This window comes from Rhinolophus sinicus, chromosome 2, assembly GCF_057876585.1.
Source record: "Rhinolophus sinicus isolate RSI-liver-muscle chromosome 2, RSI-T2T, whole genome shotgun sequence".
In the NCBI taxonomy this organism is placed as follows: Eukaryota; Metazoa; Chordata; class Mammalia; order Chiroptera; family Rhinolophidae; genus Rhinolophus; species Rhinolophus sinicus.
The window spans coordinates 92,512,078-92,583,489 of record NC_142502.1 but is presented as its reverse complement, the minus strand read 5'-3'; the positions used below and the strand labels follow the sequence as shown (position 1 = coordinate 92,583,489).

The following is a 71,412-nucleotide window of genomic DNA, read 5'->3' as shown; positions in this document are numbered from 1 at the left end:
AATAGATTCCCTCAGCTCCTCCAATGGAAAAAAAATGTTTAGTTTTAACACTTGTGGTTAAAAAAATTAGGGGTGAAATACTAAATTATCTTCTCCCCAATTAAACCAGGACTCATTAAAGTGATTACCAAACAAGTATATATTATTATTAAATACCAGATAATATAGAGGAAAGACAGCATGGATTCTAAAGACCTTTATACTACTTTGGGTTTTACTTTTGACAAAGTAGTGTAACTATAATCAGGTCCCTTCTCTTGATTTCTGTTTCTTTATAAGATGAACTGTTTGAACTCTAAGATCTTAAATTGCATGTACTTGAAAGGGGCCAATATATTGAGGCCATGTGAAAAAAAAAGAATTAAAAAATATATTGGGATTTTTTCCCCCTAGATTTAATTAATTTCTCGTATTTTAAGATTGGGAAAGGTTTATTGAGGCCTCAAAGTACAGTAATACAAACTTTTTATATGGCTGGCATGTCTCACCTGGAAATCCAGAGTAGCAGTCATCTTCCGTCAGACAACTGCAGGCATGTCGCCCCATATTCATACCTTCAGTTGCTCCTTTATACACACACACTACAAAAGTTAAAATCCTTAATACTATAACCCAAGAACGTCTCAATCTGACCCCAACCTGTTTTCCTAACCTTTGCATTTTACTGCACACCTGCACTCCACCTCCTCTTTAAATGCACTGCTCACGTACTTCTCTGGAGATGCTCTTGGCTGCATCTCATGCAGTGTTCATGCTGTGCTCCCCACATAACTCCTCCCATCACCACCACCCATTCCTCTTCACTTCCACTGGTCAAATCCTACTTTAATATCTAGAATGATCTCTGAAGACTTCAACATCTTCAACCCCCTGTGCTTCCTCTACTGCGGAAAAGTTTCTACATGCGGATGTGTGCCTGCTTCCCCTATACAGAATGAACTGTTTGCAAGCAAGGACGATCTATTGTATCTGTTTCTCTTATACAAGTCAAATAGAAGGTATATGTTGAATTCAGAGATTTTTGGGGGTGGAGAGAGAAAAACATTTATGCACACATGATGAAGTCATGTTGTTTTCCTCCTACCTTCAGAATAATAAATAATATTGGGTCAGTGACCCTTGATTTAATGCGATTACCATATTAAGTGCTTAACTGCATTTCCAAAAGATCCTGTGTGTTTAAGCATGTAATTATTATTATTTTTGAGCAGTATTCAGCAGTTTAATAGCTATTCCACAAAAATCTAGAATTTGATAGTTTTAAGCAATATATTTGGTTAGTTGATTAAAAATTAATATGTGATGAGTCTATATTAGTCTTCATTTTAGAGTGTGTATGGAAGTTATATCACTATTTTGGCCTTCACTGATACCATCCAAATGCACATTTTACCCTTGAAACTCAAGTGTTTCATTATTTCTGAATTTTGAGGAATACATGATTATTTTTCTCTCCCCATACTTTACCCCCAACAGGCTGCTGTGATTGTCAACAGCAGCAGGATCCACTTTGAAGGTTTGATAAAAGCAGATGAAGATGCTAAAAGGTGTCTGTTTGCTGAAAATGTCTGGTAACAAACAGGAATATATGTGAGTAAATATAGTGCATTATTCTGATTTTTAAAATAAAATGTTTTAAAATGCCTAATTGGCTGTTAAGGGTTTTGCTTCATCCTGGTGTGGTTTCGTTCTGGTGCATTTTGTAGCTAAAATGATAATAACTAATTTAGAGATGATTTTTAAAACTTAATCTTTACTTTTCACGAGTGAAAAGGAACTGGCTTAATTTAGGAGGTCAGATTTTAAATACTTATATTAGCAAAAAGGATGTTTCTACCTGTTGCTATATATTTATTAATTTATAATAAATCCAGTTCTGCTATTAATCCATTTCTCCCTATTAATCTAGTTTGCTCTGACTAAAAGGATGGATAACTCATAATTACAGTGGTGGACATGCTCACTGGCTGAGAATAGAAGAGCAAAATAAAATTGAAATTACTTTAAAATTGGAGAATTAGTCATCTTTTTTGATACCATGTTCTATTTTGATTTTCACCATACTATTCCCTCCTGTCACTACCGTGTTTCCCGGAAAATAAGACCTAGCCAGACCATCAGCTCTAATGCATCTTTTGGAGCAAAACTTAATATAAGACCTGGTCTTATTTTAATATAATATTGTATTAAGATATAATAATATAATATTGTATTAAGATATAATATTATAATATATTATATTATTATATTAAAATAATTTATATTAAATATTACATTATTTAATATATTATTTTAATATAATATAATACCCGGTCTTATATTAAAATATTACCATAAGACTGGGTATAATAAAATGTAATACTGGGTTTTATATTAATTTTTGCTCCAAAAGACACATTAGAGCTTATGGTCCAGCTAGGTCTTATTTTCGGGGAAACACAGCTATAGTTTTCATTACTACTTTTCTGTTTCTTTGCTGCCAAGTCCTTAAATTTTGGATCCCAAGGTTCTCTATTCTTGGCCCTCTTCTCAATTTTCATTCTCTCTCTAGGAAGAGCCATGCATTTCTGTGATTTCAGCTACTACACTTAGGCGGGTAACTCCCAAACACATAACAGGCTCTCAGTAAATGGTAGATGTTACCATTACCTGTGTTTCTGGTCCTTACTCATTTCTCAAGCTTCCGTCATGTTTTCTCAATTATCAATTATGTATATAGCTACACTAGGATGGCATACAGTCCTTATGAGCTCAAATTTCCCAATATTAAATCACTTTTTTTGTACAACTCCTTCCCTGCCCTTTAAAATCTGGTTTTCCTCCAGATTCTCTGTTGCACTACACAGCCAATTCTGCAGCCGAGAAACCTCAGGGCATCCTTAACTCCCCATTGGTTTTCTTTACTTATGGTCCAACATGCTGAAATATATTTATAAAAACTACAGTCAATATACCTTATGCACATAGATGTTCATAAAACCTATAAGCATCACTCATACCTATTAGGATGGCTATCATAAAAACAGAGCAAAACACAGAAAATAACGAGTGTTACTGATGAGGTAGAGAAACTGGAACCGTTGCATTGCTGGTGATAATGTAAAATGGTATAGCTGCCATACAAAACAGTATGGGAGGTTCCTCAAAAATTAAACGTAGAATTACCATGTCATCCAGGAATTCCACTTCTAGGTATATACCCCAAACAATTAAATAGGTATTTGTACACTAATGCTCATAGAAGCATTTTTCACATAGCCAAAAAGTGAAAACAGCCCAAACGTCCCTTGATGGATGAATGGATAAGCAAAATGTGGTATACATATATACACAATGGAATATTATTCAGCCTTAAAAAGGAAGGAAATTCTGAGACATGCTACAACATAGATGAATCTGGAAAACACGCTGAGTGAAATTAGCCAGACACAACTAGGCACGTATTGTATGATTCTACCATATGAGATACATAAAGTAATCAAATTTCTAGAAACAGAGGTAGAATATGGTTACCAGGGGCTAGAGTGGGGAGAATAAGAAGATAGTGTTTAATGGGCACAGAGCTTCAGTTTGGGATGATGAAAAGCTCTGGAGCTGGATAGTGGAGATGGTTGCACAACAATGTGAAGGTACTTAATGCCACTGCACTGTACACTTAGAAATGGTTAAAATGCTAAGCGTTATGTATATCTTACCACAATTTAGATGTAAAAATAGATGAAAACACTGAATTTAGCATTATAAAAAGGATAATACATCATATCTAAGTGGGGTTTATCCCAGGAATACAAGGTTGTTTCAACATTCAAACATCAGTGAATATAAGCAGTTTGGACAACAATCAACATAGTGTGGTACTGGCGTAACTATATATCAATGGGACAGAATACAGAGCCAAGAAATAAACCCATTCACATATGGTCAACCAATTTTTGACAAACAAGCCAAGGTAATTTAATCAGGGAAGTGTAGTTTTTGCTGCAAATGGCACCATAACAATTGGATACCCATGTGCAAAAACAAAACCTTCAGTCACCCTCTCACAGCATATACTAAACTTAATTCAAATGGATCACAGACCTAAATACAAGAGCTAAAATTATAAAACTTCCAGAAGAAAACGGAAAGTTTCCTTTGCCTAACTTGGTTTAGGCAAAGGATTCTTGGGACACAAAAACTACCACCTAGACAAGAGAAAAAATATGTGAATAATTTGATTTCATGAAAATTACAAACTGTTTTCTTCAAAAGACAATATCAAGAAAATGAAATGACAAACCACATACTGAGAGGAAATATATGCTGAACACATATCTGGTAAAGGACTTATATCCACAATATATAAGGACTCTTACAACTCCAAAGGTGACAAACAACCTCTTTAAAAATGGGCAAAGGAGTTGATCAGATACTTCACCACAGAAGACATGATGGTAGATAAGCACGTGAAAAATGTGCAACATCATTAAGAAAATACAAATTAAAACTACAGTACAATATCACCACAAAATACAGGAATGGCTAAAATGAAAAGGACTGACGATGTTAAGCGCTAATGAGGATGTAGAACAGCTCATATATTGTTGGTAGGAATGCAAAATGATAGTTATTTTGGAAAATAATTTGCCAGTTTCTTCTAATGTTAACATATACTTACCATATGACCCAGCAATCCCACTCCTAGTAGTACCTACCCAAGAGAAATGAAAATTTATGTCCACACAAAGACATGTACGTATGTGAATGTTTACAGCAGCTGTATTGATAGTCACCAAAAATTGGAAATGACCTGAAGGACCATCAATAAATATGATAGGTTCATACAATGGGAAACTATTCAACAATAAAACTGTGAATACAGACACCAGGGATGAATTCAAAAGCATTAGGCTAAGTGGTGGAAGTCAGCCCCAAGAGACTATAAACTGTAGGATTCCATTTTATATGACATTTTGGAAAAGGCAACACTATGGTGACAGGTTGTGAGGGACTGTGATTGCCAAGACTGAGCCCAGGAGAGAGGGAGGGAATGGAATGCAAAGAGGCAGGAGGGAACTATTTGGATAATGCAAATGTTTTGTATTTCAGCTGTGTTGGTGAGCATTTACTACTATATACATTTGTACATTTGTGGTGATGTGCATTTACATTGTAAACAAATGCCTACTGTATACTGTATACAAATGTATAACAGTATACTTGTCAAAGCATCATCAAACTGCACAAAAGGGGGAATTTTGCTGTATATATGCCGCAATAAGCCTAATTCTTAAGAAATCTTTTCTAAAAATTAAATCTTTAGGAGAACAAGAAAGTGTTTTAAATTTTTATTTTAGTTACTATTACTAATAACTACATATTTATTATATGTCTATTGGGGTGGGCCCTTTACCTATATTGGTCATTTAATCTTCACAATAAAGTAAAATTCCATTTTTATAATGAAGAAACTAACTCAGAAAAGTTCATTGCCGTGTCGCCCTGAGATGAGAACCAGAGACTTCCAAAATCTAAAGCCTTTGCTTTTTCCACTATGTTTTGTTGCATCTCAGGTATTTATTTAATGCAAACATGTTACCTGTACTTACATTAATTCACGCTTCAGAACTACACTATATGGTGTGTGCCCTTATACCCATTTTCAGATATAGAAGCAAGAGGACAGATAAATAATTTGCCTTGGCTTGCTCTTTCTACTCTAATTGTCTGCCTGTAATGGCATAGTCTTGAATTTGTGTGTATTCGCATAAAACTTCAGTTATGGACACTGAAATCTGAATTTCATAGAATTTTTAAAAACTTTTTATTTAAAAATCATTTTAGATTCACATAAAGTTGCAAAAAATATCCAGGGGAGTCCCATGCACCTGTCACTCAGTCCTCTCCACAATGGTGACACCATGCATAGCTGTAGCACACAATCAAATATAGCAGAGTGATGCTGGTATAATCCACAGATTCAGACCTCACCAGTTTTGCAAGCATGTGGTGTATGTGTGTGTGTCTAGTTCTATGCAGTGTTATCACCTTTGTAAGCTTCATGTAACTACTACCACATTCAAGATACAGACCAGTTTCATCACAAAGCTCCCTCATGCTACCCACTTTACAGCCACTCATCCACTCTCCTCATCCCCCACTACTTATCTATTCTCTATTTCTAACTTTCGGTAAGTCAAAAATATTATACAAATGAAATCATACAGTATGTGACGTTTGGTGATTTCTTTTTTTCACTCTGCATAATTCCCTTGAGCACCTTCCAAGTTGTTAATAGTTCCCTTCCTTTTTATTGCTGAATTGTATCCCATGGCATGGATGTACCACAGTTAATTTAACCATTTGCCCAAGGAAGGATATTTGGGTTGTTTCCAGTTTGGGGCTAATAGGAATATAGCTGCTATAAACATTTATGTACAGGTTTTTGTATGAACATAAGTTTCCATTTTTCTGGGATAAATGCCCAATATAGCAATTGCAAGGTCATATGGCAAGCATCCACTTAGTTTTTAAAAAGTGGCTATACTGTTTTACATTCCCACCAGCTGTATGAGTGATCCAGTGTCTAACATTCTGATTGATGTTATCACTATTTTCCAGTCATTATCAAAGGTTTATAGAGATACGTGATTGTGGTTTTGTTTTTCCCTAATGGCTAATGATGTTGAACATTGTTTCATGTTCTTCTTTGCCATCTGTATACTCTCTTCAGAGAAATGTCTCTTCCTATCTTTTGCTCATTTTCAAATTGGATTTTTTTTTACTGTTGAGTTTTGAGAGTACATATCGTAGATACACGTCCTTTGTCAGACATGTGGTTTCCAAATATTTTCTTTGATCTTAAATTGTCTTCTCCTTCTCTTTACAGAGTATTTTTCATTTGAACGGTTTTAAAAAAATATTTATTGAACAACGATTTTCTTAAGTAAGCATCTTTAAACAGGGCTAATTAGTGGTGTGGAAACTACAGACTTCAAAGTATACTGTATTTCTGCTTAGAGTTCTCTATATAGGGAGGTCTAAGATAGCACAAAACAAATATGATTTATCTGTTTTGCCCAATTTCCCAGTATCTTCTTTTCATAAAAAGATACTGAAATAACTCATACCTCTCAGACACAAAACCTCAGTCCCAGTACCTCCCAGACACATTCCATCTGTTACCTTATCCTTTTCTCTTTTAACTCTTAAATATTTGTATTAGAATAAAATTATTCCCTGTCTCGCCATTTCTGAAGCCAAGGGCCTCTGAAGCCTAATAAAAGGAAAGTTGTTGCTGTTGTTGTTTTCTAATTTTCTATGAAACTCAAGATCTTTTGCTTAATAAAGTATGGGAAATATCACAGTGCAATGGTCTGACTTTTTTGTCTAGAAGCAGAAGGAGACAGAGCAAAGTAAATATCTACTCCAGACACGGGACAGGTGGGGTCCCGGAAAAATCTGGATGGGAGGAAAGCATTCTGATCAGGCCATGACAGCCACATGATACACTTTGACATTTAGGATTAAAAGCCCTGAGCCATGAAAGGAGTTTGGGGACAAGCTAAATAGAACACAGATAGATAATATGAGATACGTAAAGTAGGACATAATCAATTCTGCCTGGGTGAATAGTAGAGTCACGAGGAAGAGACATTTGATCTAGATCTTGCTGGATAGTTTTACATCAAATGCTTATTTTTCTTCCATCATGAATATGAAACACTAATTAAAGAAAATCTGGAAAATGGAATTGAATTTTCAAGGATGAGTTTGTCAGGTAAAAGTCTAACTGTTTAGAGGGATCAAATTCATCTTCATTTATTCATTCAGTGCGTATTTATTGCCTTAGCCCCATTCCAGATTCCAGGAATGCAAAAGCAGTTCTTGCCAAAAAGGGCTTTTAAGTTGGTAGGATGACAAAGGGATCCAAGACAATTGCAATACAATGTGAAAGTGCAAAGTAAGCACAGGAAGACTTAGAAGTACATGGTAGCCTCTAATCTGGATAGATTGAGGGCTCTGAGATTTACAATGTTAGGCCAGGATTATTCATATTAAGCATTATCTTGATTACACACACACACACACACACACACACACACACACACACATATATATATATATATATATATATATATATATATATATATATATATATATATACTGTATACGTATTTAATGATGCTTTGAAACGTAAAGGTGTGAAATGGAAAAGTATGAGGAACTGGGAGAAACTCCCTGACCAAAATCTAATGTAGACACATATATGTGGAAGCTACTCATAATTTGCTTGCACTTTTCCATTCCACTCCCTCCGACCTGACAAATGGAGTCCTTAAGGGTTACCTTGGTAAGATTTAGGTGGGGGGGGAAAAACAGAATCCAGCAGAGAGACCCTCTGCCACAGTAGATACAGGAAGAATTTGAAGTCATGTTTCTTCCATTTCTCTTGACCTCCTTTCAGGAGTCCAGTTCTGTCCTAGCTCTGTGTGTAAATGAAGAAATAAAATGACTGCAAAGTTGGGAGGCGACAATTAGGCAAACAAAACAGCAAAAGAACGCCTACCGGGTAATTGAGAGAAAGGATATATTTAACAATCTCCATATACTCTCATAGTTTATTTGAACCTTCATAACAACGCTCTCGATTCGGGTGATCAAACAGGCTCACATTACAGAGAGTCAGCAACTTGCTGGAGCACACCACACTGAGCATAAACCCTCTGCCCTGCGGAGAACGGCACCCCTCAACCTGGGAGCTCCGCACCCCACCTCTGCACCTCTGAGAGTTTGGGCCCTCGTCTCTCCTGCCCCCTCCCTCACTGGCTAGCACCGGCCTAGCTCACTAGGTTCATCAGTATAGCGGGACAACCCACAAGGAAGTACCTTTCTGGCCTGGGTCTCCCCACAGCCAGCCTTCACACCGCTCCAGCCTTCACACTGCACCCTCCAGAGTCGAAGGCGCTCTGAGGTCGGGCACGTTGTGTCCAATCCTGCCACCTCTGGGACTCCTAAACGGCCCTGCAAGCCCCTTCTGCCTTCACGCCTCCCCAGCGCTCCTCCGGGCCCGGATCACACCCCGAACGGGCTCCCGCGGCTGCCCACGCAGGCCCACCTGCCGCCCGTGGCCGGAAGCGGGGCCGCCTCGCGCTGCACTCCCCCGCGCAGCCGCGCAACCGTGAGCACAACCGTGAGCGGTTGGTCGGGCTGTGGGGTCTCACCCGTCGGCCTGAGTGCTGAGGTCGCGCCTCGGGAGTCCTCGGTCCCTCTGTCCTTTGAGCCTGGGTTGGTGCGGGGGTGTTTGCGGGCCTGACACGCCGCCCTGACCGCTCAGTGAGTGGTGGCCGCGTTGCTCCACGGAGATGTGCTCGACGCCCGGACTGCCGACGCCGGGAGCCTCGCTGGTCCTGCGGGTGTCCTTCGTGGACGTGCATCGTGAGGTGATCCCCGTGCAGCTATGGGGGCTAGTGGGCGAGCGGCGGGACGAGTACCTGCGGCTGAACCGGGAGATCCAGGAAGCGGCGGCCACGTGTGGCCCGTGGGCGCTGGGCGGCGCCTCGGCCTCACCGGGCGAGCTGTGCCTGGTGCAAGTAGGGCTCCTGTGGCACCGCGGCCGCGTGGTCAGCCGGCAGGCGCAGGAGAGCCGCATCTTCCTGCTGGACGAGGGCCGTACCATCACAGCCGACGCGGGCTCGCTGGTGCCGGGGCGCAGCGAGTATTTCCACCTGCCCTCAGAGGTGCTGGGCTGCGTGCTGGCCGGCCTGGTGCCTGCGGGCGGAGGCTGCGCGGGTGGGGGCGAGCCCCAGCACTGGCCGGCCAGCGCCGTGGACTTCCTTAGCAAGCTGCAGGGCAAGGAGGTGCACGGGCGAGTCCTGGATGTGCTGCTGCTCCACCACCTGGTCCTTCTGGAGGTGCCTGCTCTTTCCCAGCAGATGCAGGAGCTCGGCCTGGCCCGGCAGGTACCCCACAACCTCTTCCGCTCGCTGCTCAAGCGCTACCTGTCGGCAACCAGTGGTGGCCTGGGCTCCAGGACCCCGGTCTTCCAGCGAATCCTGCCCAAGAAAGAGCAGCCGGGCCTCGATTACTTCTATCCCCAGCTGCAGCTGGGCGTGACGGAGCCGGTCGTGGTGACTCAAGTGTGCCATCCCCACCGCGTTCACTGCCAGCTGCGGAGCTTCTCGCAAGAGATCCACCGCCTCTCCGAGAGCATGGCCCACATATACCAGGATTCCTCGGGGACAGGGGATGAGAACTCCACCGTGGCCACCTGGGAAGAGCAGGAGGAGAGCCCAGACAAGCCAGGCTCTCCGTGTGCGTCGTGCGGGTTGGATGGACATTGGTACAGGGCGCTCCTGCTGGAGACTTTTCGGCCCCAGCGCTGTGCCCAGGTGCTTCACGTGGACTTTGGCAGGAAGGAGTTAGTGAGTTGCAGTAGCCTGCGCTACTTGCTGCCTGAATATTTTCGAATGCCGGTGGTGACCTACCCTTGTGCTTTGTATGGTCTCTGGGACGGTGGGAGAGGCTGGTCTCGGTCACAGGTCGGTGACCTAAAGGCACTGATACTGGGCCAAGCAGTGAATGCAAAAATTGAATTTTACTGCTCCTTTGAGCATGTGTATTACGTCACCCTTTATGGAGAAGATGGGCTGAATCTTAACTCTGTCTTCGGGGTCCAGTCCTGTTGCTTGGCTGACCGGTTTCTTCAGAACCCGGGCATAGAGGAGCAGGAGGAGGAGGCACAAGAACCAGATGCCGCCCTTCACTCTCAGTCTCCTGCTGAAGACGTGGATGAAGAGCTTCCACTCCTGGCCTTACGCTCTATCAGGTTAAAGATGAACGCCTTCTATGACGCCCAGGTAGAGTTTGTCAACAATCCTTCGGAGTTTTGGATTCGGTTGAGGAAACACAGTGGCACCTTCAGCAAGTTGATGCGGAGAATGTGCAGTTTCTATTCCTCAGCCAGTAGGCTGGATGGGATAGTTTTGAAACCTGAACCCGATGACCTTTGCTGTGTCAAATGGAAAGAAAACGGCTACTACCGGGCTCTGGTCACCAGATTAGATGACAAGAGTGTGGATGTGTTCTTAGTCGATCGAGGCAATTCAGAAAGTGTGGACTGGTATAATGTGAGGATGCTGCTTCCCCAGTTTAGACAGCTGCCAGCATTGGCTCTGAGGTGCACCCTGGCTGATATTTGGCCTTTGGCAGAGACTTGGAGCCAGGAAGCAATTTCCTTTTTTAAAAAGACTGTGCTCCACAAAGAATTAGTTATCCATGTCCTTGATAAGCAGGACAATCAATATGTTATTGAGATTCTTGATGAATCAAGAACAGGGGAAGAAAACATTAGTAAGGTAATTGCGCAAGCTGGATATGCCAAGTATCAGGAATTTGAAACAAAGGGAAATATTCCTGGACGTGCCCACTCCCCAGGGCATGTTTCAAACCATTTTACTGCTGGGAATAACAAACTGTCTTCTGCCAAGAAGGGAGAACAGGAAGCCAAGCGAGACAAGAAAACTACATCTGCTTCAGAAGCTTTGACTGACACAACAGCTGTTACAAAGGTTTCGGCTGCACTAGTTGTGCAGGAAAAAGAGAAAAGAGTATCTGTTTATTCTCCTCTTACACAGGATTTCTTGGAAATTATATCAGGCTCTTTTTGTAAAGGAAAGCTCAAAGTTGGAAGTACAGTAGATGTCAAAGTGTCTTATGTTGAAAACCCTGGCTATTTCTGGTGCCAGCTAACCAGGAACGTACAAAGATTTAAAACTCTGATGTGTGATATTCAGGACTGTTGCAAGGATACCCCTACTCCTTACCAGGGAACCACCCCCGCTTGTTTGGCACAACGACCAGCCAATGGGAAATGGGCCAGAGCTTTGATCAGTGGGGCACAATCTTCAGAGCATGTCAAAGTAGTATTTGTAGATTATGGAGACAAAGATGTGGTATCTGTGAAGAATATTTATTCAATTAGCGAAGAGTTTCTCAAAGTTAAGGCTCAGGCTTTTAGGTGCAGTCTTTATAATTTAATTCAGCCAACTGGCCAAAATCCTTTAGTTTGGGATGAAAAGGCAATACACGCTTTCAGTGAATTTGTGCACAATGCAGGGGTAGACAATCTAGAATTAAAATGCACAATATTTGCATTGGCCTCAATACATGATGAAGAACTGTTTAATGTCGTGGATTTGCTAACACCCTTTCAGAGCGCATGCCATTTTTTGGTAGAAAAGGGACTTGCGATACCCGTAAAACTTCAGAAGCCTCTGGAGTCCCCTGTTCAGCTACATTCTTACTACTATTCTACTCACGATATGAAAATTGGAAGTGAAGAATCAGTGTACGTAACACATGTTGATGACCCTTGGACATTTTATTGCCAGTTAGGAAGAAATGTAAATATTTTAGAGCAGTTGTCATGTAGTATTACACAACTAAGTCAAGTTTTGCTGAATTTAAAAACGTCTTCCTTGATCCCTGGAAGCTTGTGCCTTGCCAAGTACACTGATGGAAATTGGTATAGGGGGGTAATGATAGAAAGAGAACCGAATAAAATCTTCTTCGTTGATTTTGGGAACATTTATGTGGTAACCAATGACAGTCTGCTTCCAATACCTAGTGACGCATATGATGTCTTACTTTTGCCCATGCAAGCTGTCAAATGTTCATTGTCTGATATTCCTGATTGTATACCAGAAGAAGTTACAACATGGTTCCAGGAGACGGTTTTAGATAAGTCATTGAAGGCTTTGGTTGTAGCAAAAGATCCAGATGGAAGACTGATTATAGAACTATATGATGACAGTATTCAAATTAATGCTAATATTAATGAGAAGTTAGGGCGACTTGGTTACAAAGGCAGGAGAAGAAAAAAAAAAGAAAGTGAAGTACTCTCTACAACAGGCACTCCTGAAGTAAAAACGGAAAATAAGAAGTTGTCACCTGCAGACTATTTAAGTAAATCAGTAGAGAGCAAATTATGCAATATGGAGATCTTGGGAGAATCATACATACCTAAGATCAGCTTAGCCTGTAAGGAACTCAGACTTTTACAAAGTTCAACAAAAACAAACATAGTCACTCAACATCAGGCATCTGTGGGAAATAAAAATAATCAAGTGTCTTCATTAACAACAAAAATGAAAGAAGAAACTTTTGCTGAGCCACCACCTTTGAAAGCCACAAAACCTGAAACCCCTCTTGCAGAGAGTAAAACAGGAGATTCATATAATAAAGATTTGCCTCTAAAATTTTCTGAGTTTCCTCAGAAGACTATAATGCCTGGCTTTAAGACAACTGTATATATTTCTCATATAAATGACCTTTCAGACTTTTATGTTCAACTAACAGAAGATGAGGCTGAACTTAATTTTCTTTCAGAGAGATTAAACAATGTTAGTACAAAGCCAGAATGTTACGCAGGTCCAGCTTTGCAAAAGGGAGATGTAATATGCACCACTTTTCCAGAAGATAACTTATGGTATCGTGCTGTGGTCCAGGAAGAACAACCCAATGACCTCCTCTCTGTACAATTTATAGATTATGGCAATGTTTCTGTGGTTCATACGAACAAGATAGGTAAACTTGATGTGATTAATGCCCTGTTACCAAGCTTGTGCATTCACTGCTCCTTAAGGGGCCTTTGCGTTCCTGAGATTTTAAACAGTAAAGAAATGGTACATTACTTTTCCCAAAGGATAGATGAGGCTCAAATTGAGTGTGAATTTGTTAAATTTCACGACAGATGGGAAGTTATTCTTGCTGATGAACATGGGATCATAGCAGAAGATATGATTAGCAAATATGCTTTCCCTGGAAAAGCTGAAATAGGATGTTCTACTCAAATAATTAAAAGCGACTTTTCAAAGCCTGTCAACAAAACGGACATTGACACTTCGGTGTTTCTTAACTGGTATAACCCAAAGATGAAAACGATAAGCGCTTATGCCACTGTGATAGATGGGCCTGAATATTTTTGGTGTCAGTTTGCTGATACTCAGAAACTTCAGTATTTAGAAGTAGAAGTAAAAACTGTGGGAGAACAGGTAACAAATTGGAGAAGTTGTATCTCATGTCCTCATGTTGGAGATCCTTGCATTGTGAGATATAGAGAAGATGGGCGTTATTATAGGGCACTCATCACCAATATTTGTGAAGATTATCGTGTATCAATCAGGCTTGTGGACTTTGGAAACATCGAAGACTCTGTGGACCCCAAAGCACTCTACAACATTCCTTCTGAACTTCTGGTGGTTCCCATGCAAGCCTTTCCATGTTGCCTCTCGGGATTTAAGTTTCCCGAGGGTGTGTGCCCTCCAGAGGGAAATGACTATTTTTATGAATTAGTAACAGAAGATGTGTTGGAGATAACAATATTAGAAATCAAAAAGGATGTTTGTGATGTCCCTTTAGCAATTGTTGACTTGAAATGCAAAGGCAAAAGTATTAATGAGAAAATGAAGAAATATTCTAAGATTGGTGTTGGTAACAGTGATCTGCCCTATGAAAAAAATGGCCCAGAGCTAAAGGGAGCTCGTGGGTCCCCCGGTCCTGAGGTTGGACTTAAGAAACCAAGTACTAAAGCTGGACAAGAGAAAACGCTGTATGTGGAACCACAGATAGATGACCTCTCTGAGAGAATTAAAGAAGACTTAAACATTATTGAAACCAAACCAAATAAATTCTATGACCCTGAAACTGATAACATTTTTGAAGCTTTTGAAAACCCAAGGAAAGAGAAAATTGGCACTGAGGCCCTGGAAAGTCAAGAAGAATGCCAATTGGTTGACAAAGCAAAGTTTGATAATAAATACCTCGTTACAGGATTTAACACTTTGTTATTACCGTGTGCTAGTGAAACAGAGGAGATATTAGAACTTACTTCACTTGAGGTTCCGCTTTCTCCTGATGATGAATCAAGAGAATTCTTGGAACTGGAATCTATTGAGTTACAGCATTCTCTAGTCGGGGATGAAGAAACAGAAGAGCCCGAACTGGTGTCTCTCCCCGAAGGCTATGACACAGAAGCCACCCTGCAGCCATTTACCGTGCAACTTCCCCTCACCTGCGAAGCCGAGAAACAGCCAGAACTAGAATTACCTACAGCCCGTCTGTGTCTAGATGACGAAATAAACGCGTTGTGTTTAAGAGGTAGTCCGAAAGCCCAAGAATCCATGCATGCTGAGGACACAAGAAAATCAAGTTCTGTGGAATGTTTTGATGACGAGCGTACGTTGCCGTTGCACCTCCATGGACAGAATTGTGATTCCCAAATGCAGCTTGAAGTGAACATATATGAAGAAGAATTTACAGGATATAAAAACAGAGATGCCATTTCATCACTCACTTCCTTGTTCTCTGAAGAAGAATCCAGAGATGGAAGGAAACACAGTAATGCTTTACCAGATTATGTCTCAGGTATGTGAATTTTTTCCCTTTGTCTTCATTTAACTTAGTGTCTTTCCAAATCACTTATTTGTCTTAAAGAACATAATTCTTATTTGAATTTGTAAAAATTAATTTTTTAGGGAAAAGGTTAAAACTTGAAAAGAGAGTCAGATTTGGAGGGTATTTTAAACATAGGGAAATTAAGTTGTGAAATAAGTGTAAAATAATACTTCACATGCTGGATGAAATACTGAATTATTTTGTGATTAAAAATAGAATGCTTAAAATCTGCCTCTCCAAAAAGTAATCACATTAAAATGTAAACAAAACATCTTTAAAAATCAAGAGGTTATTTTTTTCTGGTAAGTTTTTTGTTGGTTTGTTTGTTTTTTAAACATACTGTTCCTTTGCCAAGCACTATTGTAGGCCAGAATTTACAATGGGGATCATTTTCGCAGAGTTTTCAAATTTTAACTCTGGTATTTTGTTTCATGTATATACCTTGACATTCATTTAAAAGCTCTTAAACAAAAACTAGATTTAGGGAGCCTATGTTAATGAAAAAAGTTAATAGCCGTGAGTGAATATTGGAGCACATTTATTGTCAGTAACTTTTCTGTAAGTTATTTCTGCTGCAATTTTCTTGTCTATTTAATAAAATACAAAAATTAAATGAAATGGGTAACTTTAGGGTGTTTTTTTAATATATGTTAGACGTTTTAAATGTCAGTTTTTATGTTATTTAATTTGAGCCGCTGTACAAAATAGGGTTTCTCAATAGAGTGAGGAGGATGAAAATCACCGCAATCCTACCACAAGGAAATGACCGCTGTGAATGCTGTGTCCTATTTCCTTGCTGTGGTCTTTCACCCTCTGTGTGTGTGTGTATTTACATACAGTTTAAGAAATAGAGATCACACTGCACTACAGTGTGCAGGGCTTTATTTCAATCTCTTAAATAGGCTTTCAAGATGGTTTAATTCCATAGTATGCCATCCTGTGGATATATGATAATTTATTTAAATAATACACTAGAATTTTAGTCCCCATAGTTGCATTTTAATAATAATACGTAATAGCCTTGTGATAAGATTGCTCACTTGCAATACGCTGCTTTGCTGTAGAAGCGGTTGTAACCATAGACCATACCACGTAGCAATATTAACCAGCTTTTAGTAGTGATTTTTAATGTTTAGTAGTGATTTTTAATGTTAGAATCAGACTCACATCCTTAAAACACATCACGTGGGGATGGTTTTTGAGGAAAGTGGTAAGGAATTACATGGGGAGGGGCCCCTGGAAGAATTTAAAATAAAATCAAGGAAAGGTGACAAGCTTAGAACGTGTTGTACCATACCTGGTAGTGATTATATAGGAATAGTAAAGGTAGAGTCTGTGTTTGCTTGTGTGTCTAACATTAAGGAATTGAGAGGTATGCACTGAGCCTCACTGTGTTCAATTTGGCAGCTCCACCAGAGAACGCCTATTCTCTGAAAGGATTTAATGTTGGATCCCAATGCGTTGTGTGGTCAAGTCTAAGAAACACGTGGTCTAAATGTGAGATTTTGGAAATAGCTGAAGAAGGCACAAGGGTAAGTTAAAGCTGAAGTACTTCGTCTCAAAATGCACTTGCAGACTGTTAAGGAAATGTGATCAGATGAGAAAATGCAATTAAACGGATGTTCACTGGCTCATTCCCCCTGATATTTTGATGCAGTGCAAAAATCATTTCTAAAGTTCGTATATCAGCATCCTAGCCAGAAATCATCTTAGGCTCTTTCATCTCCCTTACCCCGGAAATCCTATCAGTCACCAAGTTCCACACTCTTCCACTTCTTAGCAATTAGTTAAAACTTTGTATGTCTCATGCCACTACCTTGGTTAAGCCCCTCGTTGTACAACCGGAAAACTCTAATAGCCTTCTGTTTGGTTTACTTCTTCCAGTCTTCCCTCAACTGATTCGTCACACTGCCAGTGTGACATTTGTCAGCTGTAAGTCTGACTACATCCTTCCTGGGTGTAGAAGTTCTTGGGGACTTGCAGTTGATGGTGTTTCTCCTGTGATCTGAAAACCACCTGTATCCCAGTCACCTGGGGTGTTAAACTGTCGATTCCTGGGCCGTGCCCTGGCTGGCTGACTCAGAATTTCTGGGCACAGGACCAGGACTGTGCATTCTTATACCGTTAAAATTTGAGAATCACTGGCCTGGAATAGAAAAGTCAAGCTCATCAACATGGTTGGTCCTTCAAGATTAAGTGTCGATGCATGATCTAGGCTTAGGTCTTACTCCTGTATGTTTTGTACTTTATATCAAATGAACATCCAACTGCTTGATTTCTCTTACATGTACTAAACTATTCTGCTTGGTTTCTTTGATGTATTTAGTAACGCGGTTCTATTTGCCTATATTCTATCCCTTTCTCAATGGGTTAATTTCCACTTATCTTTTAAAGGTTTACTTCAGCCATTGCCTCTTCCAGGAAGCATTTACTAGCATTATTTTCTAACTCTCTCTATCTCTTTCCCACCCTAAATCAGTTACAGTATTTGGAAACTACAAATTTTTATGATTTATTTTTTTCCTCTGGTAGGTTTTGAACCTTTCAAATGGCATGGAAGAGATAGTAAACCCTGAGAATGTCTGGAATGGCATACCCAAGTTGGATAAGAGTCCATCTGAGGTATGGAATTATAGAAATAGTAATTCATAAGAGCATTGTCCTTCATTTTAAAAGGTGACAAACTATTTCCAACGCCCTTGTGTTTAAAAATAATGGAGAGAAAAAGTACTAATATTGTAATAACAAAAATGAAAAACAGCAATGACAAAATCAGTGTTTCTGGACTTTATGCCACCACACATCCTTTTGGGAAAGCTAGTTATTAATGTTTTACTCCCTGATTTTTATTTTGGGATTTAAAAACGGAAAATTGTTTAGTGTTCATGATCTTCGTACAATACATTTGATGCAGAAATCCTAGGAAAATGGCAAAGTTAAAAAGGGGAAAGTATCACCTATAATACATTCATCCAAAGATAAACAGATTGATCTGTTTGGTGTTATTTCATAGTTTTTCTGTTTATATGAAATACTCATATATCATCTACATATTTTGAACATAGTTGACTTCTTTCTACACACAGGTTTATATTCTGTGTTTTTCATTTAAAATTACAAGGTGGGCAATTTCCCATGCCATTTGAGTTTATCCTATTTGGAATTTGTTGAACTTCTTGCTTCAGAGTCTGTGTCTGACAGTTCCAATATCTGGTCATCTCAGGGTTTGCATCTGCCGATTATCTTGAGAAACGATTAGCTTTTCCTGCTTCTTTTTATGTTGAGTAATTTTGTATTATACCCTGAATGTTTGTAAGAAGACTTTGGATCCTGTTAAAATCCTTTAGAAAATATCGAAGGTTTTGTTTTAACAGGTGATCAACCCAGTTAGATTCATACCACAAGTCCTGTCTGTGCTTCTGTGTTTGCTGCTCCAGTGTCAGTTTAATTTTCTAAGCCTTTGCTATAATGTTAGGGCTGCCCAGGACATAAGCCACTCGGGGTAGTGTGGACCTTGGGCAGTGGTGTATGCTGTAGCTGAGGTGTGAAAGACTCTACTATGCTTGGTTGGTTCTCTCCTGTATGTGCATAATTCAGGGGGGACCTTGGGACCTACATCGGCTCACGTATGGTATTAGTATCGGGGTTTCACATTTTCCAATTTTTTTTCTCCCTGAGATTTTCTCCACACTTCCAGATTCCAAGGGTCCTCTTTCATCCAGCCCCTAGGGATCCCTTTTTCTGGTCCTTTGGCCGGAAGGCATATTTCTAGCCAGGTTTTCCCTCTGAGCGGCCATGCAGTTCTGTTTGAGCCTGCCTTGGGAGTGAAGTAGATAAAGAGAAAAAAAAAAAAAAAAAAAAATCTCCTCCCCCAACTCTTCAAATCACAGAGGGCCTTTTCCCAGTTCCACAGCCAGAGTCTGCTGTCAAGACTTTTAGGTACCTGCACTGTGACTGCTGCCCCCAGGCCATGACTGGAGCAGCTTTCAAGACAGGGCCAGGAGAAAACAAACAAACACACGATGAAAGGATTTCCTACCCACTCCCAATTCTCTAGCCTTCAGAGGCCTCTTTTCCCAGTGCACTGGCTAGAAATAAGGGATTTCTCACAGAGTTTTACTGTCCACCGCAGCTGGAGAGCTCTGATTTGGTCCAACCTCAGGTCAAACCTAGGAGACAAGGAAGAGGGACAGACAGACAGACAGACAGACAGAATATACCTGTGAAACTCACCCCTATTACGAGTTATTATTCAAGTTTTTAGTTCAGTCCTCATTCTGCCTGTTCTTGCTTACTTTTCAGAGTCCACAGGTACTGGATTTTGTATTGTTTCCAGAATTTTTAGTTGTAGTCAGTGTAAGAGAGAAACTATTTGGTTTATCCATCTTGGCTGCAAGAAGTAGGCTACAAGTGCAGAATATTCCATGACATTAATGGTCAATAATTTATTAAACCATTTCTCCTAGTGTTGGACATTTAGGTAGTTTGAAAAGTTTCACTATGAGAGATCATTGAACATATCTCTTCACCTTATGTTAATTCCAATGTTTACTTGTCAAAAATAATAGTCTGCTTCACGAATGTTGCATTAGTATTTACTAAAACTTTTACATTCTCATCTTTTCCACTAATTTTTAAGAATCCACAGACAAATACATCGATCTAGACTTACAGTATTTTTTTTGGATTAACTGCACCACACCTGCCAAATAGTAGAGAATCATTTAAGACGATTTAAAGTGTTCATAAAATAATATAGACACAACTATTAATACCTAGCACTTTCAGCTGATTAGCAAATACAGAAACTATCTATGAGTAAGGCTTCACATTTTTACTGGGTTCTTAATGACAGTTAAATGATCCTTTCCTTAAATTTGAAGAAACTTAGATGCCTGTCTACAGATGAGCTGGTTTTGCACTTCAAAAGTGAATATTGTGAGTCATTACGTTATGCATGACCATTTTTTTGTGATACATCAAGTCACTATAATCTGGGAGTCTGTTGGATTACATTTTTTTTTTTGCATCTGAGCTATTTTATTTCACCATAAGAATATGTCTCCGGAATTCATTTCTGTAACACATCATTCATACACAGGATGCTATTAGGTGTTGAGAAGAACCTAGAAGAAGTATCCCTCTTCAGTAAGTCTTTAATAAAGCATCGGTTATGTGTTTGAGCAGCAGCCCCTTGAACAATGCACCAGACACCACTAGCGTTGTGGAAGTTTGGGAGCTAAAAATTGGAAAAGGGTCCTTTATTCCCTGGGTGCAAAGCACCAGTAGAGATGGTCCAGAGAAATGAGTAGTTGAAGAATAAAAAATGTACTTGAGGTCATTCTTTACTATAAAATCAGATTGTCATACTTTTAAAAGGATTATTTTTTGTTGGCTATACCATTTTTCTGGTTTATCTATGGTCCCCTTTCTGATTTTAATTATTTTGTTCCTATAATAAAAAACTGGTTGTAATCCAAAGGTTCCTTTTGTTAGGCTATATTCCAAGCAGGCCTGGGAAAAGATCTTTACTTCATGTCATCGGAGGATGCCTCAATTAAAGGTAACTTGTGTTTCTAAAACAAAATACTTTTATCACCCAGAATGCCAAATCTTAAAGATACCGTTACCCTGAATCCTCAAACAAAAATGGTTTATCAATTTATTTGGATGTTAGTAGTAGGAAAACAAAACACTTTAGCTAAAAATGTTAAATGTGCTTATGGGGATAAATACCCAAAAAGAGGAATTCTTGAAATACATAGGAAATGTGTTTGTTGATTGAATTAATCTTGAAAGTTAAATTGTGAATATGATAAATTCGTATTTTAAAGGATTTTCTCAGTGTTAATTAGTCCATATGTTCAAATGACCTATTGGAATTTCTGGATTTTTAGTTTATCTATGTGATAAGATATAATTTGTTGGAAGTTTTTGCTTAGTGTGTGATCATGTTCATAAGTACGTATCACACTGGTTCTTCGAACAGAGGCAAATTGAAAATGTAATCAGCTCTTGGTGGCTTCTGTATTATGAGAAAAATACACTCTAATCTGAGAGAACAATGGACTAACTTGTTATCAGCCTTGGTAACGTCATTCTAGCAAAACGTAAAATATGCCAACTTCATAATCTTTTAGAGACACTTAGTTTGATAATAGGTAGAGTGTGAGAGCCAAAGTACTAAAACAAAGTAAAAAAATCATTTCTGGAGGAATAATTCTCTGTAGTAATTAGAATACTCCTCTGGCCCCTCTCCCCATTTTTTAGAGGACATTACATTTGCTATGGTGGCACCCATGTAAATAATTTTCTCGCATTCCTGTTTCTTTCTCACATTGAGGTTTTCCCTTCTTGTTTCAGAAAAGGGGTTTGGAGGTGATACAGGTTTAACTGTGGATCCATAGATGGTGACCAGTCAGTCAGAAGCTGTTCTTAAACAAGTGGCATCTTACTCCGGAAAAACAGAGTATTTGAGCAGATTGACAGCATGTAATCAAAAGAAGTTGTCATTTTTGAAACCTTTGGTATGTGTTAAAAACAAAATAGGTCTCAGGTTGACTGTGCAATGTATTTATAGGGACATTGCCGTATATGTGGATCTGGGCTCTTTCCTCTCCCTTTAAATGTATTATATTTCTAATCAGTTGGTTGGATTGATTTTGCTAACCAATTTTCTAACATATTACTCATATTTCAAAAAAAAACTACTTTGGTTTCTTTTGAATATAGTATTTAAATTGAAATAGAAAATTAGAGGTTTATGACAAGTATATTATACAATGCTACTTTGGAGGATGGCTTTGAAATTCCTTCAGAATTTTTGTTTTGTTTCCGAAGCTTTGTCTTGTGTGTCTAGTTAAACGTTTGACTATCTTGTTTGAATTTGGAAGTATTCTAACATGACACAATATTTGAATAAAGTTTATCCTTAAAGATGTAGTGGTCTCATTTCATGAAAAATGAAACAAGACTCTGTGATATCTGTGGTTGTGGCATACCTGGAGTAATGGAACCACAATTCTACAATTAGAGGAAACATAGCAATATTAATAATTGTTAGCTCTGTGTTTTAGTCACACACTGGTACTCTAAATGCATGTTCTCATTTAACGTTTACTCGGAGGTGCATATTAATATTATCCATGTTTTATAGGTGAGAAAATTGAAGCTTTTTAGAGAAAAATAACTTGCCTAAGGGCAAAGAGCTAGTGAATCTCAGAGGCTTGGTCAGACCTGGATCCATCTAACGTTCAAAGGCCGTGCTTTTAAGCATGTTTTTGTATGGGAGGCAGTATGCGAAGTCCAGATCCTAGCTTTAGGAAACAGATCCTACATAGCTGTAGATAGATGTGTGACCTGGGCGGGTTAGGTGATGTCTTTTGGAGCTGTGCTCTTCCTCGTCTGTAAAATGGGAATAATAAAACCTTTCTTGCTGTGTTTTTAAGATTATAAATAATGTATGTAAATTACCTGAAAAGGAGTAGGAATTCGATAAATATTTCCTTCTTTTCCCTGAAAGATACTCAGTATCATGTTTCCCCGAAAATAAGACCTAACCGGAAAATAAGCCCTAGCATGATTTTTCAGGATGACATCTGTCGTACGGGGTGCCAGGTGGGGTCTCTGCTCCCGCTCCCCATACAAGAATGCAGGATATGGTGAGGCCAAAAAGGAACACCCACGGAGCCATAGGTAGGGGAGTCATACCACTATATTCTCTCTGGCGGCACTATACTCTCACTGGAGGCTGGATCCACACTGTCTGCAAACCGCCATCCACGCTTGCCAGCCCAGCCGCCATCTTCTTGCTAGCCCCCATTCTTCTCTCTGTTAGCGTAGCCACAGCAGTTATATTAGTGGCCAATGGCTCACTGGTTACAGCTGACGGCCAACTAGCCACAGCTGATGGCCATCCAATCACATTGATGGCCATTTACTACCTGAGCCAGCACCTGTCTATGTGAGGCCGAGAGCCTGGAAACTGCTTTTTGGGGTTTGGCCCCACAACATCCCCTGAGCGTAAACCCTAATGTATCTTTTGGAGCAAAAATTAGTATAAGACCCGGTCTTATTTTCGGGGAAACACAGTATGTACTATGCTAGGTGGGTTTTGTTTTGTTTTTTAACCTTAACTCATTGGATCCTTTCAGCAGTTGTTTTCTCCTTTGTTGTGCCACCAGCAAAGGATTTTAAAGAGATGCAATTGAATGGGACATCAATACAAATGGGATGGCTGTTCATCTCTAAAATGGGTAGAAGGTTTGCTACATGACAGCAAGAAAAAGATATGTGTATGAAACATTATCAGACCCTGAAGTCTGATAGAAACAGTGAGAATTAAGCGCCTTAAAAGCTGAGTATAATTCCAGTGAGTAGAAAGGAGAGGGTTTTGCATTAAACATAATTGAGGTAGATGAGAATATCCTGAGATAATAAATAGACAAGTTTGGCTCATTCATGTAGAAGATACACGTGTGAATTACTGAGAGAAAGGGTCAGAGAAGATGCATTAGGGCCAGTTTATAGAAAGCCTTCAATTTCACGCTGAGGAGTTTAATGCTGTATTTTAACATTTTTTATCTGAGTGGCCTAGGATAGGAGAAACCAAATTCCTCCAAATGAATGATTTTGCACCTTAAAACATGAAGATAGGCCTGAAGTGCCCAATCAGGACACACCGTTATTTATTAACTGGGCAAAAAGGGTAGGGATGGAATAGTAATAGTTAACCGGGCTTACTTACTAAGTATTGATTATCCCTGTTCACACAGGATTAATTACACTAATTATGGAGAATTCATAGGAACAAGACCATACTTAGACTGAAATACTTTTAACTAATAAAGTGGCATAAGTTTTTATACCCATTGGGAAACAAGCAAAACAAACAAACAACATTTTCCTTGACTCCCAGATGCATAAGTACACAATTTTTAAAGTATCTCTTTACCTCCATTTATTGTTCTATTCTACTTCCTATAAAATTAAAAACATTCATTAAATAAAACTAATTGGAAAATAAAGCAGTTAAAAGTAATTCTGAGTGTTTCCTTTGTTAGACTTCCCAGGTTTTGGGTGAATAACTAATTTAATTTGTAATAGCTGGAATCTCTGGCCTCTCTTACGCACCTTTCTTTAGTACCATGTTTCGCCAAAAATAAGACCTAGCCGGACAATCAGGTCTAATGCGTCTTTTGGAGCAAAAATTAATATAAGGCCCTGTCTTATTTTACTATAATATAAGTCAGGGTCTATAATATAATAATATAATATAATATAATATAATATAATATAATATAATATAATATAATATATAATATAATATAATATAATAAATATATATAATATAATATATATAATATAATATATAATATAATATAATATAATGTAATATAATATAATATAATATAATATAAATACCAGGTCTTAATTTTTGCTCCAAAAGACGCATTAGAGCTGATTGTCTGGCTAGGTCTTATTTTCGGGGAAACAGGGTAAGTAGAACCCACCAGAGATAAACCATTAAAGTAAATTTACCAGCTTTCTTTCATCTGTGTTATTCTGCTACCTTTGCCTTGTCTCCAATATTCTTACCCTTGTTTCACTCCCCATCTACTGTGTCTCCCGAAAATAAGACCTCACCAGAATATAAGCCCTAGCATGATTTTTCAGGGTGACATCCCCTGAACATAATAAGCCCTAATGCGTCTTTTGGAGCAAAAATTAATATAAGATCTGGTCTTGTTTTCGGGAAACACGGTAGTCATCATATTCAAATTATATAGTATCACTAATTATGTGTAAAGCAATGACTTTATTATCTGCTTGATCCAGTTTTTCTTAACATGACCAGAAGTAAAGAGCAGTGCTGCCAAGTTCTACTGAGAATGCCATGTTGTGAAAACTCAACTCTACGGCTCATAATAGAAAAGAGAGGCAAGAAAATCTGTTTTTATTGCATTTTTAGGGAGTATTATGCTATTGCAACATGTTTTCAGTGGCATCATGCCTGTTTTAATATCCTTGTTCATTAAAGTAATGTACAAACAGTTATCAACTTGAGCACTACAAAAGGATCATTTTAGGAAAAGTAAAATTTAGGCTGGTATGAATTTTATATAAAGCAGTCTACATTTGAAGGAAAAATATCTTAATCGAAGCTTCAATCTCTAGTATGGTATAGCCTAAATTTTTTAATATGAGTACATTGGGAAAATACATTAAAATCACACACGTGCGTGTACACACACACACACACACACACACACACACTTTGAGACCGTTTTAAAATAAGACTTTAAAAAAAAGGACTTTTAATCTAAATTCTGTTTCTCTGTTCCTGTAGAGTTCTGTAGAGTGACAGTTTGCTTGGTTGTGTCAATGTTGGTCCCTGGAATAAGATTTTCATCTTTCCCTTCAATCAAATCATTCCACTGATCAAAATCTTTCTGCAGTTCTGTAAAATAGAAATGTCAATGAACAGTCAACTTTTGAGCGCACTAAACAGCGGAGTGCCACTAGGTGGCAGCATAACACCACACACTGTAGAGTCTGCGTCTTGATCAGGGAGACCCGCTCTTCTCTGCAGAGCCGCAGGCAGCCAGGCCGCTTCAGCGGCTGCATCTGAATGCGAGATGGGATTGAGGCCCTGTGCTGTCACGGTCCTCAGCATGGAGGTCCACCTCAGCCTTCACGGAAAAACCGTTAGTTAGCTTTCATAAGCCGATTTACCACGTGGTATGCAACACAGCAAAATTAAATTGCTCAAATATTTGGTTTCAAACAGATTTACTGCTATGTCAAATTGTAAACCGCTGGAGACTTGTTAAAATGGGATTAAGGCTGCGTTAGGATAGTTGTGTCCTGAGCATGGTCTGGTGTGTGTGTCACGAAAGAATATCAGTTTCTTACCTAAATGCTTCTGTAAGAATGCCAGTGAAGCTTTGTTGCTAAGATCAATAGCTACCTTCGAATCTATTGTTCCTTGTAATGTAAACATATGTCCAATCATTTTGCCAGTTGCAAAAGTGAAGTCAGCAAAATTCTGATGGACTGAACCCCTGAAAGGTAAATGAGACATTTCACAAATCACATTGTTTGATCAAATTACCTTTGTAGTTAGGGTGCAGGAAAGATACCAGCCTGGTTGACTTATTTACGGATAACCAAAGAAACAAAACTTACTGACTCGATCTCCTTAGTATGAATTTGAGGGTCACAGACTATTGATGTAGGGGTCCTACCATACATACTCGTCTTTCCTTCTAGAGAAACAATTCCAAGATTCCTGTCTTGCTTGGCATCTTGTCTTTTAGGAGAAATGATTCCAGCTTTTTAGAGGACTGGAATACTTGCAATTTGAGTAGATGGAATGTGTTATATGTTGGAGGGACGCTGAACTCAGAGCCAGAATCCTGCTCCCTCACCACTAACACTTAACTTGATATCGATTTGATGCTAATCAAAAACACGTTAGATGTAAGCCTTGGATTAAGTAGATTAAAAACAAAACAAAACACTTCTCCTTGTATTATTTAAACTGTAAGCACCTTACAAATACCACTGTACTGCACTTTATATTCACCAACAGCCGACCATCGAATAGAATGGCCTTTTTTAGTGCTCATTTTCTATTACTTCTGGGACATTTGACACTTGATTTTCTTGCATTTTTTTCCTCTTTGTTTCCTTGATATTGCACCTTCACCTCTTTTCCTCCACTCTGTTCTTTACTAGCTCTTCGCCTAATTGTAGGCCTTTCTCAAGGTTCTACTCGCAAACCAATTCTTTTCTCACTTTGTGGTCTCATTTATTCCAAAGGTTTTCCTCTATAATATCCAAAGTCTATGCCTTTCCAATTTGTGGCCAGACATCTCTCCCCAGACTTCCCAGTCTCAAAAAATCCCAAGGGTTAAAACCCATCTTCTCAGCCCCACTTGGTCCACCTCTTCCCTTTTCAGCAAACTGCCATCCTTTTTGTTATCTACACTCAGAACAGAGCCAGACGCATCAAGAAGGTAGACACAGGGTCAGACAGAGCTGAGAGCAGAAGCCTGGACGCTGCCAACAGTAGGGGACTGGCCTGAGGAGAAAGAGAGGGTCGGGGAGAAAGGGCGGGGGCAGCCTAATGAGAAGAGAAGCAGGAAAGAGTAGGGCTGTGGTATCCAGAGAAGTAGGGATAGTCCACAATATGAAATGGATGCAGAGAGAAAGGGTGACCCTGCAGACAGGCTGCTGGGCCTTTTATACGCTCAGTAGGACCAGCTTCAGCACAGTGGTGGGGGTTTAGGAAGCTAGACCACAGGAGTCAGGAAAATGGAAGTCAGGGCATGAAATATTAAGTACAAGCTATTCTTTCAAGGTTTCTAGCAGAGAAGAGAAGAAAAAGATAGCGTAAGCGCCTAGTAGGAAGTAGGGTGAAGGAAAGGGTAGGTGCTCTATACTGTTTCTCTTCTAGAACTGGACTTGCACATACAAATACGCTATATTGAAGTCCTTACCTTATCTAGACCTTTCCTTGCCATCTATCTAAACTCTCTCGATCCCTCAAGACCCAATTCTACTCTCATCTCTTCCAAGCAGCCTTTTCTGACCATCTCTGTTGGAAAAGACCCCTCCATGCTCTGATCCTGTAGCGTTGATTACCTATACTATATGTATGTCTGTCCTGCCTGTCTCTTTTTTTCTCCTTCTAAATCAGGGGAGTCCAAACTTTTTTCAACGTTTTTCACCAAGGGCCATATGCGGTAAAATACACAAACAGCCGGGCCACTCATTCAAGGTGAAGTGCGTATTGCCTCACCTGGTTTATTTAAGTAAACTAAATATATTTTTGGAATTTGCTGCGGGCCAGTTAAAAATGGATTGTGGGCCACAGTTGGCCCGCGGGCCACAGTTTGGACACCCCTGTTCTAAATAAACCAGGTGTCAGGAGAAGGGTGAGCTCTGTCTTTGCTTTGTAACATCTCATTGTGAGCTGAAAATCCTATTGGCATTTTTTTTTTCACGTCCATGATATAAGCATATTGCCGACAAAGGGGGACCCCATTATAGTTTGGGGGAATTCATAAATTCATATTCTTTCCAAATAGGTAAATACATTGCAGGTCTCAACAAATGATCTGACTTTTTTCCTAAAGAATTCCTAGTCCAGCTTCCTGATGGAATGCTTCCTCCTACCCCAGCCCCCAAAATGTGTAATCTGACCTTATGCTTACATAAAAATAGCACATTTCCTGTACAGATTTTAATGATCACTATATGAGCGTCACATGGTAATTTGCACTTTAAAAGCAGTAAGCCTAAATGCACGTAGAGCCTCAGATTTTCTAAGGTTCTCCCTTATTGAAAATCAAAACAACAAACTTAACAATACTTTAATGGCTACCCCATGGTATCTGTTGATGTTTACCCACATTTTAAGTTTCTGTTTCAGATGATGAAATAAATCAGTTCCTGCCACTTACTTGATTGTAATCATTTTTCTTTCTTTACCAGGTGAGTCGCATTTTTTCATTTGTATGATATTAGCAGGATATTGGAACCGTTCAGAGTTGATGAAAAACAGGGGCTGAGAAAAATTGGAGAGTACTTCTTCAGCCAGTGGAAGCATCCATGCGTCCAGGGCAATGCCACACCTGCAGGTGTTGACAATGATAAGAGAAGGCTGGTTACACATTGGCCGACATGCAGGACTTTGTAATGATGCTGAGATTAAGGGACAGACCCACAGTGGTTTGTTATGGGTTATCTCCCTGGCATCACACTTCATGTGAGAAGGGGATATGATTAGCTTTATAAGGTAGCGGACTTGGAGTTTTATAATCACTTCCTTTAGGAGGCATTTAGGAATTGTGACCTTAGAACAATCTACTACTGTCTTTAAAATTTTATTCATTTTTTTTGTTACATTATTTTCAAAACAAATTTTTTTTAAAAAGTCGTAATTTCTTCAAAATTGTGGGGTGTCTGAGAAAATTCAATACATGCACTATTGCCCCTGTGTTTCCAGGCCTTCTGGACACTTCATGGTCTATTTATTGTACCTTTTTTAGAGTAACGATTAGACCCATTGCTTTATATCTAGAGGTGGGTGCTTCAGCTGAGAAAGTGTCTGGGCATTGAAGAAAAACATATGGGGCATATTGCTTGAAAATGTAACTAGTTTTCTTTTTAAAAGATGTTTTCTTTTTAAAACTCACGTTTTATGTGCTAAATGAATGAAAGAAGAGAATTCCCTTATATTAAAACAGATTTTAAGAAATGTGAGATGAAGTTTCACAGATGACCCTGTCCCTTCCTGAATGGGTGACACTACATGATCTCATCAGTCTGGGATGAAGGGGTTCAAGAAAGAAAATGTTTCTACAAGTTAGAAGACTGGTCCCGACTCCCACCCAAATAACTATTCAGACCTCACTCCAAATTAAAGATGAAAAAAAATTAATTACAAATACCCTGCCAATTGGGGAAGGGTAGACTATAAGGTAGCAATATTACAATCACAATCATTATGTCACAGATAAAATGTGTATGTAAAGATAAATTTCCAAGTGAAAATGTTAAGTTCTCAAACAGATAAATAAGAATGATGAGGGAAAATCTATAGGGGTGGGGAGAGTATTTAATAGCAGTAAAAGTAGGTGGTTTCTGCCTGGGAAAACTCCCATGGAGTACTTCATGGAGGCAAAAGAACAGACTTGTAAGCCACACAGGATCCCTTCCTCCCTAAGAATTTAATAAACTTCTACCTCACCTGGGTTATCACTCCCCCTCTTCCAATAAATTACTGTTCTCTGTCTTTACCTCATTTTCTTACCTGAATCTCTGGTCATCGTTAAGAGCCTGAATAACCGTGGCTCCACCAAAAGAATGTCCCATTACTGCTATTTTATTCCTATCGATAGAGTCCTATGTGAAAAAGCAGGGTAGGAATTCGTAACCATCTCATAGGTTGTCAGAAGAATAAACTGAATGATTTTGTGAATCACACAATTATTATTCAATTGATGGGCATGGTTACGTACCTTGATTTCTTATAAAAGAAATACACACATATACAAATATACATATACATAATCCACACACATAAATACATGTATACAAACGCACAATGTATTTTATACACACACACGCGCACACACACACACACACACACACACACACACGGTACCAAAAAAATGTATACACATTTTAAGAAAGGAAAAAGCTATTAAAATTATAATACAATAAATGACACTAGCAGTCATCTGAGTAACGCTATCTTTTGAGCGAACATCATACTACACATTGCTACCGTAATTCAATTCAACTTCGAAAAGTAATACACAGATAACACCTCTTAGAATGTGTACATTTTTTTGGCACCCCCGGCATATGCATGTTAAGCGTTCGTAAAAGTTCAGAAGTGAATTAATGGTCGTCCTAATCACCCACACTTAACACAGCAGCATCAGTGCTAACTTCTCCGTCTCCCCACTCCATATTTAGTAGTTTGTTCATTCCGTGAGTATTTACTGAGCACCTGCCCTATGCCAGGCGTTGTAGTTCATTTGCAGTGAGCTCACAGTCTACTAGAGAAGGAAGAGACACAGATGCACGACGTGGATACAATAGAGAGGCACCAAGAAGTAGACATAATAGAAGCTAACCCAGTCAGGGCTGGGCAGTGGGGTCCACGAAAGCTTTTCTTGGAGGAGGGGATGCCTGACTTGAGTTGAAAATAAAACAGAACTTAGCGAGGAGAGTGTGTCAGGCCAAGAGGACATGTACAAAGGCATGGAGACAGGAAAGAGAGTGGCTGGTTGGGGAACAAGAAATGCTTCACCATGTCTGGAGAATGGACCATCATCTTATACTCAAACTGAAGTACTTCTGGTTCCCTCTCTTCCCTGAATTCCACCATCCACATCCATTTTTGAGTCTTTGTTTATGTGGTCCACTGGTCTGATAGTTTACCTTCCCTCCCAACATTTTGTCTAAAACTTCTGACCGACTTTCTGGGATCAAGCTCAAAAACATGCAGAAGCCCCCCAAGAATCACAGTACTTTCACTGGAGGTATTAAGTTGAACCCTACGAAACTGACATTTTTGTAGACTGTTGTCAATTTTATATAAAGTTCAACCTAATACATTCTTCATTGCTGTAATACTTGACCTGTAATTTTTTTTGCAGCCCTTTATCATGCTGTACCTTGTATGACAACAGAAAAGCAGACAATAAAAAACAAAGAGCTACAGGACAAGGGAAAAAGGCTTTTTTTTTTTTAGCTCACCTTCAGTTGTTTTAGATCAAACTCTAAATCCAGTACATTCTTCGTTTCACAGTCAACGCAAAGTAACAAATCGAGAGCTTGGGAACACTCCTTTGCTCTTAGCTGTACCTGATATGATTATTGGGAGAAGGAAATGACAAAGTCAACAGCTGCAACACCTACTTTTCAAGTTTGCTTAGAGCTTGCAGGTGGGAAAAACGATCGGTTGCTTTTAATCTGGAAATGTCTAAGCAGTTGGTGATTAGGAAACAACCTGGCATCATGACACAGTCCCCAGCTTTGCAGGTAGCTAAAGCTTGGTCCAAACCCCAGCTCTGTGGCTTCTCCACAGGATGACCATGGAAGACTTACTTAACTTCTCTGGGCTTCCATTTATCGTACAGCAATGCCTACTTCCGTGAGATGGGGGTGGGATTAAAGGCAATAATGCATGTAAAGCACCGGCTTGAAAGCTTGGCACAGGGTGGAAGCCAGTGTGTTTTATTTCACTTAATCTTCCCAAGAGCCCTGTGTGAAGGATACTGTTATTATTCATTATTTTGTAACAGAGAAAACATGGAAGCAAAACAAAGAGAGTAAGTAACTTGTCCAGGACCGCCCACTACAAAGCGATGGCGCCAGGATTCACACGTAGAAAGTTGGATCCCAAGGCCTGGACTCTTAATACTATCTCCTCCTCTCTGAAAAGTAGTCTTTTCTTATATTGCCTGTAGCAGCGGGGAGGGGGGTCTCTGAATTTATTTTGATATTTTAAAATTCTAATGCAAAAGAATTCTGTATATTCACTGTCATCTCCCAGAATTTTTGTCTTTGTTTTTCACTATGACCCAAACTTTTCATTGAGGGACTTTTATTCCTCAGAGAATCTTCTGACAGACCTTTTGGGAATGGGACGGAGGAGAGCGAGGAGCACAGCTTGCCCTGTGTGAAGTTAAATTAGCAAATGTCATCATTTTGCATATGCTTTTTAGTTACCATGTCGCCTCTACTCAGTGCATTGTACCTGCTCGTTTCGTAGAGGCACCTCCTCCTCCCCGTGTTTTAGGGTTTTAAGATAGAGCCAAGTCTTTTTCCCTATTTCTGCAGCAGATTGGTCGTTGTAATAGTAAGTCGCAGAGGCGGATCCATCTCTACAATACAAACAGAGTCAGTCACTTAGGCTTTCTCATCTCACCCTTAATCCTCATCCCCATCCTTGACGCAGCCTCACTCTGATCTTTCTGACTTTCTTTTCTTCTTCCACACTACCTTTTTTATTTTTAAATCAGAGAGGCCCGAAGGCACTTCTAGGAAAAAACCACTGTGAGTCAACGAAACCCATTACATCTTCACAGTTCTGGGAGGCCATGTTGGAAACTCACTCCTGGAATCAAATCCCAGCACTGTCACCGACTAGCTGGGAGGCTTTGGGCAAATTACCCTTTCTCAGTTTCATTTTCCTTCTTCTTAAAACAACGGTAATGGTAACCCCTTCACAGGGTTGTTATAAAGATTAATTGATGGTGTGCGAATACGACACACAAAAACACTCTAGAAACGCTAGCTTTTTAAAAAAATTCTTGACAGTCTAACTCAGTCTCCTTTTTTTTCTCCTCATGTAATCATTGTGGACAGTCCAATCAACAGTTTTTATAATCCTTTAGGAAAAGTTAGAGCCCAGCTACATACCAGGTGACGTACCTGTGTTCTACGACAGCAACAATAAACCCATGAGATGCCAGGTCAATGCCAATAGCAGAATAAATTGTCCTTCAAAAAAAAAAAAAAAAAAAAGAAAGGCATTCAACTACCGGTCATAGTTACAAGGAGAGGTTCACTAATGAACTTGGGCCCTGGGGTAAAGCAGAGAGCTGTGGTTCTCAAAGGAGGTGGGGTGGGGGGGTGGGGGAGGAACAGTTTTGCCCCTCAGGGAGAGATCTGACAATGTCTGGAGGCCTTTTCATTATCATGAGTTAGGAGACGGTGCTACTGATATCTAGTGGGTACCACGGAGCTGCTAAACCATACAATGCACAGGACTACACAACACGAAATTATCCAATCCAAAAACATCAATACTACCAAGGCCGAGAAACCCTGGAGCACTGATTATATAAACACAGACGGTGCCCAAGAAATGTATACACATTTTAAGAAAGGAAAAAAACTGTATTAAAATTGTAATATTCAATATTTACCAATAACAAAAGATGAATACAAGTCATGTTTGACTTCTGCAATTACAAGAAGTGCTCAAAGTGTAATATTAATACACTTTTTTTTTCTTTCTTAAAATGTGTATACATTCTTGAAATGTGTATACATGTATTGCCTTCGAGAGTCCTGGGTTTTAATCATGACTCTGCCACTTACCCGCTCCATGACTGTAGGTAACTACTGAATTTTTGTCCTCACCTGTATAAGGAGGCGAATAAAGCCTCTGCTTTAGGACAGTTGAAGGTTCTGATAAGATAATGTACGTAGGAGGCGGTACAGTGTGGGGCGTAAGGGAACAGGACCTGCAGTCTGACCGCTGTGTTTGAATCCTGGCTCCCACTGATTAGGTGTCTACCTTGGATAAGTCACCTATCCTACCTCTGCCTTGGTTTATTTATCTGCAGGTGGGTGATGCTGTGACAGTTTGGTACCTAGTGAGATTATTGTAAGGATTAAGTAGGTTAATACCTTTTCAGTACTGATCATATGTCTAAAAACAGGGGCATTACTGAGCACATGTTAGCTGTTGTTTAAATCATTGGACAGGGAGAGATAGTTAAAAAATCATGTGCTAAGCGATTATATTGATAACCCCCTTCCAGGTTTTCATTTTGCACAATCTTCTCATGTCATGCATTCAGTAGAAAATGTCCAGAGTACAAAGCAAGTAGGTAGGAACTATGTCTTCTACTCCTAAAGATGCAGGGCCTACTTAGTAAGGGAAAATCATCTAGTAAGGAATCGGCAAACCTTTTCTGTAAAAGGCCAGAGAGTAAATGTATCCAATTCTGCAGGCCATACATTATTTGTCACAACAACTCAACTCTGCTGTTGTAGCACAAAAGTGCCACAGACAGTGTGAAAAGCAAATGAGTATGGCTGTGTACCAGTATAACATTATGTACAGAAGTAGGCAGCAGGCCAGGTGTGGCCCTGGAATTCTAATCGGCCAGCCACTGGTCTAGTAGAAATCAAATAACTAGCTAGACTACAATGAAAGAACTGAAGATAATCTCTTATCACAGATGTTACCCAACTTCCTAGCTAAAAGCCACCTTTTCTTTTCTGAAAGTCTTATCATCCCCCCTGAGGTGGAAGACGGGAAGGAGGCAGTTGTGAAGACATAAGAAGTGGAAAGGGTGTGGTGGTCATGAAAATGTACCACTCAGATACCAAGTCATAGAGACTGTCATTGACCAAAGCCCCCACTCAGCTCCTGCCCCTCTCATCCATGACCACATACATGTAAGCCAAGCTCCCTGCAGGTTACACCCAGGGACCGGACACAGTGTACGTGCCACTCAGGCCCATTCCTGTGAGATGCAGGACACCTCTCATGAGCAACTTGGGGTCAAGCACCCCTTCCATTGGCCTGACCCAATATTTCTTAGAACTGTGCTGCAGTCTGATACTCTTCATACCCAGTCCTTCTCTGTTTCTCATTTTGAGAGTGTAAATATTATAATACAGAAGGACAACAGTCAGAAATGCAACAACCTCTCTTCTCTGTTGTGAGGCTAGTCTCCATGAACCGGAAGGAGGAAAAGACAGGGCTAGGACTGATGGATAGATCACACCCAACTCTTGAGGAACCCCAACTCCTCCAGGACAGGGGCCAGCATGACACTCCACAATCTGCTATTTCCTTTTTGGGGATAAAATACATTCAGTCATTAACCCCTAGAGGTTGAAACTGTTCAACCACTCAAACTTTACCTGAATGCTCCAAGACCATGAGAAAAAACAATTAGTGGATATTTTTCACCAGTCCTCAGAGGGGAATTCCAGCTTACAGGAGCTGTCATTGATCCTAGTCAGAAATGGAAGAATATAATTAGTGTTTTCTCTGACTTGAATGTTGCTGGTTAATTTAAGCTTACATCTCATTAGTATAAAATCCCAACCGATGGAATTTATATTCTTATGCGTTAATAGAATATTCATAAAACAGTCTCTTACTAGATACCCACTGACCAAGGACCCGAACCATGTGTTGTTTTCCTAAGACCATAGGATCATTCATTAATTATCAGTTCTCCTGGCCAGCTCTGAACTTAAGGCGAGACATCTTTATACGTATAGGTGTATTGGAGAAGGCTATTTCTCCTTACCAATCCCAGGTTTTGGTAACACTTTAAAGGGAATGTTCCGAAATCAAACTACTAGTAAAGCTCAGGAACACTGCAACCCAGAGTCTTCGAATTGGAGATTCCTCTCTTTCTAACCAGATCAAGAGACAGGTGGAGAGACCGCTGACTTCATACTCAGATGTGGCTTTGGATACAGTGATGCCACTTACTAGCTACTGACCTCGGACAAGTTAAGAGGACTCTCTACGCTTCAGATTACTTTTCTGTAAAATGAAGGAAATGATCATCTATTTCATAAGGCTTCTGTGAGAATTATATTTAAGTAGGTAGCATGTAAACTGCCTATCCAGTCACATAGTACAAGGCACAAAAAAATGTAAGATACTGTCTTTTCTTCCATTACTTCTCAACTCTTACTGTTAGTGTTATCATCAATTATTTGTGTTTCATTTTTTCATCTATAAAATGGAGACATGATCATGAAGATTGAATGTGATGATTGGTACAGGAGTGATTTACAAGTTATTCGTTCACCGTACAGATGTGTAGTTATAATATTTTCATCATTTCTATTATAAGTGGCTTTTCGGAAAACTCCAGGGACATGTTTAAAATAAATGCCAAAAGCTGTCGGTAGTTTTGAGGGGGGAATCTAAAGATATAGTTAACACCAGCCCAACAGTAGTGTCTGGTTAAACAGATAAGGAGGAAAAAGTCTATATGAGTGAAATGTAGACAAGCTGAATGATGAATGCACATCAGATTGTCCAAGGGAGAGAGGCTAGTCCCTTAGAGGGGGGTGATGGGAATGAGAGTAGATTCTCCTCATTTATACTAAGCAAGAAATAAGCATCAGCCCAGCTGCTACTCTCACCACATCATTGCTCCCTCGCGGTACGTAAGAAGAAAAACTAAAGACCAGCCATTGTGAGATGTTACAGCCAGTCTGAAAGTCTGTTACTTTCATTCCCTCCACCCATCCCATTATATTCAGAATGGACAAAAAGAGAATGCTTGATTCACTGATAGTTTTCCTGGCTTTTGGCCTTTTAAGAAATATGTTCTTTCTTTATCATCTTAGGAGAAGTTCAGACGAGAAAAATCGACTTTGGTCTTTAACTGCCTGAAACTCTTGCTGTTTTCAAGGCTTTCTTATATTCTAGAGCCTACAAAGTGGGACCAGCAGAAATCTTACCAAACAGTGAGTTCAAAATTTTGCCCATAAGCCAGCGTGTTCCAAGAAATTTACTAAGACCAAAAAAATACTCTTTGTTTGGGATCCAAATGGTTTCAGAGTGCACATCACCTTGGGATGGATAATACACACGCAAGAAGGTACTCTGTAGAGGACAGAAATCAATGCTTGTTTAGTGACATTGCTTCTCAAACAGATTCCAACAGCTATTTTGCCTATTTAATTAGTGGGGACCCAAATACCTCTGTTGTTCATGGAGAGGTCCAGAGACTTTTAAAGATGCTGTCATAATTGAATGCAATTGAAAGAGAAGAGAAATAGTACAACAATATTCTTTCTGAGTGAAAAGAAAGTTTGAGCAGTCTGGTTTCATCCATTAAGGAAGGGAAAAATGGAGTTTATAAGTCAAGTTAATCAGATGACAGCAATGGATTGGGGAATGACTTAACAGGCAAAAGGCTTCCTATGAAACAATGCAAATGGCAAAATGAGTCATTCTCAAGGGAGGGCAAGGTCAAGTTTCAAAACCTCTAGTGAGCCATAGCAGCAGTTAATATTACAATATAAGGATAAGTGGCATTAAAGCATTACCTTATTAGTGTATTTAAACATCAAGTCTGTACAACTGACGGAATAAGGTCCGTTTCCTGTGGGGATTTTAGTTTGGCCAAACATTGCAGCAGCCATCAGAGCTTGTAATTTACTGATCCGTGCTGAAAAACAGGTAAATATTGTCACCCATTACTCCCAGACTTTATTATGCAAATAAATTCCAAGGGAATCAAGTTTCTGTCCATAGTTTCTGGCCTCCTTCATCTCTTTCCTAACTAGTAAAGGACACAAGTAATTATTGAGGGCCTGCTGTATGCAAAGTACCATGTGGGGAGAAGGATGGAGGTAGTCACAGCCCTTCATCAAGACACTTGGGAAGGGCACCTCCTAATACTTACAGCCTTGCCCTTACCTTCTGCTCCAATCCAGTGCATATTAAAGGCCACTTCCCAAATCTGTCTTTCCTAAACATAGACTTTGTCTCACATTTCTGATTTGCCCTTACAACTCCCACTGGGTATCTCCACCTGATGTCCTTCCATAGGAACAAGAAAGACAGTGGTACAACATGAAACTAAATAACCATCTATCACCCCTTCCCCTGCCTCATTCTCCAGCCACAGAGACTGCAACCCCAGAATTTCCTATCCTGTGTACCCCAAATCAGAAACCTGGGGATCATCTTACTCTCCTACCTCTTTCTCACCAACTCCTTAAATTCAACTAAGTCTCAATTTGTAATACTTGTTTTCCATTTAGGATTATCTCTCCAATACACCCATGACCCTCAGGCTCACTCACTCATTTATACCTTCACTGTCTCTTGACTAGACAGTTGCCCTCTCTCCTAACTGTTCTATTTCTCTTGGATCTTGGCCTTTTCAAATGCATCCTTCACCCAGCTCCTGGAGTGATTTAAAATACAAATGTCACCAGGCAATTCTTCTTACAATCCTTCAATGGCTTCCTATGATCAGGTGGTTTTTCATAAAGGGGGGAGCGTGTTGGAACCTTTTGGGGAGGCAGCTTGTAGGTGGTATTTGAATCTACACATGCCTTCCCAAGCTATTTCCACTGCTACTTGAGGCACAGTTGTGGCCCATCCTTCCAGTGTTCTGGCTTTGAAACGTGTTCATAGGCACACAAGCTAAATCCCAAATTCCTGGGCACTGTAAGAAAGACCCTCCGTGACCTGGAGGTCCATCATCTCATACTCTTCTCCTGCTTTTCCCCTTCCATGTGCTCCAGTGCTCTGGAGCTATCCACGCGGCTATTTGATGCCTCTGCACCTTTGTACACGTTATTCCCTGTCGTGGCAAATTCCTATTCCACCTTTAACATCTTGATTCTATCAAGTCTTCTCTGAAGCCTTCCCAGATCCCCCAGACGTAACCATATTACCCTTAGTATTAAATCAATTCCCTGTATATATTTTCATCATTCTTCCTGTCATCTTACAATAAAATTACGTGTTTACACACTCTGTCTCCCACGGTAGGCTCTTTCTTAAGAGCTGTGTCTGTCTTTGTATCCTCAGATCTTAATACAATGTCTGACACATAGTCAGTGCTCAATAAATATTTTTCAGAATAAGCTGAACAGTTTTTCACTGCCACTGGTCTCTCATTTCCATCAAATGCTTTATGGTATACATCCTTTTTTTTTTAAGATTTTAATAAAAGTATAGCTAACGTACAATATATATGAGTTTGGGTATACACAGTAGTTATTCAACTATAGACCTAAAGAAGTGATCACCAGATAAGTCCAGCAACCATCTGACACCATACTATGCTATCACAATATTATTGACTGTATTTCCCATGCTGTACATTACATCCCTGTGACTTGTTTTATACCTGGAAATTTGGACCTCTTATTCCCCTTCATCATCCCCCCTTTTTCATTTTTTAATTACATTTGACATTCACTATTATTTTATATTAACTTCAGATGTACAGCATAGTAGTTAGACATTTATATAATTTAACAAGTGATCGTCCTAACTAGTCTAATACCCACCTAGCACTATAGTTATTACTGTATCATTGGCTATATTCCCTATGCTTTACTTTACATCCCTGTGATTATTTTGTAACTATCAATTTGTACTTCTTAATCCCTTCACTTTTTTCACCCTGTCTTCAACCTTCCCCATCTATCACCCCACAAATCTAGTACCCATCTGACACCATACATAGTTATTACAATATTATTGACTGTATTCCTTATGCTATACCCTACATCGCCATAACTAATTTGTAACAACAAATTTGTTCTTTTTAATAACTTCCCCTTTTTCATTCACCCCCCCCCCCCGAACACCCTCCCATCTGGCAACCATCAAAATGTTTTCTGTATCTTTGAGTTTGTTTCTGTTTTGTTCGTTAATTTTGTTCTTTAGATTCCACATACAAGTGAAATCACATTGCATCTGTCTTGCTCTGTCTGACACTCCACTCAGCACAATACCTTCCAGGTCCATTCATGCTGCTGCAGATGGTGAGAAGCCATTCCCTTCCCTGGCCAAGCAATATTCCATCGTATATACATAACACTTCTTCTTTATCCATTCATCCATTGATGGACACCCAGGCTGCCTCACATCTTGGCCATTGTAAACAATGCTGCAATGAAAATATGGATGCCGAGCATTTGGGTTTCTTAGGGTAAATACCCAGAAGTGGGATTACTGGGTCTTTCTTTGTCTCTTCCTAGAGCCTTAGTTTTAAAGTCTATTTTGTCTGGTATAAGTATTGTTAATTTGGCTTTTTTGTTGTTGTTTGTTTCCATTTTCATAAAATAACTTTTTCCATCCCTTTACGTTCGGTCTGTGTGTGTCTTCAAATCTGAAGTAAGTCTCTTGTAGGCATAGGTAAGGGCTTTATTTTCTTATCCATTGAGTCTCTGTATATCTTTTGATTGGCGCATTTAATCCATTTACACTGAAAGTAATTGTTAAGAGATATGTAGCTATTGCCATTTTATTATTCATAGTTTTCATCTTTTTTTTTTTTCCATCTTAAAGAGGTCCCTCTAACATTCTTTGTAACACTGGTTTAGTGGTGATGAACTCCTTTAGCTTTTTCTTTCTGGGAAGCTCTTTATCTCTCCTTTGACTTTAAATGTTAGCCTTGTTGGGTAGAGTACCCTTGGTTGTAGGTCCTTGTTTTTCATCACATTTAACATTTTGTGCCAATCCCTTCTGTCCTGCAAAGTTTCTGTTGAGAAATCAGCCAACAAACTTATAATTTATAAGGGGAGCTCCCTTATAAATTATTAGTTTCACTTACTACTTTTAGGATGCTCTCTTTGTCTTTAACCATTGCCATTTTAATTATAATGTGTCTAGGTGTGAGCCTGTTTGGGTTCATCCTGTTTGCTACTCTCTGTGCTTCCTGGACTTGTATGTCTGTTTCCTTCACCAGGTTAGGAAAGTTTTCAGTCATTATTTCTTCAAATAGGATCTCAATGCCTTGCATTCTCTCTTCTCGTTGTGGTACCTCTATGATGCAAATGTTGTTACGTTTCATGTTGTCTCAGAGATCTCTTAACCTGTCCTCATTTTTTGGATTCTTTTTTCTTTCTGCTGTTCTGATTGGGTGTTTTCTGCTACCTTGTCTTCCAAATTGCTGATTCAATCCTCTGCTTCATCTAGTTGGCTGGTGATTTCTTCTAGTGCATTCTTCATTTCAGGTATTCTATTCTTCACTTCTGACGGGTTCTTCTTTATGGTTTCTATGTCCTTTTTCATACTTGCTATCTCTTTGTTGAAGTTCTCACTAAGTTCCTTGAGCATCCTTATAACCATTGTATTGAAGTCTGTCTCTGGTAGGTTGCTTGCCTTCATTTTGTTTAGTTCTTTTTCTCAAGTTTGCTCCTGTTCTTTCATTTGGGACATATTTCTTTGTTTCCTCATTTTGGCTGTCTCTCTGTGTTTGATTCTAAGTATTAGATAGAGCTGCTATGTCTCCCAATCTTGGCTGGGTAGCCTTATATAGTAGGCATGCTTTGGGGCCTTGGCACAGTCTCCCCGGTCACCTGCACCAGTTGCTCCATGAGGGTCCCTGGTATAGGACTGTGTGTGCTATAGTTGAGCCTTGATTGCTATTCGCACATCAGTGGGTGGCATTGGCCCTCAGGCTGAGTGGCTGTGTGGTTTGGCCACATCTACAGCTTACAGGCTGCTTTGTGGGGGGCTTACCTCACTGAGGGGCATTCGTCCCAGTGTGCTCTAGTGCCTGTTGAGACCAACCTGTGAGTATGCCGCTTGTGGGCTAATTGAGTGGTACTCTGCTGTGGTCTGAAGCCAATCTCTAAGTATGTTGGTTCTGGGGACTCTTGAGAGGGGCTCCCATGCAGGCCCAGTTCACCCACTGCCTGTGACCAGCCGGGGACTACCTGGTAGGAGCTACAAAGCAATCCATAGTTGTTTGCTGCCTGTGCTGAAGTTGGAAATACGTGGGAGAGGCCATACTGTAAACTGAAAACATCTGCCACCAGCACCGGTCCTGGGGTAAAAGCCAGGACACCACGAGGCCTGCTGCCACCTGCCAGCTCCTTTAAGGTTCAGCCACTGATAAAGCCTCGTGCCGTACACGATTTGGGTGAGGCAGGGTCTCATGGAGTCACTAGAGTGGGAAGAGTTGTGGTCACCATGTTAATGTAGACTCTGGTTTGGTGCCAGTGCTGAGCTACTCAGCAAAAGTCTCAGAGCACACCAAAGGCAGTTGCTGCCCACCTGGGGCCTGCAGACTCCAATAGTTTTCCAAGAAAGAGTGCATTGTGGACATGGATGGCTGCTTGCCAGAAAGTGCTTCCAGTTGGGCAAATTGGGTGGGGCGGGGTCCCAGGGAGTCAGCAGGGTGAAGCAGTGAAGCTCAATAGGTCAATCAGATTCTGATTTGGCCAGAGGGGAAGGACTCAACACAGGAAAGATGGCGCCCATCTGCCAGCTGCATAGAAGACCCCTTCATAGGGAAAATGCCGACTGTCTTCCTACCCTCGCACCGAAGCTACACATCCCAGTGTGCCCCCGTATGCCTCTGATGCCCCCTGAGTCACCGTCTTTCTGCTGGAGCCCAAGGTGAGTGCCTGAGAGCAAATGAGTCTGTACCTGTCCTTTTAAGAGGATGTTGGTTTCCTGCAGCCTTTCATCCCACTTAGATGGTCGGAATCCTCACTGCTTTTCACAGCCAGGTATTATGGGGGCTTTTCTTCCTGGCACCAGTACTCTGGGCTGGGGAGCCTTGTGTGAGGCTGGGGACATTTGCTCCTCTGGAGGGAACCACCGTGGTTGGGATATGCCTCCTGATTATCAACTACCACACAGAGGTTTGGGGCCCAGCCCATTTTGCATCTCTGCTCCTCTTACCAGTCTCGACGTAGCTTTTTCTTTATAATTTTAGTTGTAGGAGTTCTGTTCATCTAGACTACAGATGGTGCTCCAGGTTGATTGGTCTATAACTTAGTTGTAATTTCAGTGTGTTCATAGAAGGAAACAGGCAAAATATTTATGTACTCTGCCATCTTGGATCTCCCATCCATGGTATACATTCTTTTACCCACCCACTCTTGAAACTTTCTCTCCCTCTGGTGTCAAAACCCTTCCACACACCTGCAATTTCATCTCACCTGTCTCCTTCTTTCTAAACCCCAACCAAGTCCATATTTAATTTCAAGATGGTGAGTTCAAATATCAGTATATCCAGACTTTTACTTTTCTAGATTCGACTTGCCCACTACTTTCCCTGTTGGACTGGGAGTTGACTACTCTGCTAGAAAGACACTTTCATGCTCTCCATCACATTCCGCCTATGCCAGTAAGACACCTAGAATTATGTTAAGTATGGTACCTGCATTGAAATTATAAGGCATCATCCAGAAAGATTTTGAGTCATGAGAAGAACTCCATTTATATCCTCCACATCGGTGACATGTGTGAAGCACCTGCCAGTGATGAGCCTTTCAACACATAAGGTCTTGCTACTCAAAGTTGGTCCATGGACCAGTATCACTGGTATCACCTGGGAACTTGGAAATGCAGGATCTCAGGCCTCACCACAATTCTACTGAACCAGAAAAGGTATGCCTATTAAAGTTTAAGAAGCACTGGACAAAGGTACCAGGCCACCTGGCCTGACACATGAGTCAGCAATTCACAGGCATATGGTAGGAGGTAGTTCCAAGGAAAGCAGGGGGTGAGATGAATAGACCCTGGGTCTTAGAACCAGGTGATCCTATTTTGGTTTCCAACTGTACCTCTTCTAAGCTATGATCCTCTGGTCTAGGTAATTTACTCCCCTCTCTTATCCTCATGTGTAAAGTGGGGATGAAAGCACTTGACCAGCCTGTAGGACAGTTTTAAGGACGCTGTGATACATATGTCAAGTATCAAACACAGAACACAACATATAATAGGTGGACATCTGATATTATCTGTCCCTTATCTGGAGTTAGTTAACTCTGGCTACCCAAATAGTATATAAGCCCTTAAAGGAGTTTTAGCTAACCTAAGCTAAGCCATACCATTTTCCCTTCAGTCAGATTCAAAATCCAAGGCATGTCCTTAGAGATTGAAAAAAAAAAAGAAAAAGAAAACATAACATTACCTGTAAGGCTAACATGTTAGGGTCTATTTTGAAATAGAAATGGCTCTTTTTCTCCCATTTAAGACTGTCCACAGAGCCATGCTTTCTGGTCAAGTCCAGAGGACAGCAGGGTAGGCCATGCCTGCCTTTCCTTCTGTGAGGAGCAGCCTGTGTTCTGCTGTGCCCCTTCCCACAGGTGGGCATGGTGTGACTGTGCAGGGATTGAAGGGGAGGACTGGTTCACAGAGTTTGGTGAGGAGCCCAGAGAACCCACATCTGCCTTGGAGACAATACGTCTGGAATTGGGAGTTTAGTTCTAGAGCCATGGGAGGGTTCCAAGTTGGATGAGTTTCCCCTTGTGAGAATTCAATTCCACCTGTGCTCTGGGAACATTTTCCAATAATCTAGGCATGCCCTGGTTCTCAAACATCTGCTCTACCGAAGAGCCTCCTCACTCAGCGTTCAGTTCAAGGTAAAGCTATAGACCTGCCTATTCCAGCACAGAAGGTCTTAAGAAACTTCAGGCTGGCCCAGGTTTAGGTCTACAGGACCCTGTGGCCAGCCAGTGCCAGGGGTGCTGAACAAAAGGCTCAGCTAATGCAGTCATGGTCCTGGATTTCCTGTTCTCTAACCGTCTACCTGGATTCATCATGAAGGAAGAAGCGGCAGGAGTCTTGTTAGGTTGAATGACCACTCTCTAGATGATAAAATTTGGTGGTTCAACACTTACGTCACTTCCTATTTTTCTTCAACTTTATTTTCATAAAAGCATAGGAACTCTTGGTATGTTATTAATCCTATTACATATTTCTAGTGGAATTCTTAGTATTTCTGGTATTTATTCCTCGCTTTGGAGATGGACTGTATTTAGGCTAGGACCATTACATTCTCTTATATGGCTTTATGTCCTCCATTAGCAAATAGGATATCTCTAACCTATATTTATAAACCTTTTACATGCATAACCATATTTTCTATGTATTCAGTTAGTAAGAAGAATATAAGGAATCATCTTTTATTTTAATCTTTTATTCAATAAACTGTTTCTAATAATTAAAAAATATTCATGCATTTATTTTTGAGCATTTAGAATGTGTGGGGCATTGGACTTAATGCTGGACCTACAAAGGGGAAAATTAATTAGTCTGCAAGCTCCTTGAACTTGACTACAAACTCTTTGGCTTAATTACAAGTATATCAGTGATGACTCAGATTCCTGGTTAAGTGTTGTTGAATTAATGGACCTGTAAGATATTGTGTCATTTCCTGTGCAAATGTAGATATAAGATAGAATTCCTCTGCTACTGATGCATTCATTTCCCCAACTGCGAGGTAGGGTGAAATTCATAAGGTGCTGGGTTATGAAAGGTCTTTTGTAAATGTTACAGTAATGAGTCACCCATCAAGCCTGAATAACTAGATCCAGAGGGACCATATCTATCCAGGTGCACAGGTCTGTGGGTATAGACGTATGACACCATTCAGAAGCCACCTACACTGCTCACCTGAGGAGACTGGACAGAGAACTTCATGAATCACAGCCCTTTGGGACTGGCAGGAATTCACAAAGCTCCAGAAGCAATCTCTCTGCAATACAGGTGATGCTAGATGTATCTGTTTCTAGATGGCTGTCCCACTCTGGCCATTCTTCCTGGGCTTGTCTACACGTTCTTTTCCTCTCCTTCTCTCCCACCACAGGTAAGAAAGAGCAAGGGATGCAGTCATTTCTCATCTGGAGCACTTTAGTCCCTACTTGTCCCTGCTTCTCCCTGTCACTAGATAGAAAAGATTACTCTCCTCTGCATCCCAGACCCTAAATTGCCACCTTCTCACACCAAGACTACCAGGACAACTGTTGAGCAAAACATCTGCCTCTCCTTCACCTTCGTGGAAGCAGGTTTTGAGGACGCTTCTGGGGGGAAGTTTACGGGAGTTGTGTTACTGTGTTTGAGTGGAAGTGGGTTCAAGCTGTGAGGGAGAGAAGGGGCATCGAGGGGCATGAGGCCTGCAACCTGGGTTTCCAGCTTGTCTGGTTCTGTCCTGCAGTCATGACATTGGAGAAGGCAGGCGCTTCTTCGGGTTCCGTTGGAATGAGGAGAAAGTGAGGCCCTGTCCCCTTTCCCCTGGAGAATAAAGGGCCTCTGTGAGCATCTTCCTGACAGAACTAGCTTAGGCGTCCATACATGCAACTACTCTGAGGCCACTTTGAATCTGGCTACAGGTCAGTTGCTAAAGCCCTTGAACAAATACACCTCTTACCTGATGATTCAATGTGGGCAACAGGGTTTAGGTCTTGCCAGTCAAAAGGATGAACCAGAGTGAGGCAGCTGCAAAGGCAGAGAAGCGCATGCAATGTGGGTGGTCGCATCTTGGAAGCTGAGCAGCGGTTTCAGCTTAACCTTCTTCAAGGCAGATTATTAAAAGAAAAAAGAAAACAAAACATGCAATAAAGAGGACTTAAACAATCTGACAAATCAGCTCTGTTAGATACTAGTAACATGATTTTATATATTATAAGGAAAGAAGACATTTGGAAAGAATGGAACGTGCATTTTTCTGAAAGTCGCTAGGGTGGCCAAATCCTTGGAAATCTGGTGTTTAGAGCACAGAAACACTTTTAGGCTGTTACATTAGGCTTTTGGTAATTAGTTCTCTAACTTTGTAACAATCTAGTGTGGTTACAAAGAAGAAAATCAAAATATAATAATTATAACAATTACACATCATAATCATAATAATATCCATAGGCATGTTTAGCACATAGTAAACACTCGGTAGTTTTGGCTCGTATTTCCATCATAATTATAAAATTATCATAGTGCTACAGCTGTGGTTGTTTTTGGCGTTGTGTTGACGATGTTATATTTTTTTGGTTATCTCTATAATCCTACTAGACTGAGCTTCCCAGAGGCAGAGGTCAGGTCTTTATGGGTATTTATTAGGCAAATGTTACATACCTCTGCTAGACAACAGTTGTGGAAATACTGGAAAATTTGACATATCCCTGCTCTGCGGAGCTTGAAATGGCATATCTGAGACAAGACTGGCACATATAACATAAGAAGGTGGAAAATAGCAGAGACATTTAAAAATTCTTAAACGATAAGGTACAAATTCTCAGGGCAACAGGAATTCAGAGGAGATAAGGCTGTAGCAAGGTCAACTCATATCACACAGGTAATAAAACTCCAGATAGGTAGCTAGGAAAATTGTCCCTGGAGCTCTAACCTTCTTGGGCTACTTGGAGAATGACTGACTGCAGGAGTATTTGGAGCAAAACGTTCCAAAGGTTTTTTTCTAAAAACCCTTGGAAACTGCAGAGTTTTTTTCTAAAAAGAAAACCCTTGGAAACTGCAGAGTCATTGTGTACAAATTGAGGGAAATAGCTACTGAGTGTCCCAAATAAGCAGTAGAAGAAGCTGAACTAAAAGTCAGGCTGTATGCTTGCCAGCTTCCACCACTACCCCGCTGTTACACCGTCACTGCTTACTTTTCATCAGATAACATCATCCACAGAAAGTATTTACAAGGTCAAGAGCAGAGGGCTTTAGAAAATCCCACCCCTTATGCTTACAGCCTATGACTAAATAAGGGGAAGGTCATTCAGCCCATTAGGAAAATCACTGGGGATGAATATGAGGGGGAAAAAAGGAAGACAACGTGAAATACATAAGATCAACAGCAATATTTTAGGAACATGGAACATGGCACTGATGCAAAGGTTAGCTTGCCCACAACTCCTTGGTATTCATCCGACCTTCCCTCTCCATAACCTCAGGAAGAAGTAGAGACAGCCAATTGCTGGCAGGGCTTCCTCAAGTCCTCCAAGCAGGACTGGAGTGCTTGCTCTGCCCTCCCCATGTTTCCTACCAGACCAGTGCTAGAGCCATCACCTTCGGTCCTCAGGGCACAGCAAGGCAGAATCAAGACCCGGGGAAATGCATGCTCGAGTTCCCAACCTGACCTCGTGCAAGCCGCAAAAGCTCTTGGGGGACCTTTGAAGATACGGATTCTTCAGCCCCACCCCAAACCTCCTGACTCATAAATCTTCAGAAGCAGGTCTGGACATCTGCATGCTGGCTACCTAGGGATTCGGACACAGCCAACCGCAGCATATAGTGTTTGGAAACTGCTGGTTTTTCATCACCCTATCATATGTGCTATCTGATCTCATCCTCAAAGTAATAATCCTCTCAATAATTTGATGACTGGCTGACTCAGTTATTCATTCATTTGTTCATGCTTTCATTTACTCAATTTTAAGAGTGCCTATGTATCAGTCCCTATGTTTAGGATAATAAGATTTTTAAAATAGGTGTGATTTTTGTCTTCAAAATCCCCAGCAGGGAGAGACACCTCCAAATAATCACAGTGAAAGCTCTAACAGATCATTTACAAGATTTAGTGGAAATAAAGGTCTGGTGGGCATAAAAGAAGAGAAGTAAATTTTAACACCTCCGTCTTTCAGTTTGGGGGATGAAGACCAATGAAACATGGACAGGCTATGCAACTTGCCTGAGGTCATCCAGTGAGCCCCTGGCATGGGCAGGACTAGATGGCAGGTCTTCCTCCTTTGACCCCAGTGTACTAAGTGATAAAAGGACCCACACAGCATCCTTCGCCTCTCTTCACCTTCCCAATGCCACAAAATGCACTGCCTTACCCTGTCGCCTCTGGTGTACTTTGTGGGATGGAAAGATATGCTGGGACTGTCCTCAGCTGATGGCAGTTTCCCTGAAGTCAGGAAAGGAGGTCTCTTCTGGGCCGGGCTCATCAAGAGCACCAAAGGAGAAGGCACCTCCCACCTCAGGACGCAGAGGCTCACCTCACCTGTCTGGGTACAGTCAGGCCATGGACCCCCAGCAACACAGAAGGCTGCCTCGTCTTCGCTCTGGCCGCTTTCTGCAAACACCTCCGTTCCCACACTTTTCATCCTCTACTGCGATTGTTTACAGAATTGCTTCACCTAGTAGCCGGTGAGTGGCCTCAATTGTCTTCTTATTACTCCTTCCCACAGGGCTCAGCATATCATAAGCACTAGTAATTGATTCTGGAAGGAGGATGAAGGATCTTGTCTTCCTGTTGGTATGGGCTACCTTCAGGTAGCTCAGAAACACATTCCCAGAGATGATTTCACACCAGGCAGTGACTTCTCAATATGCCTACAAGCCACTGAAGTGGGTAGAGGTCAATTGCTTGGGCTTTAGTGCCCTAGAGCCCAACTGCTTGGAGCTGAATCCCCAGCCTTGCCACCAGCAGTGTGACCTCCTGCAAACTGTGGAAAGTTTCAGTGCTTTACTTCCTAACCTGTAAAATGGGGCTGAGGATGATAATACTACCCAGGGTTAAATGATAAATATACATGAAACAGTGTTTTTGAGGATAGCTACATGCAAACAGGAGCATACTCATTTTGCATTCCTGGCACATGCATTGCCTATAAATATGTAGCTGCTCAATAAATGGTAACTAAATAAAAACTAAGGCGTGAATCAAGACTTTGAAATAGGAACAGGAAGACGTCTTGTTTGCCGATTGGAGCCAATCAGCAGTGAGTTGTTGGTCATCACCCCCTGTGTCCATAGGTTCTGCTGACTAGACCTTATGGGTGTCATTAAGGGTTCTAACTTCCCTAGGCACTATCATTAGCATTTCTCCTACATTTCTTGGGGAACTTCCTGTGCATTGCCCTTCTTCTCCTCTTCAGGCTGTCTGTACCCTGGTAATACCTGGGGCACCCCTTGTGGTTACCACCATGGCCTGCCGCCCAAAATGTATCAAATGTCCCACATTCTCAGCCCCTTACACTGGGCTTCCCAAGGGGCAGCTCCCTAATCTAACAAGCTGCCAAGAGGTACTGGTGTGCTCATGAGCCTTTCTTCATTAGCTTCCAGATAACAGCCCTTTCTTTAGGCAAGGTCTTGTAGAGACATCTTATCAAAAGCCCCAAAAATTTACTCTAGAGGAAAGAGTCACATGCTATTGGGGAGACATATTTTGGAGGAAAGACTTTTAATGTCCTCCAAATCAGATTCCAGAAGCAGTAATCCACTGTGGTACCCCAGAACTGGCTGCCAAGCTGCAGATAAGAGTGAGTGAGATTGTGCTCTATCATAAATTAAGATCTTGCATGATTCAGAGTACGGTTTGTGACTCTGTGTTTGAGGGAGGAGACAGATAATTGACAATACTTAAGTCGGGGGGGAGGGGGGTGAGGACATCAGAGTTCTCTTCTTGGAATGCTACCTCTCATAATTGCAAACAAAAGTGGGACAATTGTTCTTTTCTGAAAGAAATGTTTCTCTCACTGTGGGAAAACATAAGCCAGTCAGTCTTCTCTCAGGAGGTCCAATAGTGAAAGGGGCAGTTCTGGACAAGAGGGCCTTTTAAAACGAGATTGCTGATGCTATGGGCAAAAGGCTAACGAAGCAAAAGGAAAGAAGATTTTGGTATCAGTCCTAGGAGTATATTTGGTATCAGTTTTATGTTATCTAAAAATCTGAATGAGAACTTTTGGGACTGGAAAGAGAACTTGATGAAGCATGCTTCTGGAAGAATCTACAAATGCTCCTCATTAACATATCATAGGCATCTGGGAAGAGACCCAGGGATTGGTTTTTCAGTGTCTCAACTTGTTGATTTTAGTTTTGTTTTGCTTTAATATTAGCAGAAACTCTTAAAGATAAACGAAGAAGTCCGTTGACTGCAAACTCAGACCTGAATCCAGAACTTGATTCCTGGTTTAGTTAAGTTGTTAGAGGAGATCATGGAAAGGACATGACCACCTATTGACCCTCAAGTGGGACCTGGGCTCGTCCCTCCCTCCCCAGTCCTTGGAATGTGCATTCTGCCTCCTTTCCCCACGTTAGAGACTGCCAAGGACATAGCCTTGAGATAGAAGCGTGGTGTGGAGACCAGCCGGACGTATGCGTGAATGATCCCAGTTAAGGCCTCTATGTAAACTTTTCAGATTGTGGTAGGCAGTGGCTGAAATCTATTCATCTTGCAGTCACCCAAGACCAGCCTCATCTGTAAGTTCCCTTTCTCATTAAGATGCCACCTACCAATCTAGAGTGATCTGCCTCTCTCTTAGGTCTCTCCCTGCCCTCCACGTATATAGGAGCTCCGGTTTCAGATTGTACCTGGGAAGCTCCAGAAGTTGCAAAGGAACAGATATTTAAAAAGGTGAAATGATGGTGTCAGATGGGTACAAGACTTATTGGGGTGATCACTTCATAAATTATAAAAATGTTTCATCACTGTGGTGTACACCTGAAACTAAAACAATATTGCATGTCAACTGTAATTGAAAAATTAAAAAATTAAGAAAATAAAAATAAACAAAAAGGTGATATGAGGCATAAGTAACTTTTTGTTGAGGACTTACTATGTGCCAGCACTGTCTGGCTAGGTACATTATGTAATTACTAGTCCTCACAACAAGGAATAGACATAGGCAGGTATTATTACCTTCATTGTACAGTTAAAAACACTGAGGCTTGGAAAGATTGGCTGACTCATGTGACTGATAGGTTTCAGAGGTTTGATCAACAAACCCAGCCCTCAGAGGTAAATGAGAAAAAGCTGTCGGTATAGTATGCTCTCATTTTTATTTTAGTATATACGTTTATACACAAATAGGAAAGAAAAATGTCTAGATGAATATAAAGCCAGAATGTTCTCAGTGGTTATTATTAAAGTGGTAGGATTATAGGTGATTTTAATTTTCTTTTTTTTAAACATATATTTTTTAAGTTTGTCAACAATGAACATGCATTACTTGAGTAGGTAAAAATGAAAAGGAACAGAAACCTAGCTCTTTCCTCGGGCAACTAAATCTAAACAAAAGGCTTACCTGTCAGAAAGAAACTAGACTTTTACATGTTTTATGTGCAATTCACACACAATATTGGATGTGAGGCTTTGCTTTGGAGCAATAATTTTAGGAGAAAGGTATGCTTAGTTTCAGTTTGAAAGTTTGGGACAGGTCTTTTCCTGAGAAAATCATTGGTTTGTGGTTAATTACAATTCTAAATTAGTACCTGTGAGCTAGGCATTGTACTGGGCTTTTACGGGAGTCCCAACGTGTGTGGTGTGGTATGTGTGGTGTGTGTGCATATGCTGGGTGGCAATGTGTAGGATAAATAAAAGAGAAATAATATGCTTTAAAGAGTGCCAGATTTTGTGGTTCAGATGAAAATGCACATGACTTACTCTAGTTCTGGACAAACTATGAGATATTAACTAATGCAATCCCCTCGTTTTACATACAAGGAAACTGAGGCCCAGCGAGGGGAAGCAACTTGCCTGAAACCACACAGCAAATTAGTGGCCAAGCTGGAATAAAAATACCTGTTCTCTGGTCACTGGGTCATCAAGTTTATAACAGCAGTGAGCCCTACACTATAGGCACAGTGCATCTGGGCTCCTTTGAGGAGACCATGGGTCCTGTCGTGATCTGGACGGGGAATATTGCAGCTGCCAAGGGCAATGGGCAGGGCCTCAGTTTGCAATCAGACGGATCAACTCTGGCCGTCAATGCACATCAGAAACCTAAATTTCCTAATGAGTGAAATGGGATTACCAATACCTACCTCATAGGGTTGACGAGGTGAGGGAAATGCCAGCACAGAGCCAAACACATCAACTGTCAGTGAATGTCCCTTTTCCTTCTACACCAGGAACAAGCTCCACTCCATTGGGAGCAAAATATATTAGACACTAGACACTACATTCTGAGAAAGGAAAGAGCCCAGCGGTCTGAAAGTTGGTGAGTCCATCCTGCTGTGTTGCCGAGACAGCGTCAGTGGCACAGGTTAGGGCTCAGTCAGGTCTCTCGCCCTCTGCACCACTAACGTTTGGGACCAGGTCATTCTTTGCTGTGGGGCAGTTCTGTGCATTGAGGATGTTTAGCAGCATCCTTGGCCTCTAGTCACCAGATGCCAGTAGCAGTGCTCCCACCCCCTCAGTTCTGACAAACAAAAATGTCTTCAGACATCACCAAGTGTCCCTTGGGTGGGGCGAGGGGGTGGGGAAGGGGCGGAGTGAAATTGCCTCGGGTGAGAACCTCTGGACTACACTAAGGGCAAGCAGGTGCAGGAAGGGGTCTAGATTACCTGGGAGATGGGACACAACCACACATTCAGAAAGGAACAAGGTGGAAAACCATCTACTTTAAGAGAAAAATAACTGGAACTATGAGTCCTCTTGCTAAGCAGGTAGTTTCACCTAACAAAAAATATACATAGTGTTTGCTTAGGTTTACAGAGATATGTGAATTCTTCATTAATGTATTCAACTTGTGACATGCATGCATCACCGTGCTTGCCTTCCATCTTATTCTGCAGTTAATCTAGTTGGGGATCTTCTGCCATCGTGCCTTTGCTAGTTTCCCAGCCGGAAGCACGAGCCCCTTCCCACAATGCCCACAGCACCGCTCGTTCCTGTCTTACGGTGCCCACTGTTTTGCACAATATATTGTACCACAACAGCCTATATACTAGACCATCCACCGACCCATCCATCCATTCAGACATTTACTAAGCACCATCCATGTGCCAAGTACTGAGTGCTAAATGTATTGCTAGCTTCTATGATAAGCACACTGAACCCCAGGTAGGGAAACAGTGCAGCAAGGGCTCCAAAGCCAGGGGAAAAGGTCCGTTTTGATGAGTTTACTTAGACTATTTCAATCAGAAAAATCTGGAAATGAATTATTCTAAATCAGTATATATATAATGTGTTTTATGGGGTTTTTTGGCCCAATGTTGTCTTTCTCATGAATTACACGTAAAGAATGAGGATACAATAGTATTCGCAGGACTTGTAGCTTCTAAAGGTCTTCATCCTGCTTTGGGTTATGTATTGAGGAGGCTCATGGAAAGCCACTGGTTTTTCAACATGCAATTTGGAGTTTGAGATGTTTTGATAGAAGGGAATTCAATGCAAGCACCAAGAATGGTGAGTTCTGGGGGTGGGTGGTGCCAGGAGGTATGGAAAGCCTTCCTAGATGAGGTCACGCTGGAGCTGACTCTCAAAAGAGGAGAAGCTTTCACAGACTCTCTTGGTTTGATGGGAAGAAGAAGGAAGGCATTTCGTGCAGAGGAAACTGAGAGCTGCAGCCTGGGAATCAGTAAGATGGGTGGTAGATGATATTAGGAGATGGATGTTGGGAGAAAGGCGGTTGGAGGCAAGAGCAGGGGCCAAAACACAGAGGCCCTTGCACACAGTACATCTGAGTGTGGACCTTTGTTCTTCAGGTAGTGATATTTCCCACAGCACCCAGCAGCGAGCTCCTTTCACCTACGAGATGTACAATGAAATTCTGTTGAATTAAAAAAGAATGACTTCGGCACTGCCGAATGGTGTCTCTGTGTGTCTTTAGTCCAATGACGTGTATGTGTGTGTTTTGGGGGATACAGAGGATGTGAAGTCGAGGGGTCTGGAGGTTCCACCTGCTCATTGAACAAGCTGTACCCACAATCTGCATTTCAGCTCAAATTGGAGTCTTCTCTCCTTAAGTAGATACACTCTCCTTCACTCTGTTCTCCTAGTCCTTACAACTGAACATCTGAAAACATTCTTCTCAGAGGAAAACAGAGACCACCAGGACTGCACTGCCTCCGGAAGCACTTCTCTTTGCCTTCAATTCAATTCCTGGACCAAAGGTCACCCTCTATAAACCAGCTCTTGGTCCCAGGCTTCAGCCTCATCTTTCCTGAGTCAAAGGGATCGTGGCTAACCAAGTCAAGCTTTCCCCAGGGCCTCCTCAGCACCCATAAATCATGCTCACTCCACGTTATCACTTTGCCTTTACATTTACACTTTTTTTTAGCATTTAAAATATCTCCTTATCCATTTTCTTTTCCCTAGTAGATTGAAACTGCTCCTGACAAATGCCCAAAACCTTTCATCTTTTTAGATTTCTCACAGTTCTATGTACCTGGTGGGTCCTTAATAATACATTCCTCTGGTTTCTGAGCCATTCGTCTAGTTTTATTTTTTATGTAAACTGCTTTCTTGGTTTATGTGATTTTATTATAAGCAACCACCAATCCTCTATGGAAATACAAGGTCGGACAATTAAGTTCACAAACTCATCCTAGAAAAAGTGCTCCATACCTCATTGATGAATATCACTACGGTCACCTTCGAAGTACTCCCCTTGGGAAGCTATGCACTGACGCCAGCGCCTAGTCCAACCTTCAAAGCAATTTTGGAACTCCTTTTCTGGAATGGCCATCAGAGCTGTCAGCGTATTATCCCTGATGTCCTGAATGTCATCAAAATGTCTTCCTTTCAATATTCCTTTTATCTTTGAGTAAAGAAAGAAGTCACTGGGGGCCAGACCAGGTGAGTAGGGAGGGTGTTCCAATACAGTTATCTGTTTACTGGCTAAAAACTCCCTCACAGACAGTGCCGTGTGAGCTGGTGCATTGTCATGATGCAAGAGCCATGACTTAGCAAAAAGTTCAGATGGTCTAACTTTTTCACATAGCCTTTTCAGCACTTCCAAATAGTGAACTTGGTTAGCTGTCTGTCCAGTTGGTACAAATTCATAACGAATAATACCTCTGATAGCAAAAAAGGTTAGCAACATCATTGCAACAAGTTCTTGAACTTAATTGTCAGACCTCGTACACTATGGAGAAATATGACCAAACATTTCCCATGTTACTTAAATGAAAACAGTGCTTTCTGCTTTTCTGAACAAAGAACTACTATACATAGCCACAAGTCCCTGTCTTCCTTAGACACTGGAGTCTCTTACCTTCTGATGGTCACTGAGATCTCTGAAAGAATGACCACAGAGGATTCTGGCTCTGAACACAGAAGACTAATTCATAAGAAGTCTTTTAATTCTCAACGTTCTCTTTCCACTGAAAAGTGCCTTTTTGTCAATCATGGGATATGAGTTAGCTAGAAATGTTTTTATATTTGAGAACTAGGACCCTGAAAAGTCTAATATTTACTTTGGACATTTAGAACTGGCGAATTCAAAGTGACAACAATAAAACTCTTGATACAGCAATCTTCATTATCATAATGTATGAAAATCCATTCCACCATGGCCTAATACAAAAATTTCTAACCGGCCAGACAGAGCAATCACTGGTAACCCAAAATCCAGGAACACAGGACTTATCTATTCTTTAACAGTGCAAAATGTACCAAAGTAAACTCAGCAGATCTAGTGCAAGTATAAATAGGTACACTGATTTTTTCCGAAAGTAATTTGGTAAGACTTCAATCGTTCATACCTTTTGACTTTTACACATTTCTGAGATCAGCACACAAAACCATCTTACACACAGGGAAGTAAAACCCTAAAAATGTAATGCACTATGGTATTTATTCCAACTCTCTCCATAAGAGTCAACACACACACATATGGAAACCCTATAGATGTTAAACAATATGAGAATATCATCGATGGGATTTTCACCCAGTTGTTAACATGATATTTAGAAAATAATTTTTATGACTTAGGAAACTGTTTACAACATAATTTTAATTGGAAAAATGAATACAAAATTGCCATATAAAAATTCATACTAAGGGGGGGCCGGTTGCTCAGTTGATTAGAGTGCAGTGCTCTTAACAACAAGGTTGCCGGTCCAATCCCCACATGGACAAGTGAGCTGCGCCCTCCACAACTGGATTGAAACAACTACTTGACTTAGAGCTGATGTAGTCCTGGAAAAACACACTTAAAATAAATAAAAGTTTAAAAAAAAATTCATACTAAGACAATATAATAAAGGATGGAATTATGGGTGTTTTTACCCATTATGTTTGCCATATTTTACAATGAAATGTATTGCTTTACTCATAAGAAATAATTTAAAGATATTTAAGAAGAGTTCGCATGACCGTGTAAAGTGCTTATGTTTAATATTAAGTAAAATGTTATATAGAGATTTGAGCGTTATCTGTGATCCCAGATACATAAAAGAAAAGAGAAAGGAGGAAGAGGAAGAGGAGACAACAACAGGAATAAGAAGAAACAAAATAAATAGAAAGAATAAATATCTACAAAGCTTATCTTCCTTGGAGGGTTTTGTATAATTAGAAACTAAAGGAGATTTTTTATCTTTCTCTCTACTTTTCTCTTATTCAAAATTTTAAATCAATGAGAATACTTACTTTAAAAAAAGTCAACAACTTTTTAAATACTAAAGCCTGAGAATCATTTTCTTCTACTTTGGCTCCTTGACTACTAGATAAAATATCATTCAGCACATCGAGAAGACCTTGAGGGTGGCCAAATGGCTCAGTAGGTTGGAGAATGAGCTCTGAACAACCAGGATTGCTGGTTCGATTCCCACATGGGCTAGTGAGCTGCGCCTTCCACAACTAGATTGAAGATAATGAGCTTCTAGAGGGGCACTCTCAACAACAAAGTTGCCGATTTGATTCCCAAATGGGATGATGGGCTGTGCCCCTGCAACTAGATTGAAAACAGCAACTGGACTTGGAGCTGAGCTGCGCCCTTCACAACTAGATTGAAGGACAACGACTCAGAGTTGATGGGCCCTGGAGAAACACGCCATTCCCCAATTTCCACAATTAAAAAAAATAAAGAGTTGAGTGCAAATAAAACACAGAACTAAAAAAGGGGGGGGCGGGGAATATCTAGAGACATAATGGAGATGGGGGAAAAAAGACCTTGAAATGAGAGCTCGGAGAACACATCCTATTTAAATCAACTTAAAAGTTGGTATCATCTTTTTGCCTTTCTTCTATGGACTTTGTAAGTACCACTGAAACCACCGTTCCCCACTACTTGCTCTTCAAAGCTCAGCTGAGATCTCCATTATACTACCATGACCTCAGTTAATCCTATTTTCCCCTATTTGTCTGTCACTGTTAAATTCTTATCAGGAATTGTTTCCCTTTTGAAATAAAAGACAAACCAAAACAATAGGTAAAATGTCCATTGTCAAGTCCAGGATTTCTGTCAAGAGCTAATGAGCAAGTCAGAGTAAAACCCAGTCCTGGCAACAGATTAGGGCGTGTGCCTTAGCTCTTCTGTTGTTGGTAAGGAGACAGAAAATGCTCTCTCACAAGTATCAGTGCTCTTTTTGTCAAACTCTTTCTGATTAACCTTCGTAATGGGAGTATATGGCAGGCAGAATGATGACATTACACCCCGCCACACACACCTGGTAAAAGTCCAAATCTTAATCCCCAGTACCTGTGAAAATGTTATGTTACATGGCAAAGGGGATTTAGGATTCCAGATGCAATTAAATTTGCTAATTAGTTGACTTTAAAATAGGGAGATTATCTTGGAATAGCTCGGTGGGCCCAATGTAATCGCAAATGTCCTTAAACGTGGAAGAGGGAGGCAGAAGAGGAAGTCAGAGCGATGGGATGTGAGAAGAACTCAACCCACCATTGCTGGCTTTGAAGATGGAGGAAGGGGGCCATAAGCCAAAGAGTATGGGTGGCCTTTAGAATTTGGATAAGATAAGGAGACAAATTCTTCTCTAAGCCTCCAGAAAGAAAGGCAGCCTTAAAAACACCTTAAATTTAAACCACTGAGACTTCCGTGTAAACTTCTGACCTATGGAACTAGAAGATAATAAATGTGTTGCTTTAAGCCAATAAATTTGTGATAAATTGTTATAGCAGCAATAGAAAACTAACACAGAGCATATAAAGTTACAGAATGAGACCAGACAGCAAATAACAGACCAATTTACTTTCAACTAAAGTCAAAGAGAGTGATTTGAAAAATCTCAAAATTGACCCAACTGAATGATTAAGAAGATAAAATCTTCCGCTTTGGATATTTTACAATAGGATGAAGGCAGGAGATTGGTCAATCTTCCAGCCCTGATTTCTAAGCAATTATTATTACTTTTTTATTGTATATTTTGTTGTTATTTTACATAAGTGTTACACAGTCATTGTTTAAAAATTCAGAAATTACAGAAATGTGTAACACTGAAAGTCCAAATCTCTAACTTTACATCCATTCCCTCCCCTGCTCAAGAACTCATGGAAACTGCTGCTCATAATTAGATGTAAATGACCTCATAGTTTTCTATAAGCAACATTTTTAAAGCAACTATACCCTTGTTTGGTAAGGAAATAATATTTACTTCATTCTGAAATGTCCTAAAGCCAGTGAGAACATTATCCTATAGTAGCGACTCTCAATCAGAGCAGTTTTGCTTTGCAGACAATATTTGGCAATGTCTGGAGACATTTTTGGTTCTCACACTGGGAGTGGACTGCTAATGGTATCTGGTAGGTAGAGGCCAGGGCTTCTGCTAAACATCCTACAACGCACAGGACAGCCCCCATTATATAGAAATATCCAGCCCAAAATGTTAATGCTGAGATTGAAAAGCCCTGGTCTAAAGGATTTGGGTGAAACTATATCTTTGTTAAATAAGGAAGAAATACTTATTTCACTCTGAAACATGCTATAGGGAGGCAGATATCTGGTAAATACAAGGAAGAACTTTTTAATAATCAGGCAATTTATGACGTATATGTCACACTGTAGAGTGAATTCTCTGTCATGAAGATTCAAAGATGGCTAACTGGTCCCCTGCAAGGGATGCTGCAAAAGGCATGGATGCATGAACGTGATTGGACTCTGAAGTTCCATCTTTATCTAAGATACATAATTCCTTTTAAAAGCTTTGGCAAAAATTTCCTACTTCATACTTGTTAATATTAAAACTAGGAAAGATAAAATATTAATATTATATTCTTGCGATCATATTAGCTAATGGAATCAAAACTTAGTCTGAACATCATCTCCAACATATAACATCCAAGTGGCTTCTGCAAAAGTGTCTAATGCCTCTTATCTTGGACACAATAGATAAAACTCTTGTGTAATCATTTCACAACCTAAGAAAAGCAAGTCAAGAGGCAAAATAAGAAGCAGTTCCCTATTGTGGGAGCAGTTTAATAAAACAGCCACTTATTCAAAAGTACAAGTCCTTAACAGCTGCAAGCAAAATAAAACTGATTCTACTCACAGTTTGAAAATAGGAACTCATCTGCACCCAGTTTGCAAATGTCCAGATGTTTGGTGCCCTAACATTAAGGTCATAAATGTTAAAAGTTATCTATGATCATTGGACCATTTGATGGCATACTGGAAGCATATTGGGACATTCCACCAGTTGAACCACATTTTATGGCATTCGTGGGGTTTCAGGGACTTTAATAAATAAAAGTTTAGTCAAAGGAACAAAAACCCAGCAATAACCAGACTGTTGAGGGAACAAGTCACATGAGTTGCTGTTGAAGGAAAGATGGATGTTTACACTGGGGGAAAACCCAGATAGCACATGACAGCCACAATGTTATAGAAAAGGGATGTGTTCTACTTGGCTTCAGATTATAGTTTGTCAGCAGGAGCTTTACAACAATTACCATATGTTCGTTATTAGAGGGGCAGTTTAAAACACAGGTCTGGGGGCTACTAGCAAAGATTCTGGAGAAGGGATTCCTTCACTGAATGATGGGAAAAGTGGAATGGACAGGCTAGATAACTGCAAACCTGAGGTTTAAGATCACAAGTCTATAGGGGCCAGCCAGGCAACTTATATGAGGTAAACAGGACCTGTGTAATAGAAAAAGCAGTGGTGGGGACTTGGCAAACGGAGCCACCTGAAAGGGAGTCACACTACTCCACTTCAGTTGATTGCTGCCACGTAGGAATGAGAGTTCCACGTTACTAGATATTCTGCTTTATTTTTCAAGAAAAGGGGGAAAACCATATTTTTATGTAAAAATCTGATTTATAAAGGATAACAGCTAATTCAACAATTCAAAACATATATGTAACTCAGAGTAGATTCGTGGCCTCCAGGTGGAACTTTATCCTCTCCCTTAAAGACGCCCCAACCATCTTCAACCCTAAGGGTCTATGGTGGTAAGTATGGCAGAAAAGAAACTGTACAGATCCCAGAATGACGGTCACATTTTTCACTACAATTTGAAACATCAGAGTGGCCACTTCAAGTGGAAATTCAAACTGAAATTCAGACACACTGACCAATAAATAATTAATGGGGTCTGGTAAGTGAAGACTGTTAAGTCACTAATTGCTGAATCTTCCACTGCACACTATGCAAATGAGGAAAGGCCTCCATTTATCTCTAAACAGCAACATCCACATCTAGTGAGTTGCACGTCAAAATGAGGCAGGAAAGAGAAATCGGGTTGCCTCACTGGCAGTTACTAGCCCTGTTGCTGAGGTGTCATCCCTACCCCAGTTGGTAAACAACACAGAAATTCTTCCCTGGCCCTCTAAAGTCTAGTCAGTGATCACCTAGGGAAAGTTCAAGAGTTTCCTATGAGAGTGAATACTTCACGAAGGGAAATAATCCTATTTCAGTCTGGTTCACAGCCCTCTCCAGAAATTCCACTGCCAGCTATAGATTTTCAATTATCAACAGAGCTTTGCACTCACAGATATCTGTGCACAGCCGTATTCAGGACAAAGGTAAAACTAAGTCTTTTTTTGTATTTTTTGCAATTCCCAGCTTTGAATATTCTGTTTTGAATTTTATTTGTTCACATTCAACTTTCAAAAGGAAGCTGGCTATCAGTTTAGCAATAATTTCACTGCATTCTATGATGGTGTATTTTATTAGTAACTCTTAGTTAAGGTTTTCCAATGCTCTGAACAGAGCAAAACTTTTTATGTGTGATAAATTATATTTATTGCAAAGAGTACGATAAATAAAGATGCTGAAATTTATTATACATTTTTGAAAATGCACAGGGAACACAAAGTAGCACAATATTAGCAAATAATGATAGCAATAAAATCTTACAGTACCCTTAAGAGCATATTCACTAACTTATTTGTTTTTACAAGATAAGTGGGCCAGACATAACAAAACTATCCCCATTAAGTAGATGGGAAATTTGAGAAAGAAACATTAACTTCCCACTCTACCTCCAAAAATAGCTTCTGCCCACCTACTGCTAGATCATTAAATCACGAGATCCTTACCAAGAAACCTGGAGCTGGTCTCTTTATCTCTCCCTTTCCCCCCCTATAATCTACTCTTCACAGAGCATCCAGACTGACCTCTGAAAAAAATGTAAATCTATCAGGTCACGCCTCTGCTTTTGACTTCTCACTGCATGTAAAGCCCAAACTACTGACCTCAGCCTACGTGGCTCTGCACAACCCGGACCCTCAACCTCACTCCTCGGTTCTCCTCCTCCCTCTCCTTACTCCAGTCACACTGACTTCCAACTGTGCCTGGAACACATCGAGCTTGTTCCCAGGACTGTGTGCTTATTGTTCCCTCCACCGGAACTGCCTGCCCATCTCCTGGGGGCTCATCTCAAGGCCATCTCTCAGAAAAGTATCTCCTCAAAACCTAATCTGAGGGCTGGCCCAGTGGCTCAGGCGGTTGGAGCTCCGTGCTCCTAACTGCGAAGGCTGCCGGTTCGATTCCCACATGGGTCAGTGGGCTCTCAACCACAAGGTTACCAGTTCAATTCCTCGAGTCCCACAAGGGATGGTGGGCTCCACCCCCTGCAACTAAGATTGAATATGGCACCTTGAGCTGAGCTGCCTCCCGGATGGCTCAGTTGTTGGTTGGAGCACGGGCTCTCAACCACAAGGTTGCCAGTTCAATTCCTCGACTCCAGCAAGGGATGGTGGGCTGTGCCCCCTGCAACTAGCAACGGCAACTGGACCTGGAGCTGAGTTGCGCCCTCCACAACTAAGACTGGAAGGACAAGAACTTGAAGCTGAACAGAATCCTCCACAACTAAGATTGAAAGGACAACAACTTGACTTGGAAAAAAGTCCTGGAAGCACACACTGCTCCCCAATAAAGTCCTGTTCCCCTTCCCCAATAAAATCTTAAAAAAAAAAAAAAAAATCTGAGAAGCTGGGACAAGCTCCCACCTGTCCATCACACACACACACACACACACACACACACACACACACACACCACAATACTCTACCACAGCACTCTGTATCCTTGTCTTCAAAACATGTAGGACTATCTGAATTTACTTGCTCATCCCTTGATTCTAGGATGTGAACTCCATGAGAACACAGAACCTCTATCTTAATCACTGGTCTATACTCAGTGCCTGGCACATAGTAGGTACTCAGTAAATATTTCTTGAAGATAGTGAAGGAATGAATAAAGCTTGTACTAGGAATCAACTATCCCACTTAATTCAGTCAGTGTCTATTTTTACAGTACACTTTTCCTTTCTAATCAACTGCTAAGTTTTTTTTCTTAATGAAATGATAAGCCTATATATATATTTGACGGTTTCTAGTAGTGTGCCATACCTGTAAAATGGAGTAAAGTGACAGTGAGGACACATGACAGCTGCCTGGCTTCATAGACAAGGGCAGTTAGAGGCTACTGCCCATCCCTTCAAACTACAAAGCTCCCACAGAATTCTTGAACAATACGATTGTTGAGCTCAATGTTCCCCTTTGATTTCTCTTCACTCAATACTTCCTCTGCAATGCTTCACTTTATGGAGATGTCTCAATATCTCAAGAGGTCGGTGGGGCAGGTTATCATGGGTGTTAGAAGGAAAAAAAAAGTCAAGCTTAAGATGAGCCAAGGTATAAGTAACCCAATGATTACCTTCCTTTCCAGGAAATATGTATTTTCTGAGGTGTCAGGGAAAGGAATACAGATGCCGAAACTCCAGGGTTCCCATGCCAGTTGCTCAGGCAGCTAGTTAGCACTTTCCTTAAGGCTCTGTGCTGAGAAAGCCTCAAAGAGGATTGTATTCCTCTCCTAACCTAACAGGGTGAGCGAATGTGTATTCCTCACTACCAGTGTACAAAAGGCACAGATGTACAAAAGGAACGAGCTGACCAGGGTTCTGTTTGTGGGAAAGGCCTGACATGCTGGGCAAGCCCTTTCACACCTCAGAAGGGATTTCTCAACTGTACAATGAGTGGCTGAACCAGATTAACATCCCTCCCAATTCTGCTACTCCTTCACTCTCAGAGGCTCTACAGGCAGTGACAGACAGCCTTGGTGACAATCTGTGGTGACAGACTGTGTGTGGTGTCCACCTTGAGTAGGAAGGGCCCAGTTCCATGAAAAGCATCACCGGGCTGTCCACAGCAGCAACTCCTGCACAAATGTCTGGGGAACAGAGACAACGCTCAGTGCCCATTAGCAATGAGGGGAAGCAGGCAGGCTGGAAAATGCCAACTCCAGGGGATCTCTCACCAGCCGCTGCAGAGCCACCAGAAGAACTCCCTCTGGGAAGAAATCTGCCCCAGTGTTGGCAGCTCGCTAGTGCCTAGTGGTGACCAGAAGCCAATCTTCTTCTTATAGATGAGGCCAGTACTTAATGTCCTGATCCCTGAGTTCAATGGTAGCCCAAGATTTGATCCTGAGCCTTTGGGGATTATGGACACTTTAAAGGATGCATTTTCCAGCTCTTACTCATATACCAGGCTCCCAGCTCAGCATTCTCATTTGGGTCAAAGGTAATTTGTGCAAGGCTGATTTGTTAACACAAGTCTTTCCCAAACCTGAATTTACGTGTCCTTCAAAGGTGGTACGCACCCCTTACGAGCCCCATACACCTCTGCCTCATTCCTCCTTCCTCTTCACCTCTGCAGCAGCCCCAATAACGCCCAATAATACCTGAATGAAAGCCTGGCCTTTTCCTTTTCTGGAGATAGAAACTTCTACTCGAAGTTCCAGGGCTGACGGGGAAGAGCATGACCTCTGCTTTCTGCTTTTGTTTGACTTTTTAGAAACAAGCTCATCCCCCACGGAGCAGCAGCCGTGATCTCACCCGGCTGCCAGGGGAGAGCTCTGGAATGTGTGCAGTAAGGGAGCCTGGCCGGGGCCACATTGCTTTGTTTTTGTAATTCTGGTACTAAAACAGCGCCTCACAACTGGGCTCCGGAATTAGCAATACTCCCGAAAAGGAGGACTGTTTGTTTGTTTTGTCCCAGCGGGACAAAAACAGATACGAAAACTCCTTGACCTCCCTGTTCCCCTGGCCTGATTCTCCCCCTCGGCACCGAATTCTTCGGGCTCCTTTCTCGGGAAAAAGTTTAGGAGAACTGGATTCGAATTCGTCACGCTTCCCACCAACATCCCAGCGCTGTCCCCGAAAGCAGCAGGGACCGGGAGACCAGCACCGGCCCAGAGGCGGGTACGATTCCAGCTACGCCACCACCCCCCTTCCCACTCCGTCCCCCCTCAAGCTCGTCGCCGCTCCTAGTCCCCCGCCTCCCGCCAACAACAGTGCAGCCTGAGTCCGGCTTGCCCCGCACCTCTCCCCGGGCTCCCGCCTCTCCCCTGGGGTCCCTCCTCACCCGGGCGCGGCTGTGAGCTGCTTGCAAGAACCGGGGACCCTGGGCGCGTTCCGGGACCCTGGGCGCGTTCCGCGGCGCACAGACGCGACCTGAGCGCGCCAAACGCGACTGTTTCTCGCTGCCAACTCCGCGGGCCGCTGTCACCTTGAGCGCTGGGCGGCCGGACAACTCCGGCGTGTGGCTAGCAAGTGGGCTGCGGCGGGCTTTGCCCTCGGCCCGCCCCGCACCGTCTTATCTCCCGACCCTCTCCTCCCCTCGCGCAGCAGGAGGAGGGGCCGGGGAGGAGCGTGTGGCCATCAGCTTCCCACAAACAAAAGCAGCTGGGGACGCCAGAGTGGTCAGGCGCATCCAACACTCTCTCCAGGGCCGGAGGTCCCGCAACCTGGATCCGCGGGTTAATTTATCCCGCCCGGGGATGGATCCAGACATAGCCTGCGGTGGGTGTTTTGCCCCCCAGTTCCCGTTCTCAGACTGGATTCTGATTCTAATCAGATCTGTTCCCTGTTTAATTTGCCCCAAATCAAACCAACATTGCCTGTTTCACCTGAATCCCTCTGCTCGCATCTGTAATATGATATGCCCTGCGCATTCCGCATCTCGGTACATCATAGGTTGGGCACCAATTCAACACCATGTAGACCGTGCTCTGGTTTGGAGGGCCAGACACTGTTAGTTTCATTTCTCTGTAGGAATACAGTGCAAGGCAGGCAGGAAGAGCGCTTATGACTTGAGGGGAAATGGTGTAAGAAGCGTGCATCTCTCACAGCTTAGTTTATCTATCCCAGATATTTGGGGTTTAACTGAAATCCACCCCACCCCCTTTATTTTTTCCGTGCTCTCTCCTCATTTCATTTCCTAAAAAAATGTTCATTTAAAGCTTAAGTTTAGAGACTTAGGGAAACTAGTTTGACATTTATGTGTAGTGTTATTAAAGGTTGAATTTTTTAAATAATGATTTTTGGTTTTGGGTGAGGTTATGGAACTATAGATGACATTTATTTTATTTTTCTCCTGAGGACTCCGCAATAAAGAAGGCATGGAGTATAGCTGGGTTCTCCCACTTGTTAGTGGTGTGACCTTGGGGAAGTTCTTTATCCTTTCTGCATCTCGATTTCCTCATCGCTAACATGTAGATAATCTAAGTACGTTCATCAGAACCACCTTTTGAGAATGAAATGTAAGTGCGTGTAAAATGCTTAGGACACAGCCTGGCACATGGGAAACATTCAACATTATTACATAATGTTAATACCTTTAAAGAAGCAGTGATTTATATAAACCTAATAGATGAAAATTTATATAAAACTGCGTTTTCCTATACTACCTGGAGTAACCGCCTGTGAAACAAATTGCCCCAGAATATCAATCTAAAAGAATATATTATGCCCTATCCAAGAGATTTCTAGGCTGTCTTCCCTTTGACCTTAAACCAGATTAAGAAGCAGGAGACTCTGCATCACACTTAAAAAGGTGGTGGGCTTTGAAAGCAGGTCTTGAAGGCAAGAATGAAATACTTTAGTTATTTATTTATTTCAATGCCATCTTTATGTCTTCTCTCATTCTCATCAGATCATATTATCTGAGGCTGTCAGAATGGTTGGCATTTAGCAGATTACTGCCTTGACAAGATACCCAGTACACTGTTACCAGGTTTAGCAATATTGGGCATCCTGTATTTTATCTGGCAACCCTAGTCCAGTGAAATTAGTAAAGAATGGGCCTCACATTCCAAAAGGACAACAAGTCGACACAGACGTAACAGATTATAAGGTCGGGCTAATGGGTTTTGTTTTAGTGTTATATAGTGAAAAAAAGAAATAATATACTTGTTGATTCTTCGTTGAGCTTTTTCTTATCTCTCAACTCTCACGCCCATTTCCTATCAACCTAGCAGTATTTATTTAGTCTTTAATATGAGCAAAAATGATGGCTCTCCCCTTCAATCCAAATATTGGATTAAATAATAATAATGTGCTCAATAGGGTTTTCAAATAGTGTTTATTAAGGGCCAACTGTCGGGTACCATTTCAAAGATGACTAAGACACAGTCTGTGCCCTGAAGGATAAGAAAATAACAACAGAGAGTGCTACCTCGTGTAGGTACATGCAAAGGACTGTGGGAGTTCAGAGAAGTGAGTTACTAATTGTTCTCCGAGGGTGTGGGTGTCAAAGCTGCCCTCGCTGCATACAATTCAAGGAAAAGGGACTCCAATCCAGATGAGCAGAGGAGAGACGTTTCAGGACGACAGCTGTGCCTAGGCCTGAAAACTAACACATCCTAATTGGAATAATTAAACTGGAGGAAAAAATATGGGATTTAATAAAACCGAAAGTGTGATTGGGAACTTGGAAATTCTTGAGACTGTTAGAGGATAACAGAAAGCAAGGAAAAAAACGTAAAAAATTAAATTACTTTAAAATTTAAAAAAATATATTAAAGTTAAAACTAGGAACTCCAACGGGGGAAATGCACCAGGAAAGGCATGATGCAAGTATGATGAAACCTAAAACGGATTGATTTTGAGCTACTTACTGGTTGGTATCTAAAAATAGAGACTACATTTAAACCTGAAATCCAAGCATATACTTCTGCAAATGGTCCAGAGAAGAAAGTATGATCAGAACATTAAACTAGACTATAGAGAACAAGATTAATGTAATCTAATAATGGAAACATTGCTTATTGGTTTTCAACGTTTAGAGTTACCTTATAAACAAGCTGAAGAAAAATTGGCTATGGTTATACAAGAGAATGTAAATATGGTTAATTTAGTAAATGTAAAAGTAAATAAGTAGATGTGGGAAGCAGGATGGAGAGAAAGCTGGACTACTGAGTGTCTCTTAGGTTCATATAAATCACTGCTTCTTTTAGAAAGTCAAGAGTCAAGAGATACTGTCTAGAGTTGGTAAAACAGGAAGTAAAGGTCTGGATGCACAGTAATTTTGCAGAGGAGAGAGCAGCAGGGGGCCTGATTATAGAGATATAACTATTAGGAGGGCTAGGAAGGAGGAAAGACAGGACCAATATGTACGTAAGCTAAATGCTCATCTCTCATAGCAGAAATGAGATAGATAGTGCCTAAGATGATACACCACGAAATAACAATATAGTATATTGTTTTGGAAACTTGGAGATTACCACCAGAAATCTAAAATCAGAAATTCCTAAGAGTAAATCTTTTTGGGGAATTGGACTGGGGTTGGGGCGGGCTGAGGTGGGAGACTCTGGCTTTCCTCTTTCAGTATTTCAGTACTATTTAACTACTTTGAGTATGTGCATGATTAAATATGTAAAACCTTTTAAGAATACGAATTTGTGAAAAGGAAGGCTTTGCCAAGACAGTGGCTTTCAAGAATGAGTAGGAGTTCATCTGAAGATAGAAAGGGAGAGCATTTTACAGACTGTGAAACTGCATGAGCAAAAGCCCAGGGACCTAAAAGTGAACAATATACCTGTGGAATGTCAATTTCCCCATTGTGGCAAGGGCATAGGGTATATAGACAGGATGGAGCAGAAGGTAAAGATAAAAGGTGTGCTGGGACTTCTAAAAGAGTCTTCTGAGTAATGCAATAGAGTTTGGACTATGTGCTTCTTGAGGACAGGAACTATGTCGTTTTTGTTAATCTGCACCCAATAAGGAGCTTAGCACACAGCAGTTGTCCAATAAACGTTTTCTGAATGAATGAAAAAATATTTTGGGGTCAATGAGGAGCCATCAAAATTTTTAAGCAGAGCAGTCATGTTACTTGTTTTTGGAAGATAATTTTGTACTGTAAAAAGATGAATTGAGATTGGAGGAACCAAAAGCAGGGGGTGAATTTGGAGGCTATTAGGGGAAAAGATGATGATATAAAATTGAACAGTGACAATGGGAATTGAGATTGGAAGATCTACTTGAGAGATTTTTCACAAGGCAGAAATGGATGCGTGGGATAAAAAAAGGGGGGGATGTGTCCAGAATGGCCCTGAGGTTTCTACCTGAAGAAACCAAGTAGATGATGGCCCATTAATTGAGAAAGGAAAATAGGGGAAAATAACAAGGTTGGAAAAGTGAGTTATAATAATAAATGCAATTCTGTGTATCCTGAATTTGAAACACCTGAGGATAATGTTTTAAAAATTGTGTGTCTTGAACGATTAATAGCTTATGAAATCTACTTGAGAGTCGAGACTAGTGCTTTTTTTTTTTTTTAATCAGTTGGGGAACAGTGTGTTTTTTCAGGACCCATCAGCTCCAAGTCAAGTCATTGTTTTCAATCTAGTTATGGAGGGTGCAGCTCCCTGACCCATGTGAGAATTGAACAAGTGATCTTGGTGCCATGAGCACTGTGCTCTAACCAACTGAGCCAATGGCCCACCCGCAAAGACTAGTACTTCTTAATGAAATGGAATATGATAAATTTTAAAGGGTATCACATGTGGTAAGGTTAAGTGTTGTTTCATAGAACTTTTATTTCTGCATACATAGGTATGTACATAACTGATGTAAAATGTATTTTCTACCATATGTCAAAAAATGTTTGAGAGCCTTTGCCCTGGGATACCAGGTGGAACAAGTGGTCTGTGGAGTCACCTTCTACCTGCTTGAGAGAGCCACCTGTGAACATTTCTTTCCAGCTCTGTATTTAGTGATTTTGCATTGATAGCTGGAAATCGGCCATAGTGGGGGCTTCATGTCATAGAAATCAGCAAACACTAGAAAATGGGATTTTATCCCCTGTAGTGAGATGTAGCACATCTCTGGGTGGAACCATCTCATGGGTAGTTAGTTACACATATTTGACACTCAGTACAGAGACCTGGGCAGAAGTTATGTGGAATTGAAAATGCCCAGAGTGCATGAGATTGGTCATTGAGAGCTTTTAGAGAGAGCAGAGGTATAACATGGAATTCTAAAGAACATCACATTCATGGTAGGCAGGAGGAAGATGAGCCAGTAAATGAAATGGTGAAAGGTTGGTCAAAGTAGGGACGGAGAATGGGAGAGAGAAGCTCTACAGAAGTCAAGAGAGAAAAGGGGTTTTAAAAGATAGGTATGATCAACACTGTTGATTAAATAGAATGGATGAAGACCTTAGAAAGGTCTATGGGATTTAGCAATTAGGAGAGCGATGGTAACCCCTAAAAACCAATTTTAGTGTAATAGATGGGTAAAGGCAGGGAGTCAGTAAGGAGTTGAGATGAGGACACAAAGACTCTTAAGGGTAGACAATTTTTAAGACATTTTATGGAGAAGAAAAGGAACGAGACATGACTGTAGCTTGATTGAGATAAAGCACAAAGAGAGTGAAAATGTGGGGGATGCTGATGAGACCTGCCTGAGGATGATTGAAGCCTTCCGACGGTGGCTGGAATTCGCTCATTTATCATGGATTCAGTCTGTCTGGTGACGTGCTTTCCTGACCATGTTTTCCAGTCCAGGAACGAGAACAGAGAGGAGGGTTACCCTGGGCTTGGAAATTAGGAAACTAGATTGGCCAAAGGCGAAGAAAAGAGGGAACTGATGGTAATTTGAAAAGATAGGATTTTTTTTCTAGTTAAGATGTAATACATTTGTATTGTGAGAAATCTAAACAAAACAACAAACAACAACAAAATAAAAATAGAAAGTGTGGCTGTTCCCATCACCCCTACCTCATTGGTACTTATTTCACAATTTGGCCCATAACCTTCCAGACATTTCTCCAGATGTAAGTGTAGTAATTAAAAAGGCTGAGTCAGACAGACCTGGGTGTGAATTAAGCTCTGTCTTT

At 40.9% G+C, this 71,412-nt stretch overlaps 2 protein-coding genes across 4 annotated transcripts; one reads left to right on the top strand and one right to left on the bottom strand.

Moving 5' to 3' along the window:
- Positions 1-8,466: 8,466 nt before the first annotated feature.
- Positions 8,467-20,392, top strand: TDRD6 (tudor domain containing 6). The gene is made up of 3 exons (XM_019734667.3): positions 8,467-15,405; positions 16,843-16,967; positions 17,968-20,392. Exons 1-3 carry the CDS (start codon positions 9,345-9,347, stop codon positions 18,085-18,087), a joined length of 6,306 nt encoding a protein of 2,101 aa, XP_019590226.3. The 5' UTR covers positions 8,467-9,344; the 3' UTR covers positions 18,088-20,392.
- Positions 20,393-25,373: 4,981 nt separating this feature from the next.
- On the bottom strand, positions 25,374-65,913 carry PLA2G7 (phospholipase A2 group VII). Of its 3 annotated transcripts, none has more exons than XM_074333034.2 (12): positions 65,659-65,912; positions 46,596-46,735; positions 37,786-37,907; positions 37,195-37,339; positions 35,626-35,719; positions 33,394-33,462; positions 32,717-32,843; positions 31,714-31,821; positions 30,257-30,348; positions 28,905-29,075; positions 26,350-26,498; positions 25,374-25,894 (listed from the first exon to the last, which is right to left on the bottom strand). In XM_074333034.2, the coding sequence occupies exons 2-12, from the start codon at positions 46,702-46,704 to the stop codon at positions 25,752-25,754; spliced, it is 1,329 nt and encodes a 442-aa protein (XP_074189135.1). In that variant the 5' UTR covers positions 46,705-46,735; positions 65,659-65,912; the 3' UTR covers positions 25,374-25,751. The 3 variants fall into 3 exon arrangements, with proteins under 3 accessions (XP_074189135.1, XP_019590228.2, XP_074189136.1); XM_019734669.3 differs by having other exon boundaries at positions 46,596-46,738; positions 65,659-65,911; XM_074333035.2 differs by lacking the exon at positions 46,596-46,735 and having other exon boundaries at positions 65,659-65,913.
- Positions 65,914-71,412: the final 5,499 nt, after the last annotated feature.

Excerpts from the sequence above, each read along its gene's own strand:
- TDRD6 (XM_019734667.3), top strand. The coding sequence starts at position 9,345 with ATGTGCTCGACGCCCGGACTGCCGACGCCGGGAGCCTCGCTGGTCCTG. Across the intron at positions 15,406-16,842 it reads TTTACCAGATTATGTCTCAG|CTCCACCAGAGAACGCCTAT; the intron begins GTATGTGAATTT and ends TCAATTTGGCAG. Across the intron at positions 16,968-17,967 it reads TAGCTGAAGAAGGCACAAGG|GTTTTGAACCTTTCAAATGG; the intron begins GTAAGTTAAAGC and ends TTCCTCTGGTAG.
- PLA2G7 (XM_074333034.2), bottom strand. The coding sequence starts at position 46,704 with ATGCGACCACCCACATTGCATGCGCTTCTCTGCCTTTGCAGCTGCCTC. Across the intron at positions 31,822-32,716 it reads TGCCTCTACGAAACGAGCAG|GTACAGCTAAGAGCAAAGGA; the intron begins GTACAATGCACT and ends TAATCATATCAG. Across the intron at positions 26,499-28,904 it reads AGAAAAATGATTACAATCAA|GGGTTCAGTCCATCAGAATT; the intron begins GTAAGTGGCAGG and ends TTTACCTTTCAG.